This window comes from Gastrolobium bilobum, unplaced genomic scaffold (assembly GCF_033153095.1).
Source record: "Gastrolobium bilobum isolate Gb01-03AN ecotype WA unplaced genomic scaffold, APGP_CSIRO_Gbil_v1 utg10104, whole genome shotgun sequence".
NCBI classification, from domain to species: Eukaryota; Viridiplantae; Streptophyta; class Magnoliopsida; order Fabales; family Fabaceae; genus Gastrolobium; species Gastrolobium bilobum.
The window spans coordinates 287080-359168 of record NW_026897721.1 but is presented as its reverse complement, the minus strand read 5'-3'; the positions used below and the strand labels follow the sequence as shown (position 1 = coordinate 359168).

At 34.5% G+C, this 72089-nt stretch overlaps 2 protein-coding genes and 2 pseudogenes across 6 annotated transcripts; 1 reads left to right on the top strand and 3 right to left on the bottom strand.

Annotated features, from left to right (window-relative positions):
- Positions 1-4896: 4896 nt before the first annotated feature.
- Positions 4897-39152, bottom strand: LOC133309585 (uncharacterized). Of its 5 annotated transcripts, XM_061510375.1 has the most exons (33): positions 38962-39152; positions 38772-38864; positions 37677-37764; positions 36848-36956; positions 35842-35940; positions 34164-34206; positions 33143-33214; positions 32942-33037; positions 32575-32811; positions 32245-32428; positions 31762-31873; positions 31560-31646; positions 31330-31468; positions 30872-30968; positions 30713-30775; positions 29590-29699; positions 27865-27969; positions 17989-18065; positions 16769-16844; positions 16055-16276; positions 14236-14307; positions 9194-9265; positions 9047-9111; positions 8861-8963; positions 8647-8778; positions 8266-8409; positions 7564-7671; positions 7397-7447; positions 7249-7326; positions 7055-7168; positions 6607-6803; positions 6066-6135; positions 4897-5595 (listed from the first exon to the last, which is right to left on the bottom strand). In XM_061510375.1, exons 2-33 carry the CDS (start codon positions 38862-38864, stop codon positions 5407-5409), a joined length of 3504 nt encoding a protein of 1167 aa, XP_061366359.1. In that variant the 5' UTR covers positions 38962-39152; the 3' UTR covers positions 4897-5406. The 5 variants fall into 5 exon arrangements, with proteins under 5 accessions (XP_061366359.1, XP_061366358.1, XP_061366360.1 ...); XM_061510374.1 differs by having other exon boundaries at positions 38772-39152; XM_061510376.1 differs by having other exon boundaries at positions 33143-33205; positions 38772-39152.
- A 5718-nt stretch (positions 39153-44870) lies between these two features.
- On the bottom strand, positions 44871-47302 carry LOC133309599 (pentatricopeptide repeat-containing protein At3g04760, chloroplastic-like). Its single transcript, XM_061510400.1, has one exon. The coding sequence runs from the start codon at positions 47216-47218 to the stop codon at positions 45482-45484; it is 1737 nt and encodes a 578-aa protein (XP_061366384.1). The 5' UTR covers positions 47219-47302; the 3' UTR covers positions 44871-45481.
- Positions 47303-57332: 10030 nt separating this feature from the next.
- Positions 57333-67472, top strand: LOC133309586 (probable serine/threonine protein phosphatase 2A regulatory subunit B''delta; annotated as a pseudogene).
- Positions 67473-68128: 656 nt separating this feature from the next.
- Positions 68129-70017, bottom strand: LOC133309610 (peptidyl-prolyl cis-trans isomerase FKBP62-like; annotated as a pseudogene).
- Between the last annotated feature and the right edge of the window lie 2072 nt (positions 70018-72089).

Below are 72089 nucleotides of genomic sequence, written 5' to 3'. Positions count from 1 at the left end.
TTTAAAATTTAAATTAAAAAAATCACTCACTTTCCCTCCATGATTTTCATTTCTTGTGTCTATCTCTTCTAAAATGACATAACTTACGTCATTTAAAATGACAAACATCAAACCCTTTTGGTAATTAACTAGGTTTTCTATTGGTAACTAATTTTTTTTTCCACCTTAACTCGTTTAACCGCTTTTTCATGTCACGTCACTTAATACAATACGCTAAAAATATGTTAGAATCCCTCTTACTATGTGTGTTATTTAGTACATACTTATAAGTTCAGGTAAATTATATTTGACCCTCATCTAATTTAAAGTTTGTTCATTTTGTTACGATTTGATTAGGGATTTATTTACTAATTTTACTCGAGACTTGATTTTATTTTTATTTTTGTAAGTTTTATCCCATACTCGAGAATTGTTTGAGCATAAGTATAAACATTTATTTGAGACTTGATGAATATTGCTTGGTGCATCTGAGTACAAAGTATATTACCTTATATTTTTGTAATGCGGTATAATTAAAATGTGTGTATACAAAAAAAAAAAAAAAAAATACAATAAAAATAATTATATAAATATAAAATGATGTGAACGTAGTTATATTTAAATGTCACTAGTTTTATTTAGATAGATGAGGTGATACTCAATCCTTAGTTATTTGGGTTTGGATATCCATATTTATCTTTAATTATTTTATACAATGATAAGTAATTAATGGTCAATAATAGTTATTAAAATTATAAAAAAAAAATATTATGGGGCAGGTTATATTTACAAACTTTTTTGTTTACAAACTCTTACAAATTACACTATCTTCTCCGGGGAGAACACTACAAACTATATTATCTTCTTCCGGGAGAACACTAGTTACACTATGTTCTCCCAGGAGAAGATAGTGTAATTTGTAAAAATTTGCAAAACAAAATTTATAAATCATTCCCCATATATTATTACTCAATTATAAGTTGTTATAATAAGTATAAAAAGTTCCACATCGGTTTATTGGGGAACAGTGATCAAAATACGATTGTTCATTGACTTTTTTACTTAAATGTCACGCGAACAGTGTTATTTTTCAATATGCCCAACGAACTTGATTTGCTGACATGGCACGTTTCTGGTGGACAACAAGTTCGCTACCAAAAGTAGCGAACTATGTTGCAATAAATGCTGACATGTACCAAGTTCACTGAAGGTCCAAACGAACTAGGTGTCACGTGGCATAATCAGAATTAATGTATCAATTACAATAAAACACAGAAAATGAAGGAAAATGACAATTTAATTAATGTGCCAATCAAAATTAATGTGCCAATTAGCAATCACAATTAATGTGTCAATCACAATTAGCGTACAAATAGGATTAACTTTTGATTGTACCAATCACAATTAATGTACCAATCACCAATTACTTCGGAGGGCCATAACTTTTGATTCGAATATCCAAATCAAATATTTTTTATTTTATTTCATATAACTTTTTGAGATCTACCCTATGACATCTCATTTGACATATTTTATCTCTCACAAATATTGTTTGAATTTGTAATAATGATATCAAAACAATTAATGCAACGATCAAAATTAATTGTGACTGATACATTAATTGTGATTGGTGATTGATACATTAATTGTGATCAAAATTAATTGTGAATGGTGATTGATATATTAATTGTGATTGCTACATTAATTGTGATTAATATATTAATCACAATTAATTGTCATTTTCCTTCTTTTTCTGTTTTTTTATTGTGATTGGAACATTAATTTTGTGCCACCTAGCACACCAAGTTCGCTATCCCTGGTAGCGAACTTCGTCCAGTCAGCTTTTCCTGCAAAAGTGTGCCACATGTCACGAAATTATTGGCTACCAAGTTCGCTACCAGTTATAGCGAACTTGGACACGTGACAGTCAACTTTTCCTGTCAAAATGTGCCATGTATAACAAAATCATTAGCTATCAAATTTGCTGGACACTGCAGCCAACTTGCTCGCATGGCATATTGAGAAATTGCACTATTACCGTAACATTTAGAAAAATAAATTGTTGAATAATGACACTTTGATGACTGTTACGTTTATTGGAGCCTAAATAATCATTGATGGGCTTTCGTCACGAAGGTGCCTCCGTGACATTTTAGGCTTTTCAGCCTTAGGTAACTTTAATTTTGACCTGATGCCAATAATTGAAGAAATAGTTTCTTGTAGCCTTTAGAATTTCAGCTGTACGACCTTATGCTAATAATTTTTTAACATAATGTAACCTAACTCAAAATAATGGACATTACTTTAATATTTATATTTTTCTTCTTATTTAAAATGATTTCTCCATTATTATTTATTAATAATTATTGATCATATTTAATAAAGTTATCAATATATAATAGTAACCTTATAAAATAATGAAATTTATTTCTTTCATATAATAAAAGAAAAATTATCTTATATTGTAAGATAAATAAATTAGAGACTACCAATTTAAAAAAAGAAAAACATATTTTTTATATAGATAAATATCTGAGAGTATAATTTTCCAAAAATAATTAATCCACCGATTTCAAAAGTTAGCTTTGGCCTTTGGCTCTAAAGCCTATGATATAATATGATATGACCCATCGTACAATCATCCCGCAATCTGCGGTTCCACGTCCTCTTTCGTACCGACTGTCGGCAAAGGCACCATCACCTTGAGACTCGTGCATCCTCCTAATTTCGGAGCATATTTTAGGTGTAATAAAAGTAGGTATTTTCTTATAAAAAACACACAAAAAGAAAGAAATTAATCATTAAAATAAGAATATATAAATGTATTATTTTTTTATATTTAATAAAAAAAGTACCGAACACGTCGGTAATATTAAAAATATTTTACTAAATATCCATTTGAACGAGCTTTTATTTCTAAAAATGTTATTTTTTTTTCAAATTCTTTTTTTTTGAGAATTTTTAAATGGTTAGATAATAACTTTTTAAAAAAGTAAAGTTTAAAATAAAACTTTAAATGATATTTTTTTTAATCAGTAGTTAATTGCTCTTGAAAAAAACAGAAATTAAAACATAATATAAATTATTTTTTTTGAAAAAAAATAATATAAATTTTTGAAATACAATTTAAACCTCATTCTATCATACCTATTTTAACCCTCTTTATCCCACGATCATGCTATTTTATCTCTCATTCATTGTAATTTTATATATAAAAAGTTTTTAACATCCAAACAATTCTTTTTATATAAAAAGTAAATTTTATATCATACATCCAAACGAAAAATAACATTATCTTTTAAAAAATTATTTAAAAAAAAAGAATGCATAAAAAATTATTTTTTAAAAAACTCATATCCAAACAGGCCCTAATTCAAGCGCTGCTACGTGAAAGTTTAACTTCAACATTTCACTTATTCAGTCTTAAATACTTTTTCTTCATTTGCTAAAATTAAAAAATAATTATTATTAATATTTATTTAATTATTATTTTATGATTAATGCCTCGTAAATTTTTCTTATTTTTATATCTAGAAAAAGATTATATGCTATTGGAATATTAAAGATTTACTTGTAATCTAATTAACTATATTTATTTTTTATGATTAATACCACAGAAATTTTATTTATTTTTAATTTTATTAAGGAAGCATGTTTACAAAATCTTTAGTTGAAGAAATTCTTATATCCTCCTTTTATTTCTTTATTTTATCTTTGACGGACGCCAATTTTGCCATTTTTATGAGAGAAAAAAGACCCCGAATCCTTCTAGCATCAGCTTTTCAATATTATAATTTTAGATCGGTTACGCTGTTTTTTATAATAAGTTTGAATGTAAATGAATAAAATAAAAAATAAGCTTTCTTAATATCTGTAAGTCAACCCTACGTTTATAATTTTGTTCGAGCTTTTTCCGAAACTTATAATACTTGCATTTCTCATATTTAAATTGTATCAAAGTTTATTTGATAATCTAAATATTGTTATTAATTAGATAAGGTACCAAACTATTAGAAGATTTTCTTCTCCGTATTGTTGAAATTAAAAATAGTTGGAAGAGAGAGAGAGAGGAGAAAATACTAGAAATTAAAAATAGTACTCTCAAGTCTCAATGGTTGCGCTGGAACATGGATGGTGCATGAAATTTGTGCAATTGGGCATCTGCATAAGTTAAAGGTATGTAATCGTACTTGTTTTTAATAATCTATCTGAAGATGCAGTCCTTAGTACTTAATTTACACAAATTTTCTGCTATAAAAGAGCAGATTTTATGTCTTCCGCAAACGCTTTACTAAAGCAAATAAAAAGCAGAGAAAAAGCCCTAAGTTGTACGACGTTCTCACAACTTCTACTTTTTGCCGTATTAAAAAGCCAAGAGGAGAAGCCAACCAAAATTGTCTAGCTGAACAATCGTACATGAACAGATGGATGTGAGGGTTTCTTTATATGATAGAGCCACTTAACTTTCCAACAAATATAAATGAATTATTATTATTATTTTAATTTCCACTCAAAAAGACACAATCTTCAACCCTTAGCAATATATAATATAGCTCTGCCAAGTTGTTTCCACTGAATTTTGGGACAAGAAAAGAGTGAGTTGAAAAGCAGTAGAATGAATCCTCATTCAACCACGCCTCTGTTAACTTGAGCTTCTTTTTTATTGAGGGGCCATGCTGCCCGCTTTTCAAACCCCAAAAAACGAGGGCTTGTTTTTATAGTTTTTAGTTTTTTACAGCCACGTAAAAAACCAAGTACGTACCAAGAATGAATAACAACGAAATCAGCTGTATGTTGTAACAATATTGTAAGGATTATCTATGTACCAAAAAAAAAAATATATATATTGTTAAGGATTATCCAATATTGCGTTATTCTATTCATGAGATCACAATTTTATTAATCCTATGTATTGGTTGTCAAACAACTATCAACACAAAAAATTGTCCTATGACTCAACTATTTATGATGTCCCTCAATATGCATGAGTCACAACCTTAATATCTCTGACAGATCAGAACATATTACATGCTTGGGCAGTAGAGCAAATACATGAAAGGGTGGGGAAAGAGAGACTACTGTCAAACGAAGAGTGATAGTAATATATCTACACAACAATGCAGTTTGCCAGAAAAGAATTTGACAACTATTTTGCCAATGAATCGCTACTCAGATCTTCAGATAATTTTTTCCGCTTTTTTTACAGCCTCTACAAACATAAGAAGCTTTTACTTTTGCATACAACCCGAATGATCTAACTCACCAGAATGGCCAGTGTAGATAGGACTCGATGTTTTCTGTAACTCCAAAAACTTCGTCTGCCAAGAGATTATCTCTCTAATTTCTTCTCCAGCTGCTGGTTCAATTAGTGATGTCATGTCAACTCTTCTTTTGAAGCTTTATACAACATAAGACATACAGGGCTGATCACATGGTCCTCAGAAATCCACGAACTTCAATTAGGAAGCTATTCAGATTTTTCCTAAATCTCTGGTAGTTAATTCGATCAAGGGAGGTAGAAAGCTGATTAGCACTTGTTAGTGTGTGCAATGCATTTGCCAGCCTTGATCTAAGTTCTGGATTTGCTTGTCGCTCCATCAATTCACTGCCCAATCTCTGTAAAGAAATTTACCCAAGACCTTTCAGGAAGACAGGAACCATTCATTAAATGTGGGTGGGGCGGGGGGGGGGAATCATAGTAGGAATACTTGGATATGTTGTGCGATGGTGTGTAGTGACTGGTGATTATTTAAAAACTTAGTTCGATAATCCCTCAAATAATAGGAATACATACTGATTTTGGAAAGATATAACTCAAAAAGACAATAAATATACTAACTTGAAAATACTGTTCTTCACCAAAAACAAGCATTTAAGGAATCTCCCCTGGTTTGAAAGGGGTTTAAATGGAAATAGAACAAAAATCTAGAAAAGATAATTCTGATATGAAAGTAACTTGCGTTCATTTATAAATTCATGTTTTATACTAATTCAAGCATTTCAGTTAAAATTATTTCAGTAAGCTTGCTTGCCACTGAGAAAACTTGCATCGAATTTTCTACAAAATGCAAGTTAGAGAGGCATACCTGATACAGGCCTTGCTCACAAAGGATTAATGGAAGGAGAGCATCTGCTGCAACACTGATTAGATCAGAACTGAAATAACAAGCCATTACTATTAGTCAATAACAATGTGGTTTTGCAATAGAGTTAATAAGACATGATATATTGCCTTTTATTAGCATAAAACTAGGAAACAGGGTACTTGTGAGGAAACGTGTTTGCAAGCCTAAATCATCCAACATATATTACAAATACGAATGGAATACCGAAAAAGGTATGATGATGTGCTCTAAGATGTGACACTTTGATATGCACATTCATTTGATTTCCTGAGAGTGACGAAATTAATCTCCCACCCAAAAAAAAGTACAATAAATGACCTGTAACTAGGTGATGAATACTGTAGATATATTCAAGTCACGGTAACTAAATAATTGCCCTATTGTTCATTCCGTGCTTGCGTAGATAAACAGTGACAACCCTACTTTCAGGCTCCTACCATGGCAGGGTTGGGTAAAATATGGGGGGGGGGGGGGGGGGGGGAATATTCATTTGTATTCTCACCTATAATCCTCAAAAAGGAGTAACTGCAGCAATGAACGAAGGAAACGGCTCAAAAGGCCTTCCTGAAAATTCCCACTTGAATCCTTAAGACCCATGGCATGTGCACCCAAGCCTATATTACCAGTACCAATCTCCTTGTAGTGGTATGAAGCAAGAGCTTGCAGAGCTCTCAGACATTTACTAACCACATCTGCATCCTGCAAAATCAATAAAGTATACAGTTCTTAGCCACAAATTCTAAGTACGATTACAAGTTACAAAATTGGAAAGTGTAGTACAGAGTCTAGAAATTTTCTCCTTTTTTCTTCTTTCAGAAGAAGAAATTTAATACTAAACATGTAAAAATTTCTCTTAAGCTTAGAAGTTTGTCTATGTCTACTCTTTCTAGTTTCTTAATGTTTCATCAAATGTTATTAAGGAAGAAAAGCCACATGCACAAATATATTACCTGATGGTGGAGACCAAAATCAAGGGTTCCAAGTATATGAGCAAATGCTTCACTATTTAGTTGGGCAAATGTTTCAGGATAAACCTCCAACATATGTGACAGGAGAGAAAAATACTGCAAATAAATCATACACTATCAGCTTTTAGACTATAATCAGTCCAGTACTATTTCTATATAGAAGATGGATGTCTTACATCATGACAAAGTTTGGGATATTTCAGGAGGTCCATAGAAATCAGTGGTGTGATTATGTGAAGACCAAAGTAAACCACCTGGAAGACCCATCGTGAGAGAGTGATTATCTAACTTTACATGAAACAGGTAAATGGAATAATGAACTACCTGAGATATGTTAGTGCCTTGGGCCTCAATTGAATCTGACGAGAAATCAATCTGCCACAGTAAGTATTTTTCAGTTAAATTGGTCCAATTTTAAGTAGGAGTATGTGATACAGGTAGATCTCTTTCCAATTGCTAGTCTTAATAATTTACGAAAAGAAAATCTTTACCATGTCTTTAGAGCAAAGACTTGAGAGAAGTTGAAGAAGAGCACGCAAATCCTTATACTTCTCTGTTTTTTCCTCACTAAGTAAGCTGCTTGAAAGACTTAGAGATATCTGAAAAAGGAGCAAACAGGGACTTGAGGGAGAAAATTTTAAAATAATGAAAAAGAAAAAGTGAATTAGTAATGACAATGGGATTTCATTACTCATAGCAACAACATATTGACATTACATAATATAATCAAAACAGTTATATTGTTGGATTATTGGGATCAAAGAGAAAGGAAGAGCAAAAGGGACAAAAAGCAAACAAATATGGTTCTTCGTATACCTCGTGCCTCATACTAACTGATAAAGGTATACTCATTGACTCCTAATACTGCAGTTAATACTATTCTAAAGACTGTCCTTTCCTACTATATAATCACAAGATTCGTATATGGGTCTGAACCAGATTAAAGCTTCAATAGTATAATTTAATTTTTTCAAAAGAGAAAAAAAACTCTAAATTTAGGAGGGAGTTTGAGGATACAACTTAAAATTCTTGTTTCCCACATACCAAAGAAATCCCTGAGGAAAAAAGATATAAAAACCTTTTAAAAGAGACAGAGAGATTGAAAAACCGTTCATACTTTCAATTTTATGATAACATAATTGATAACGTATTGTGAGATGAAAGAAACAACATAATTGAAAAAAGAAATTTACCTTGCCTATATTGTGAGATGAATACAGCTGAAGCAAACGCATGCAGAAATTAATAACAGCAGCAGTTTCTTGGGCCTCCAAGTAAGTAATTTGTCCATCAACCCAATCAACTACAAATTTAAGTAGCAGGTAGACAACTGCAGACTAAGCCATATTTACACAAGTACCGAACAACATGTCAGAAATTTGGAAGTTTACGCACATGCATCGAACTGAAAAAAAATAATATAAGGAATAAAATTAGCTTCACAAATGGACATTATTATAAGGATGATATGAAAATGTTCACCAAAAGCATAACACAGTGACAAAAAACACACTTGTGTCAAGGGCATCGAGGATATTAAAATAAGTCGAGATACCAATAAATATGAATACTACCTCATGTTTATATACTTCAAGAAGCACTAGTATGGGATTCATTACAGAGAATCCTAGCTCATAGATAGCCTTCTGAGTTCGAGGTTCAGAAGCACTTGCAGCTCCCCGTAGCCGTTCTAACATGCAGCTGACCTACAGGATATCAATGATGATTGATGATAATGAAGAACTATTCTCATACAAACACGAGTGAAATAAATGTTCATGCCCTCACCTGCCAGAGGATATCTGGTTGTTGGGCAATACTTTTAAAATTACTCTTGCTGGACATCTCCACTATATATGTTGCAATATGACCCATGAGATTCCTTACATACCTTTAAATAAAAACAGACAAAATTACACGGTATCATAAAAGATTTGAAACTATAGAGAAAAGATAGTTGAAGTAAATACTCACTGGCTTGACTCCTCTGAATTTCTCATGCCTGAAGCTGAACGAACAAGTGTTTGCGCAAGAGATCGCTGAAGCAAGAAACCAATGGCATTTACAAAACCACCCATGGCAACAAAGTAGCTGGTGGCTGGAAGTTGATAAAGTTCTTACCTGATGAGCAGTGTCCAACGACAACAAAGTCTTTTCAATGGAAAATACAGTTGCTAGTTCATGCCATGAATTCTGGACAAGATCAGAAGTTCAGGACAAGCATGCTCAGATAACATTTACTGCTGTTAAAGTCTGACTATTGTAAAAGATAAAAATTACTGACTATAGTAAAAGAGGAAGGTTGTTGAGACTTCAGAGTTTCGGAATATAACCATTATTTTCAAGATAAATGAGAATTCAGTCCCTTGTATGTCAACACTTTAAATAAAGTCATTTAAAAATATCTATATATCTATAAGAAAGCATCTAAATTCTAAAGGGTTAACAGGTTATTTGGAGAATTACCCTATTCCAAATAGAATGAACCTGATTTGTGTTACCAAAAAAAAATCATTACTTCAGAATACTTCCCAGTTTTCAGGAAAAAATGAAGTTTTGAATACATCAAACCTATAACAACTAAATATTAGATCTCCTCCCTTGGAACAAACAACACCCCAAATCAATAAAAAGAAAAATTGGGAGGGACTAACTTGAAAGGAGAAAAACTGAAATATTATTGTTATTCTAATCTGATCATGTACAAATATAGAAAGACTAATGGGCCTAAAGGAATTAACCCAAATCCGAAAATTAAGGAATCAAATAATTACAGATACTTTCCATATTTACAACTCTACCCCTTAGGCCGAGGAATGAATATTTATCATTCTTAGCTTGCTAGTAAGTTCTAGAAATCTATCATCAGGAAGTCCCTTGGTCAAGCCATCAGCTAGTTGATGACCAGAAACATGTATGGAGTAGCGATGAGTCCGCTATCTAGTTTCTCCTTGATGAAGTGGTGGGCCATGGCTCGAAACTTTGCCTCTACACTTGACCTAGCAACCTCATTTTGCTTTTTACTCTTTAATGTTACTAGGTTTCTGGAAAGAAACATACAATAGCTTGAGGTAGACAGTCGATCAGATATAGACCCAGTAAAATTGGCATCTATATAAACCACTAATGATAGGTTTCCCGTTCTCCATAATAACAGTCATCTAGCTCGTGTGACTTTCAGATACTGAGAATCATGTCCATAGCTTGGAGGTGTTTTTCCCTTGGATTGTGCATGAACTGGCTAACAATGCTAATTGCATAAGCTAGATCAGGTCTAGTATGAGCAAAATATATCAATCTTCCCACCAGTCATTGATATTGTCCTTTGTTAACTAGAAGGCTCTCCTCTTCACTTCCCAGTTTGTCATTCTAATCAATTAGAGTACCAGAAGGTTTACACCCAAGTTTTCCCGCTTCTTTAAGGAGATCAAGATCATAGTTTCACTAACAAATAAAGAACCCTGCTTTGAATGGGCAACTTCTATCTCAAGAAAATATCTCAGTTTTCTAAGATTTTAACTTCAAATTTAGGAGTTAGTCTCTCTCTTGAAGCACGTTTCTCAACTATATCATCCCTTGTTATAATAATGTCAACAACATAAACTTCAAGAATAGTGAGTTTACTTCTTTGGGAATGTCTAAAGAAAAATGTATGATCTCCTTGACTCTGCTTGTATCTCAATGACAACATAAGTTTGGTAAATTTTCAAAACCAAGCACGTGCAGATTGTTTCAACCCACACAAGGCCTTCTTCAACCTACAAACTTTATTTTCTCCATTTGTGGAGTCAAATCCCGATGGGATTCCATGTAAACCGCCCTTTCTAACTCGCCATTGAGAAAGACATTCTTCACAACAAATTGATTCAAGTCCCAATCAAAGTGAGCCACAAGGGACAATAAGACTATTACTATGTTCATTTAGGCTACCGGAGCAAACGTTTCCTCATAATCAATGTCATAAGTCTATGTGTAACCCTTAGCTACTAATTGAGCTTTATACCTTTCAAAAGTACCATCAAAACTATACTTGCAACTATAAACCCATCTACAATCCATTACTTTCTTTCCGCTTGGCCTATCAACAACATTCCATGTTTTATTTCTTTTCAAGGCATTCATCTCGTCATGCAAGCCTTGAACCCAATTCTCACCTTTTACTGCCTCATGTATGTCAGGATTGAAATGGAACCAAGTGCTGAAATAAATTTTTTATGTTGCACAGAAAGGTTCTCAGGGGAGATAAAATGAGAGACATGATGTTGGATACAAAACATTTTCCCTTTCCTGAAAGCAATGGGTAAGTCATCAGAATTTGTAATATTATGCTCAAGAACAGAAGTAATTGTGTATTAAATACTTAACAATGATTCAAATGATTGCAGTTGCTAGTGGTGTAGTGTTGTTTATTTCTTCCTTCGATATAATAATTTGCGTGTCCTAGCCTTCTGTAGATTGTTAAGAGGGGCATGTCAGATGAACTATTGGCCTCAACCTCATCAACCAAGTCTTTTTGCTCATTATCCTGTTGAGTAGTAGCTGGGGCAAATTCAATATAGTTTGACTCAGGAGGCTTAGATAAATGAAAATGGAACTCAGTCCTGAAGAAAATGGAAGAAGCTTCTAGACTGCTCTCCCCCTAAAGTTGAGGACGGGTGACAAAGGATTAGTCTTCATGAAAAATGACATCCATAGAGATAAAGAACTTATGACTTGAAGGATGATAACATATGTAACTTTTTTTGTCGAGAGCATAACAAAGGAAGACACACTTAAGAGCTCAAGGTTCTAATTTACGTTGGTGCTATTTATGAATATTGACAAAAACAATGCATCCAAAGACCGAGATTGAAGGCTTTGCATAAAAGGATGACATGGAATGAATATGATTTACATGGCCAAAGACCCGGGAGGGTAAGCGATTGATTAAATAGGCTGCAGTTAACATGGCTTCTCCGTGGGAGCAAATGCTTGAAAAATAATTTTTCTTTTAGCCACGACGTTTTGTTGAGGGATGTCCACACATATAAGCTTATGAATCATACCCTTGTCTGAAATGAATTGTGATAGGCGTTGGTTGACATATTATGTATTATTATCAGATCTTAATCAAGCAATACTTTTACCAAAAAGTGCCTCGATCATTTTGATAAAATCGGATAAACAATTATGGCACTTCAAACTTGTCCTTCATCAAGAATATCCATGTCACTCGAGTATAATCATCAATAAAGGAAATAAATCACTTCGCACCTGAAATGAGATAGTACAATCATCAGTAATTGATTCTTGGTATCACTTATAGCATACTCTGGAATAAGAAAGTACAACAATCCTGCTCCTTAGTAACTCCAATCGTCATCCCCGAGGTGAGATCCTAAATAACAGAATGAGTAAGTAAAAATATGATAAAATAATTCAAGTCAGTTGTAAGCATATTAGTGGAGATAAGATTGGTGGAGAGCTAAGGACATGGAAAATATTTTTCAGAAACAAGGAGAGTTGAATTTGAATGTTACCAAAACCCACAACTGATTTGTGGGTCCATCAGCTACAGCTATAGTATGGACATCAATAGTAGGGTGATATGAAAGAAACGATTCATCTAGACAAGTCATATGATCGGTGCACCAGAATCCATGATTCATGAATTTTTGAAATCAGTGCAAGAAGAGATACAGGGTATGTGATCTTACGAAATATAGCCAAATAACAAGTGTTCGAGGCTTACTAAAAATATCAACAATGGCCTTAAGTTGCTCGAACCCTCCTCGTTGAATAGTCACAATATGGGGATGCTTTACCAAACTTCTCTAGAACTTATTGCTTCACATAAAGGCAAAAACGCATGTCTTTTGTGTGTTCAAACCCCTTACAGTTGGTGCACCAACATCCCATGGATGAAAAAGGAAAAGGTAGGATAAAAAGAGAATGGTAATTACCACGGAAGTCTCTGGATGCCCCAAATAGCGATGAAAAATGCCAAATTTTAGCAGAAGAGGCCAGGCCAGGGTGAATCAAAAAGATTTAATTTTTATGGCAAGATCAAAGACCTATGACCCAAACAATGTCTGATCAAGAAGATAAATACAAATCTAGAACAAGGAGGACAAGGCGATACAAGACGATGCTGGTTGGAGACAGACGAAAGCCGCACGTGCCGTCTCATTCCAGTTGAAGGGTGGCGCGTGAGATTCGTGCGCAGAGGGTCTTGATTGAACATGAGAGTGTGTGACATTTTCGACGGTGATGGGCTTCTAGGGAGACACTGACTTGGACAGTGCACTGTTGTCTGCATGGTTGTCAGAGTTGTAAATGGCCAAAAAACTTGCCAACTGGAGAGAGAAGGTGCCGCTAAGGTGTTTGGACACGTTTAGAGGTGCATGGATTGTCGTTTGGATTTGAAACGATCGTAGAATAACAGATGAGGAGATGGTGGCTGATGACAGGAGATCGTCAGGAAAGGAACCGTAGTGAGGGAACGACAATTGTGCAAGAGAATGGCGATGGCTTGGACGCGCTAAAGGCGTAAAAGAGAGTCCACACTCAAGGCGGCGATAACAGAAGCAAGAGGCTCCTAGAGCGAGAGCTCTGATGCCAACTTGAAAATAGAAAAACTGAAATATTATTGCTATTCTACTATGATCATGTACATAAGGTACAATATAGAGAGAGACTAACGTACTTAAAGAAATTAACCTAAATCCTAAAATAAGGAAACAAATAATTATAAATACTTTCCATATTTACATCAATCTATAAGCACCAAGTAAACAACTAGAAAAACCTTTGTGCTATCTTGGTCCGTAAGTTGCCATGTTACTGATGACAATTTCGAAACTATCTTGCATTATTGGATTCATGTATTTGGAAAAACCTCAAAAAGGTTAGCATAATCAAGGACATTGACCGCCTTATCACGGGTCTTGAATTTGGAAATCCATATCACACAATGGAGAATCAATGCGGTCTTCAAGTGTTCTGAGCTTCGGAGCTTGGAACATACCATTGTCATAAGCAACTACTTACCAAACTTGAATCACCCATTAATGAAAAAGAATAACATTTTAAAACATACAGATCCTTAAGTTTGCATCAAGATAAAATTGCACACTTGGATGTGTTTTTCCAATCTAAAGGTACATGTAAACGTATTGACTCACCAGAGTAACTAGGTGAACACATATATGCTTTTGCTGAACCAGTGAATGAAGTGACTGGTAACAAGTGACACGCTGGAAAAAAAAAACATTAGGAACAACCACATAGCAAGGTGGTTTGCTATTTATTCCAGTACTTTTAACACACACAAACTTGAAGAGCTTATAAATTGAAATATTAAATTTCAGAAGAAATAAATGGAAAAGCAGAGATACATATTAAATCAATCAAACATAATTGTCTAGAGTGCCAATACAGTTCAACTTGTTAGTCATAGCAAAGTCAGCAATGGACAGTTGATAACAGAACTGCAAGCAATGTATTTCCTTTTGGTAGATAACATAAAACATATGTTTTGGGGGTTATTCCTTTCCTACATTCTGTTACTGAATCTTAGAAGATGAATGCATTTACCCACAAAGTTTTATATGTCCCAATAATCTTTTAGGCTCCATTTAAAAATAACTGCAATTCAGAATTACATATTCAATTCTAATTTTGTCGCAGATTTTTTTTTTCAGAAATGTAGTTAGTTCATAATCTTAAATTTTATGTATGTATGTATTGCATAAAGAATTAGGAAATAAAATTGAAATTATGGTTCAATTCTAGTTTTGTTGTTTGGATTAATGAATTAGATTTATTTTAATCAAAATCTATAACATTGTCACCATATTTTAAAACTACCTGTATACATAAACCAAAGTATTTTGTTCGGTGACAATGGTGGCAGTGCCAGTGGAGGCAGAGACAAACAATTGCAAGAGCATCGCACTTAGGTAGCTGGAGTGGTTACATATAGGTTTTATGATTCACGACCATGGAGTGTGTAATCTTAATAGCATATTAATTCTTCCTTCATTGAACTGGGATTTGGTCGGCTTAGGTGAAAAATTGAAAAGGGAAATTTTTATTTCAATTCATTGGAAATGTTATAAAGGATTAGATTTATAATTTAAAGGCATATCAAACGTGTTTCTGAAAGGTTGATTTCTAAGTCCGATTCCAAGTGCCAAATGAGGCCTTGGACCCTTGGTTCTATTTCCCATATATTTAAACAAAAAAGTTGAAAATCATTCAATGCAAAAGAAAGAAATGTGGAAATTACACATACCCCACCCATCCTAAGCTTTCACCCCAATTGTATTTTGTCCCATAATAAAAATTTAGAGAATTCTTAAGACGGAACTCGCAACAAAACATTTCCAAATTAGGAACAATTAACTGAACACGTGGTTAGTTTCATCAGTTCACGAATAACCTTTTCTCATTTTCATTAAATTTTTTTTATGGTGAACATATTAACCAATTGTCTGGTCAATTGTTCCAAACCTAGAAATATCATCGTCGGTAGTCGGTAATCATGTTATAGAATTTTTCCTTAAAAATTTTTAGCATATTTTACCCCATTCTAATCTGTTTCAACTAACAGCACCCCAATCCTTCAAATTTTCATGAACTGCAGTGGTAATACATACCACATGACCTATAATGACATTTTGGATGGAAAAACATGCTTGAATTTTGCTTTTTTGACCATGGAATGATAATCTTCTACAGATGTTAGAATTTGATAGTCTACAAATAGATTTTATGTCTATGGTGTAAAGTCAGATTTATCAAGTCACTACTCTTATATATTTAAATAATATATTACACGAAAATTTCAAATAAATATGCATGTAAAGACTGTAGTTCTGTACATGTGCATTTGTTTGTATACTTCACATTAGTAATACAGATGAAAACTAGGCAGACAACCATGTGCAAATACTTGATTTCCAAAATTGTTTATAAATGATAGGAGTTTTAAACTCAAACCTGCAGATCCTTTTCCCCCGGATATGATGTAAGTGTGATCAAGGATATATGAACAATAATATCAAGGACGGGCTTCCCTTGGTTATGCTCTCCAAAGAAACTAAGCAAAGCCTTTTTTGAACTATGCTCATGATGATAACCTGAATCTAAGATTTTCTCCCCGATCCCATCTGAAGACATTAGATATGTCCGAGACCATCTTGCAAGGAACCATATAATTGACTGCACAGAACATGAATTTGAAAGGGAATGGAAAATAAAACAGTACTTTGTCAGAAAAGAATCACAGAAGTTGCAAAAATATAGTACATAATCAATCAAAATAATTGATTTCAAATGCACTAATATCGTAATGAATCTCCAAATAAGACCACAATTTAAAACACTTGACCAGTAAAAAAGGCTAATATTGTCGTACACAACCAAATAAGGCCAAGAGCAATTTCAACTCAGTTTAGAAAAATTTGCAAGTTGGTTAACTAAAAGTAAATAGCTACTATAGTAAAAATAGAGTAGAAGATCAATAGTATAATAATGTTCTGTAAATGCAATAACTTTTAGACTATCCATCTCCAAAGGTCAGAGTCTACTACTGAAATAAAGCCAGAAGGCAACAAAAGCAACATATCAAGATTTGATGTCTATAAGAAAGACATTTAAAACGAATATCTAGGAGGTAGAAGAGACATATTAACATTATGCAAGATGCAATACCTCCATAAGCCGGGGACTAAAAACTGATGCTCTCATTTCTGGATTTAGGCACTGCTCAGCAAATTTTATGATTGAGCTGCATTAATTGATAAAAAAACATGATTTTATGGTTTCACAATTTGATCAGACATTATGTCCAACGTAAACCTTGACATGAGGAATTGCCTCCGAATGTTATCTCGATTTCAAAATTTAACTATTCAACCTTGCATTATCATGCCCACGAAATTTCATATTAATCTGAAACTCATTTGTACACCATTGACATAGACTAATGTTAATGTACAATATACCCTTCTTTTGTTAGAGCAAAATATACTTTTCAAACAAAAGAAAATATCAATTATTCCCCAAAAAAAATAAAAAAATATCATTTGTTTAATTACATATTATTATTACTCCAAATTTCCTAAAATACGGTATGCAAGTTAAACATGACACTTGCAATTCAACAGTCGAATTTGTGATAATCATTTTCGATAAAATTATATTAGACAGGTAAGTGTTCCGAGTCTTGCACCAACGTCAATTGATCCCCATCCATACCTACACAAGGCTATTGTATATATATATATATATATATATATATATATATATGTTATAGAAATGAACAGCCCTCATGATAATATTATAGATGTTACATTCCCCTACTCTGATTCAATGCGGCATGAAATAGCATATGGAAAATTGCTGTTCTTGTAATGCCATCGCTATCCCTTTAATGAATCGAAGTTCTCTGTTCAAGAAATCACTGTCTTTTCTAAACCTCCTTGCTTATATATATATATATATATATATAAAAGCAAGGAGGCTTAGAATTCTTGTATAGAGCTAGGCATAGATTTCATGAACAGAGAACTTTGATTCATTAAAGGGATAGCGATGGCATTACAAGAACAGCAATTTTCCATATGCTATTTCATGCGGCATTGAATCAGAGTAGGGGAATGTAATATCTATAATATTATCATGAGGGCTGTTCATTTTTATATGGTTTTGCAAGGCAATAAAAAAGAAAAAAGATCAAAGGGAAGAAGAGAAATACAAGATAAATCAAGAATCCAGAGGAGTATTATCAACAAAATTTTTAACAGAGCCAAAGCAAAAACAAGTGCAAACATCTGAACAAGGTTCACCTAACATAATATACCAAGAGTCTTAGCAAGAACACAATGCAAATACCAAATTCCAAATCAGAAAAGAGAAAGAAAGTAATTTACCTGGAAAGTAAAATAACAGGATGTTTATCTGCTTCCACAGCATTAACAACGAATTGGGTTTGTATGGCATTAGGAACCTAAATATCACACGACATAACCTTCACTTACTATTTGCATCACACACTACTGCAGCAGCTTTCCCAGGATAATAAGGGTTAAAGGTGGAAATGTAAAAGAAATTCAAAGAATTTTTATTTATTTTTTTCTATTTAGCATACTGACAAAGTGTTTATGAGCATAATACTATAAAAAACCAATTCAACCCAAATGCTTAAGCTGGTGGGTGAGGCCATATTAATGGTTTTATAAATCTCTAACACGCACCTTCATACAAGAGCCCATTGGGCTTAAAGGGTGGACAATGCACAGGTCCACCTACATGTGCTAAGAAACTCCACAAGACTTAATTAAATGGGGGGCGGTGAAGATCGAACTCGTGACCACTTGGTCACTGAGGCTCTAATACCATATAAAGAACCAATTCAACCTAAAAGCTTAAGCTGGTGGGTGGTGCTACATTAATGGTTTTATAAATCTCTAACAGATACAAAATAGATTAGGATTATTTGTATTACTTTCGATCAATGGATTTGATGATAATTATGTAATTAGGATATTTATATCTTTCTTTACTTTTAGGGATTTTATTTTTTAGGCTAAATTTTCGTAAAACCACCTTATAATTAGGTGCTTTTTCAAAAAGACACCTTGCACTTTCAAACGCAATAATTAACCCCCTTGTGCTTTGAAATTATAATAATTAAACTTTTTTGACAATTTAAACTCAAAATTGCCCCTTTTCTCAATCCATTGTAAGCCATTATCCTCCTCAGCCATAGCTAGCCACAACCCGATGGTTTTGCCACCACTGACCCCCGTCATCCATTGGCCACCACTGACCCCCGTCATCCATTGGCCACTGTAGTTCCTCCCTTGATTTCCTCCCAAATAAAAGACCAATTCAATGGTGATAACAACCAACTCTGGATTATTTTGCTCAACCCAATACAATACAAGAGAAATAAAAGCAAGAATTGTAAGTGCAACATGATAAATATTTGTCTCCCGACTTGCTATGCTCTCTAAAATCCGATTTCCATTGAGTCACTCACATTCGTCGTAAAGTGCAAAGTGTTGATGTACTTGTAGTCTATGCATAGTGACCGTGAGTGATATCCATAATTCAAATCAAACAATTGTGCAAAGTGACAAAGTCTTGCACTTTCTTCTGATCTCTATCTGCTATTGTTATGCTTCATGGTTCTCTGATCAGTTTTCTTTTGCTTCTTTAATAGTTACCAACGGTTGGGTTGCGTCTATGAGCTCCTATCAATGTGTATGTTGATTTCTTTTCTTTTTTTTTGTGAAATTCATTTTACTGCTCCTATTTTCATGGATTATTGACTCTGCCATTTTACCTCAAGAGGAGAAGATTTTCTTAGGAGGAGATCTAAATGGTCATGTTGGTAAAAGTAATGGAGATTTTGATAGAATTCATGGAGGTTTTGGCTATGGGACGAGAAACGAGACTGGAGAAGATATCTTGAATGTTGCACTAGCCTACGATTTGATGCTAGTGAACATCTTTTTTCGAAAAAAGGAGTCACATCTAATCACATATCATAGTGGCCAAAATCGTAGTCAGATTGATTTCTTTCTGGCTAGAAGAGAAGATAGAACTTCTTGTGTCGACTGTAAGGTCTACCCTGGAGAGCGTGTTACTACGCAACATAAGTTGGTAGTCCTGGAGGTTCGGTTCAACAAATTACTTACAATGAGGAAGAGGGCTCAGAACCCGAGGATAAGGTGGTGGAAGCTTAAGGATGGAAAAGACAGAGAGTTCAATGAAAGAATGTTGCACGAAGGACCTTGGGAGTTTGATGGAGGAGCAAATGCAATATGGAATGAGATGGCTAAATGTATTCAAAATATGGGAAGGAGGGTGTTGGGAGAAAGCAAAGGAAATGGATTTCATACAAAGGAAACATGGTGGTGGAATGGAGAGGTGCAAGAGGCAATTAAACATAAGAAGAAGTGCTTTAGATCTTTGCATAACAGTCCCAGTGAAGAGAACTTGCAAAAGTTTAGATTGGCGAGAAAAAATGCAAAGAAAGCAGTGCGAGAAGCTAGAGGCAAGGTTTTCGCTGATTTGTATAAAAATCTTGGGAGCAAGGATGGTGAAAAAGGTATATATAAACTTGCAAAAATAAGGGATAAGAAAAGTAAAGACCTCACCCAAGTTAGATGCATCAAGGATGAAAATCAAAATCTTTTGATGAGAGATGAAGATGTAAATGAAAGATGGATGAACTACTTCAACAAGCTGTTTAATGGGGATGGAGATATAAGCGAGGTTGAATTGGAGGACGCTTATGATGATTTGAATAGAAGATTTGTGCGCAGAATTAATACACATGAAGTTAAGGAGGCTTTAAAGAGGATGAAGACTAATAAAGCCTTTGGACCTGATGGTGTCCCTATTGAAATGTGGAGAGGCCTGGGGGATGTGGCAATAAAATGGTTGACCAATCTTTTCAATAAGATTCTCCAGACCAATAAGATGCCTGATGCATGGAGGAAAAGTATGATTGTGCCTATCTACAAAAACAAGGGAGATATACAGAATTGTTCAAACTATAGAGGCATTAAGCTAATGAGCCATACTATGAAGTTGTGGGAGAGGGTTATTGAGCATCGCTTGAGGAAAGATACCAAGGTTTCTGTAAATCAATTTGGATTTATGCCAGGAAGATGTACCATGGAAGCCATTTTCTTGATGCGACAACTAATGGAAAGATATCGAGAAAAGAAGGACTTACATATGGTGTTCATAGACCTTGAGAAAGCATACGATAGGATTCCAAGGAAAGTTTTATGGTGGGTTCTGGAGAAGAAAAAAGTACCATCAAAGTATGTAAAGGTAATCAAGAATATGTATGATGGGGCTACTACATGTGTGAAAGCTTGTAACGGAACATCAAGTTATTTCCCTATCATGGTAGGTGTACAGTACACCAAGGATCGGCTCTAAGTCCTTATCTTTTTGCCTTAGTTATGGATAAACTAACAAAAGATATTCAAGAGGAAGTGTCATGGTGTATGCTTTTTGCAGACGATATTGTGCTTATTGATGAGAGCAAGGATGGTGTTAATAGAAAACTTGAATTGTGGAGAAGCACATTGGAATCTAAAGGATTCACATTAAGTCAAAGCAAGACTGAGTATCTGAAATGTGAGTTTTCTCTGGTAAGAGATGTAGACCAAGATCTCGTGCATCTAAGTGGTCAAGAGGTACCCAAGAAAGACGCTTTTAAATACCTGGGCTCCATTTTGCAAAAAGGTGGAGACATTGATGAGGATGTAAATCATAGAATCAAAGCAGGGTGGATGAAATGGCGCAGTGCATCTGGGTTTTCGTGTGACCGCAAAATCCCCCTTAAGTCAAAAGGAAAATTCTATAAAATAGCAGTAAGACTTGCAATGCTATATGGAGCTGAATGCTGGCCAGCACATAGGCAACATGAGCATAAAATGGGAGTAACAGAAATGAGGATGTTAAGGTGGATGTGTGGTTATACGAGGATGGATAAGATACGAAATGAAGATATTCGACGAAAGGTAGGAGTACTACCGGTGGCTGAGAAGATGAGAGAACATAGATTGAGGTGGTTTGGGCACGTAATGAGAAGGCCCCTGGATGCTCCAGTAAGAACAGAAGTTTGTTACCAAGAGCTCAACACAATAAGAGGTAGAGGTAGACCGAAACTTACTTGGGGGAAGGTAGTAAAACAAAATTTAATAGAGTGGGATATAGATTGGCGGACGGTATGCCTTAGAACGGAATGGAGAAAAGCTATAAGCATGGTGGAGGGTTAGACCCGTTGTTATTCCTATGTTCCAGATGGTCCCTTTTTAGTCTTTTTCCCTTTCATTTCCCCCCTTCTTCTTTTCCCTTTCTTTTTTACTTTTATTTATATATATATATATATATATATATTATTATTCTATTTATTTATTTTTATTTTTACTTTTATATTTCTTTTTTCAACTTTTTGTATCTTTCATTTGGGTTCATTTACCACCGACCTCAATTAATTTGGGATAAAGGTGTTGTTGATGTTGATGTTGATGTTGATTGACTCTGCCTTATCCTTCATCTTGATTTCTTTTCCCCAAACTGTTAATCTATCATTTCCAACTAAAACTGCAATAACCACTCAAATTTTCTCATTTTTCATGTTAACTTGTTATTATCTTTATGATTGTAATCCCAGATTCTTAAAACCCATGGATTGTAACCCTTCCTCGCTAAACAAACAATACACATTCACATTATTACAAACTTTTTGTATCCCAAAATCAATTCCTATATTCTACCTCTATAATTTGTATTCCACCTTGAAGAAAGAAAGCATGTCCCAAGGATGCCTAACCTAGACACTCCTACAAGGTCTTGGCATCGCTGACAAATGACAAACATGATTGGAGGGACTTAAGATTGAATAATAGAATATTGTATATTTAGTAAATTGTTTGTTACAATGTACAAAAGCTCTCTATTTAAAGAGACTAAAAGACCTAATGGGCTAAGCCCATAAGATGTAAGACTATATACACTGAACTATTCTAACAACTACTCTAACACTCCCCCTCAAGCTGGAGCATATATATTGTAAGCACCCAGTTTGCCACAAATGTATTCAACCCGAGGACCTCTAAGAGCTTTAGTGAAGAAATCCGCGAGATGATCATTAGAGTTGACAAATGCCATTTTGATTTCTCCTAACTGAATTTTTTCTAGAATGAAATGACAATCGATCTCTATATGTTTAGTTCTCTCATGAAATATAGGATTAAATGATATATGTAGCGCAGCTTGATTGTCACAAATGAGTGTCACGAGCTGTTTCTGTTCACAAAGATGGAGCTCCCGAATTAACTGCTTTAACAATCACATGTAGCAACTCCCATTGCATGATACTCAGCCTCTGCACTAGAGCGGGCAACAACATTTTGCTTCCTACTTTTCCAAGAAATCAGATTTCCTCCAAAGAAGACACAATAGCCTGAAGTAGAGCGCTTATCCGAGGGTAATCCCGCCCAATCGGCATCTGAATAACCACAAATTTCTATATTTCCCTGATCTGAATATAATAATCCTTTCCCTAGTGCTCATTTGATGTACCGAAGGATCCTTACAATAGCATCCCAGTGAGAATCACAATGAGAGTCAAGGAACTGCCTAGCCGCACTAACAGCAAAAGAAATGTCCAGCCTAGTCACAGTGAGATAATTAAGCTTCCCAATCAACCTCTGATAATGTCCAGGATCAGATAATGACTCTCCTTGTCCAGGTAGTAATTTGATAGTAGGATCCATGGGTGTATCAACCAGCTTACACCCCAACATACCAGTCTCCTCTAGGATATCCAACGCATACTTCCTTTGACAGATAGAAATGCCCTGTCTAGACTGTGCTACTTCAATCCCTAAGAAGTAACGAAGCTTACCAAGATCCTTTGTTTGAATTAACTGAACAAATATTGTTTTAACTGGTAAATCCCAGCTTGATCCCTTCCAGTGAGAATAATGTCATCGACATAGACTAACAGATAGATGCATTTGTCAGATGTGAACCTATAAAACACATAATGATCGACCTTACTGCGAATTAAACCAAAAGCTTGAACAGCAGAACTGAAATGACTGAACCAAGCCTGAGGAGACTGCTTGAGGCCATATAAAGACTTACGAAATCTGCAAACCATTCCAGACTCCCCCTGAGCAACAAACCCAGGAGGTTTCTCCATGTAAACCTCTTCTTATAAATCACCATGAAAAAAAACATTTTTAATGTCTAGTTGAAGGAGTGGCCAGTGACGAACAGCAGATAGGGCAAAAAAACATTCGGACAGATGCCATCTTAGCGACAGAAGAGAACGTGTCACTATAGTCAAGTCCGAAGATCTGAGTAAAACCTTTCGCAACTAAGCGTGCCTTGAGACGGCCAACATGGCCATCAGGTCCAACTTTGACATTAAAGACCAACCGACAACCAACAATAGACTTCTTTGGAGGAGCATGAACAAGATCCCAAGTACCTTTGGAATGAAGAGCAGTCATCTCATCAAGCATCGCTTGGTGCCACCTTGGATGGAAAAGTGCTTCACCTGTGGTCTTAGGACTAGAAACAAAGGGGTAATGAGAAGTAAAAAGACGGTCATAGCTTAAAAAAGTATAAAAAAGATTAGGGTTACGAGTAGTACGTATACCTTTTCTTTGGGCAATGGGAAAAGCCTCTGGTGAAGGAGCCGGAGGACAAGAGATGGCTGGAGAAGGCGATGAGTCACCCATGGTCAAGTCCGCATGAGGCACTTTCTGACGACGCTGAAAGGTGAAAAAAGGGTGGTCTGCAGGGATGGAGGCAAGAGATCTTTCCTCTGGAAGAGAGTCACCTAAAACAGGTAAAGACAAGTCAAGAAAAGGAACAGGAAGGACCTGATCAACCTGTGACAACTGAGATGGGATAGAATGAAAGGGTTGTTGATCAAGGAAAGTGACAACGGAAACAATATAACGCTTAAGATCAGGAGAATAACAACGATAACCCTTTTTAATATGAGAATAACCAAGAAAGATACATTTAAAAGCTTTGGATGTTAACTTATCCCAACCAAGAGTGAGATCATGAACAAAACAAATACAACCAAAGACATGTGGAATTATGGATAAAGAGGAGCATCTAGAAACAATAGATTATAAGGAATGTCATTGTTAAGCAAAGATGAAGGCATGCGATTGATGAGAAAACAAGAGATGCGTACGACATCCGCCCAGAAGTGAAGGGGAACCTGCATATGAATAAGGATACAGGCAGTTTCAATGAGATGTCAAATTTTACGTTCAGCCACCCTATTTTGTTGTGGAGTGTGAGGACAAGTGATTTGATGTAAAGTACCTTGTTTAGCCAAGAAATTAGAAAAATCAATAGAAACATATTCCTTAGCATTATCACTACGTATAATACAAATAGAAACACCAAATTGAGTATGAATCTCACAAGAAAACTTTTTATAAATGGAATATAACTCAGAACGATTTTTCATTAAATAAATCCAAGTACAACGGGAATAATCATCAATAAAGGTAACGAAATACAGAAAACCTAAAACAGACAAAGTACGACTTGGACCCCAAATATCTGAATGAACAAGAAAGAAAGGAGCATCAACTTGTTAATTGACTCGACTGGCAAAGGAAGAGCGTGTATGCTTCCCTTCTGACACGACACACAATCTAAAGACTGAAAACCAGATAAAAAGGGACCAACTTCTGCAACTTCAAAAGACTTGGATGACCGAGGCAACTGTGGATAAGTTGTGGAGATTTTGTGAGAGAGCATGCCACTGATGCATGAGGCACAACCAGATAGTAAAGCCCCCGTGACTCACAAACCACTCCAATCATCTTCCTCGTACCCGGATCCTGCATAGAAACAGAATGGTTAGAGAAAGTAATGGTACAAGTGAAGGCGTGGACCAATTTACTCACAGAAATTAAGTTATAAGGGATGTCAGGAATGTAATAAACAGATGTCAAGGTCAAGGTAGAGGTGGACGAGCTTGTCCAATCCCATGAATTGAGGTTTTGGTTCCATCAGCAAGGGTAAAAGAAGGTAAATGTTTAGAAATAAGTAAGAGATGTAAAGAGTTCCTTATTACCACAGAGATGATCAGTAGCACCTGAGTCAAATATCCAAAGGTTAAGTGATGTAGAATGAGAAATACAAGCAACGGGAATATCAGTATCTAGAGCGGAAGGCTGAGACTGAGGAGAAACCTTCCTAAGAAGTGTCTGGAGTGCAACATAGTCTGCAGGTGACAAAGAAACTGAACCAGAGGATGCAGTGTTTTACTGAGCTATATTCGCAGCAAAAGATGGTCGTAGGTGAGGATACTTCGTGTAACAACGATCTTCAAAATGAACAAGTCTCAGACCACGTCCTCCTAGGCCCTGGCCACGACCACGACCATGTCCACTGTTCCCGCGAGTGTTAGTATGGGAAACAAGGACAGTAGAATCAACAACAGAAGATGAATCAGGAGCAAAAATTGGTTTCTTGTTGAGATTCAAGAGGCGTTGGTAGGTCAATGATAGACTAGGATCCCCACTAGTCAAGATAGTGTCACGGACACAAACAACATCACACTCCCCGGGAAGATCAAAAAGAGTGGTAACCATAAAGAGAGACGGTCCACCTGTTTTCTATATGCAGAAGCATTAGAAGGGTAAGGCATCATATCCAAGTACGCCTGCATGAAAGATCGACTTTTCCCAATATATGTTTCCATCTGAATATCAGATGATTTGCGGAAATTCATGAGTTGAGACATAATAGAATAGAGCTCTTGGATATCATTAGTGTAGAGGTGTTTGGCTTCCTCCCACACTTCATAGCATGTCTGAAAAGAGTAGAAAATATCCAAGACAATTGGATTAATAGACTGCCAAAGAATACTTAGAAGTTGATTATCAATCCTTTCCCATTCAGATTTCTCAGCCTTAGGGATATCAGTAGATGGAACAGTGAGACGACGCCCATGTCCCTGTCCAAAGAACCAGCCACGAACAGAGGTGGCCCAATTCTTGTAGTTATCAGAACCCTTCAATTTGGAAGAGGTAATGGGCCCAACATTAGTAGAGAAGATACCTGATGAAGTTTTGGAAGGAGGAGGAGGAGGAGGAGAGTTAATATCCGAGAGATCAGGGGATGATGCTGCCATTAAAATTAAAAAAAATGCCGGAAAAGTTTTCTAGTGATGAACAGTAACTTCGGCAACGAATAGCACGGACGCGTCAACAGTACCTGTACGGTCGCGTTGAACAGTACCTGCACAGACGCGTTGAGCAGTGCCCATATGGGCGCAATGAACAGTGTCACGTGAACAGTGACGTCGAAACAAGCCGGAGGGAAGCACGGCGTAGAGGAAGAGAGAACACCTAAGCAGTGGGCTTAGGGTTTTAGCGGAAGTGAAAGTTCCTAGAACAAAGAGATCTGGTACCAATTTAAGATTGAATAATAGAATATTGTATATTGAGTAAATTGTGTGTTACAATGTACAAGAGCTTTCTAATTAAAGAGACTAAAAGATCTAATGGGCTAAGCCCACAAGAAGTGAGACTATATACACTGAACTATTCTAATAACTACTCTAACAGGGGGAAAGTATCCAGGGTCGGCGGGCGGAGGTACTAGCGGATGGTGACTAGAGTGATGATGGTCCGAAGATAAGGTTACTTTTGTATTAAAATTATCAAATATATTTAATTCTTATATTTTTTAAAGTTTAAAAGGGTTAATTGTTATAATTGAAAATACAAGGAGGTTTTATAAAAAAGGACCCAAGTATAATGTGGTTATGTATAATTTACCCTATTTTTTATAAGATATCTAGTTGAAGGAAATTTCCATTTTATTATGTGTCTAATTTGAATTTGCCTAGGATTTTCATTATCTTTGGGTTATAAATATCTTTAGATCCCTTATGAAATTCAAACTTTTGCATTATTGATAATTGATATTTTCTTTAATCAAAGAGTATCGGAGACTTGAGTTGAAGGAGCATTCCACCTTAGAGGAGCACTCTAGGTTTATCAATGGAATACCCAACCAAGAAAGTACTCTTGGTTGCCTGTCCTACATCAATATCTTGTCCTCCCCGATGTTTTATTCCTCGTGTCTTGTTTTCTATTAAGATTTCTTCTTTTGTCCCCCTCCCGCCAAAAAAGAATATATATTTATATATATATAAGCAGTCCCAAAAGAACAGTTCTACGTGAGATATATAAAATAAGGAGAAATTACAATTCACATACCAGCGGCATTTCCCCCTCCCCTTCGTCAGCTATTACATGACCAATAATCAGAAACAATGAATAAAGTTCTTCCAACGTTTCAGTCAAGTCAATACTGCCCCTGCCCTACAAATGAATTTAATAACTTGAGCTATGGAAAGATTCACATAACTTGCAAAATATATTATATACTTTGACATCTTAGTGGTTTAGTTTGGTTCATGTAAAAAGGATTTTTTTTAATCAATAACCAAAATGATCTAACCATTATGACCAAACTTCAAACTCATCAAAACTTATTGTCATTTTAATCAGTTTCCAACTAAAAAATGCAGTTAGATTTTCAATAATGCTACACTCATGCGCCTTACACATACATCACCATTTTCCACGTTTCCACCATCCTATTGCAGCTGGTCCCAGTTCATTTTTCGCATACCTACACTCTGATTTCGTCACCTATTCCTGGTCTGAGGTGATGTGCACCCATGAGAAGGGCACCAACCATTATTCTTTGTTTTTGTACACTCCTAGCTCCGTATGATTACAGGTGTAGTAGTATCGATGACAGTATGTCAGAAGCTGAATTAAAATGGTTGTTTTGATGTTTAACATTGTATTGTATCTTAATGGGAGAAAACCAAGAGCTGCGCCTTTTCCTTGCAAGAGCATTTGGCAGGCTGAGCATCCTAGAAAGATTGATTTATCTTTTGTGGACAACAGCATGGAGAGAGAATCTAACATTCTAACAGCAACAATCTAAGTGCCTGTTTGGATCCTCTTTTTTTTAAACTAGAAACTACTTATAAGCATAAGCTAGGCCAAACAGGTTTTAAGAAAAGCTCTTATAATAAAAAGCTCTTTTTTTATAATGAAGAAAAAAGCTGAAAACTAAAAGCTCATAGGAGGAGCTTTTTTTTAAGCTCTTATCTATTTTTCTTAAATTGTGTGCTTTTTTTCAAATGAAGAGTGATAAAGATAGAGAGAGAGATATTTTTAAGCTAAAATTTTTATATAATTCTTTTTTAAGCTCTTTTTTTAGCTTTAACTTATAAGTAGTTTCTAGCTTAAAAATAAGAAGATCCAAACAGGTTCTAAGGGCAAGTAATACGAATGTTGTTAGTTAGTTGCTTGCTAATTATAGTCTGGTTACTAGAACCTAGCACTATATCCTCAGAATACTTGGAATGTCGCAGGTTATGACTGGAGGTGTTATTGCTTTTAACACTGCAATGGGGTAGGGGAGGAGTAACGATTTGGAAAGCAGTTCCAGGTTTCTTGCTATGGACATTGTTCTTGGAATGAAATACACGAATATTTCAGGGTTGAGAGCTCCTTGCTTAATTACTTTTCTGGATTCCTTTTGGAATGCAGTCAAGCAGCCTTAGTAAGACTATCACACATATCGTCAACTTCTTATATTATAATGTTCGGTGTTTTTCTTTAACCAATCCAGAAGCACATTTTGCTTTGTCTACCTACTGTAAACTGGTGTAAATTTACCTCCTTAATCTCAAAAAATAAATAAATAAAAATCCCTCCCTCCACACCTTGGCTCTCCCCACCTCTGCTTCCTTGGCCAACATTTCAATTTTTGTGTCAGAACAATTACTAATCTCAATTTCGGTCGTCTGAATAATTACTAATCTTTAGGAACGGGCAGGGGGTAGGAAAAGCAAATTTGTAGATGACATCTGAAATCTTCATCAAAGAAAGTTATCCTCCATAACAAAGTATAAAACCAACCTGATTAAGGTGTCCAACTCGCTCAGAAAACACTCTCATGAGCAAAGGAATTGTAACATCAACAGAAGCTCTAGCAATAAGTGCATAGGAGCTTAACCTTTCATCCATGGCTGCAAAGATAGTATCATTAGAAAAAAAAAAAGGAAATTCATCAAGCCCCAAATGAATTTTCGGTGATGAAAAACTTTAGTACTAAGTTTTTAATGTTTGAAGAGATTTGTTTCAAGTATTGGATGTATTTTAAAAGAAACTACTAGCATTTAAAAAACAAATGAGTTCAGCTGAATGGAAAGAGTTGTAACTTAAATAATATAAATAAGGAAAGGGTTGCAACTGAAGGCATTGAGTGACCATGCAATTCCAGCACATTAAAAAACAAAAAATCCGACTAGCGAGGATAGGAGTGAGAATAATCCTTGTACAAAACCTTACCCTCACATATTTGCAAAGAGATTGTTTTCTGACCTTTTGGTCACAAAGAAGCATCTTTATCGGTGCCCTCTTATCAATTTCAGCGCATTATGACTTTACATTTATTTTTCATAGGTATTAAAGATTAACCACTAAATCATCTTCAAGGTAACAACTTTTCATTTTCAGCGCTAAATTGAGTTCTCAAACAAGCCCTGACCCATCACATTACAAAGTAGGACTCAGTCTGCTGCCTGTATCTGCTTTCTCATGTAGTCTATATTCTACATTCACTACAACAACTTAAAGAAAGTCAAACAACAACGGCAAGGACAATGTAAAGAACCAATTCAACCCAAAAGCTTAAGTTGTTGCGTAAGGACCCTTTTAATGATTTATATTATTTTCTAACACGCCCCCTCACATGAGAGCCCACTAGGCTTGAAGGGGGGACAATGCATAGGCCCACTTACCTAAGCTAAGGAACTCCACAAAACTTAATTAATTATTAATTAAAATGGGGGGCGGTGAGGATCGAAGACACCGAGACTCTAATACCATGTAAAGAACCAATTCAACCCAAAAGCTTAACCTGTTGAGTGAGGGCCCTTTGAATGATTTATATTATTCTCTAACAGACAATATCACCAATAACATAAAAATGACAAGCGAATGCTAGCATGTGCAAGTTTCATAAATCATTGTTCCATACCAGATACAGAAGCATGAAGATAGAATGAACCGCCCTCATCATTAAATGCTGATGCAGAGGCCACTAAAAAAATTCACATAATCATAAAATAGGAAAAACAAAGCAAGTAATACAAAAGAAAATGACAAAGCATTATAGAAAGTTGCATATAGGTTTTACTTCTTAGCTCGCATTCCACAATGAAACCAAAGAGATTGGCAGCAGCTTGTATCCCTTCAGATGGAAGCAAAGCATTCACAGTGATAGTATTTATTGGCTGGAGAAGACAACAAATATTGTCCAGTTTAATGACTAGAACTAAACAATCTTCAGATTTTTGATTTTACATTGAATAATGCTAATCCCAAATTAATCAACTAACAATGTTTACTGATTGCGAATGAAAGGTACTCCTTTTGTTCCATTTAGGTTCACAAAATTTAATAGTCATTTATTGGTAGTTAGGAATAAAAACTACCCGAAGAATTGATTAAATTGATAGCGCTACAATTACACCATAAAAAAAATGACAGTAACATTAAAATATGTAACAGGTAATTTTTTTTCAGATAGGAAAAATGTTATTAGAGTTAGAGAAAACAAGTAATTATTTTAAATAATTCTATTTAAATGAATACCATTAGAAGGGCAGTCCAAGTATCCAATAAGATATCACGTGCTACCCAGCTCCAAGTCTCCTCGTCTGTGTTACTAGTCAACAGGACTTTAATCACTTCAGACATCAATGTTGACAAAAAGGTAAGGGTACCGATAGGCCTGAAGCATCATAGATGTTTACTCATATCAATTCATTTCAACTATCATTATGATTAGAAACACCTACAAAAGAAATTACAATTACAATAACCTCATATATTTTAGGAGATCGTCAAACACATAAGGAGTTGTTACATTTGCAATAGCCAATAATGCACGACAACCATCAAGCATCTCGCTGAATGAAACCAGCACCATTTGAGGGTCAAATATAAATAATAAAACCATGCAATGGTGGGTGTGTGCACCGGTAGGTTGCACATGTGCATTATACAGATAAATATCCCCCAAACCTTTCACATTTTCCACATTCAATAGCTTTTGAAACAGCATCAGGAGGATCTACCCATTCTATTATCCCACATAGGAGTTGCAGAAGATGCCGCTCATGCATTTTTCCATCATCTAGATCACAGCACAAACAAACTCAGAATTTCAAATCAAGTATTTACTTAAATGAGAATTTTTTATTTTATTTCTATTTTTTAAGAGGGGGGGGGGGGGGGGGTGAGGCTCAATAGTGTAGAGAGAAGTGAGTCCCCATACTTTCCAGAAGATATATATCAGAAAATATAAAGTTTGTGCAAGGGCCACTTAATTTAACACTTTATCAAGGATGATCTTACTATCAGTAAAAACTACTTGACATCTCTCTATAATATCCATCCTAACCATATCATCAGAAAGACAGGAAAAATACTTATCAACATGAACATTATAGTTCTAAGAAAATGCACGTACAATTTGCATAAAGGTGGACAAGAAAACACATATACCAGAAAGAAATACAGTTCCTGTTACAGAACAAAATTGTACAATTAGCTTTCGAGCAGAGGCTCCAATAGGGCAATTAGGCCAGTATCCTTCACATGAAAATTTCTGCCTCAATGCAGCATATAAACTCAAAAGCCATTCAACATGACCACTTAATATCAACACATCGCGCCAGTCTGAACCAGGCTGCACGTAAGCATCAAAAACAGAATCCCATCAGTTGGAGATTTATAGCCCAAATTTTCAGTTACGACTTTTATCATGATGTTTCTTGTCTAATGTGTGGCAGTGATCAGTCTGATATACTGTTAATGAGCAAACCAACTGATTACCTGCACTAGGTGACATTCAGACCTTTTAGGAGAATCCCCATCTTGCCTAACTCCAGCAGAGAAGACATTTACATTTTTTTTTGAGTCACCAGTATTGCAACGAAAATCCCAATTCAGAATTTGAAGCATGAGATCCAAAGCAGCAGTGCAAACTTTAACCTCAGGTACAACGGAGTCAGATTCAATAATCCTATTTGTGACACTTGAAGCAGCTTCTTGTGTCCAATGGTAGAATGTCTACAATATAGGTAATATAAAATGGGGGGTTGGGAGGGGGGGGGGGGATAATTGTCAACGCTAATAGAAAAACTTAATTAAGCCAGGAAAAAAAGTGTAACGTGGAATAAATATTTGAAATTGGAAAGACCTTTAGATAGTCTTGCTCAAGTGACCTCCGACACTGCTCATGAAATTCCCTTGGAAGGCCCATAGCACTCGAAGTAGATGGAGAAAATTCGGATACCTATCAACATTAAATAAATAATAAAAAACCAGTAAATACTTAATAACTGAAGCAATAACAGGAAATGGCTACAATTTCTTCACAATAAAATAAAGTATTACATACCAATGATTCGAGGAATTTGATTCCAGCAAACTGCATATCTACTCCATGAATGCCCACAATAGCCTGGCTCACCTGCAGTATGTGAAACTGTCAGGCATGCACAACAGGTGGATGTTTGAGAGAAATTAAAAATCCTGAATGCATATCCTAACAAAATTTGTGATAAAATAAAGAACAGAGAGAGGATAAAGCAACAAGAAGAGCATTAGGTTCTTAAAATTGAAAGAATAACCATTTAGGATATCCTGGTGATATATTTACATTTCAAGATAATACTTGAAAATGAAGATTGTAATATTGAATTGTGTATTCAACTGTACAAAGGTTTCTATATGTAAAGAGATTAAATAACCTATTGGGCTAAGACCAAAGAAAATTCTACAATAAAATAATAAATAAAATAATATTACGATTATTATTTACAACACTCTCGCTCAAGATGAGGAATAGATATTTATCATTCTCAGCTTGCTAATAAGTTCTTGAAATCTATCTGAGGGAGGACTTCGTTAGAAAATCAGCTAATTGACGCCCAGAGGGAATGTATGGAGTGGCGATCAACCCGCTATCAAGTTTCTCTTTGATGAAATGGCAGTCAATCTCAATATGCTTAGTCCGATCATGTTGAACTGGATAACATTCTTTTTTCTAATAAAATGGAAAAAAAGATAAGATTATGTCTGAATGCCTTCTTAAATTTTTAAATTATTAGTCGTAAAATTAGTTTATTTTCACACAGAAGTGATGGATTTCAAACCAGCCAGCAAACAGTTTCTGTTCAAAGAAAAACCCAACCTAGCCACTCAAATTTACTCTAGTTGTTCAGTCATCAGTTTAATCAATTCTGAGGGATTTTAACATGCCACCGATAAATTTCACGCATATTATTAGTGTTATAACATAATTCTTCATTTTGAGTACAGAAATATGAGTAGGAGGGAGAGGAAGCAGACATGCAAAAAGAGCAATACTGAGACCAAAGCTGAAGGAAACTACAAACAGAAACAAAAAATGCCAGCACCTGATAAAAGAGTGCCTCCTTCTCTGCAGCCACCAACTCAAGCCTACATATAGAAAATAATTCCCAAACCAATTATAAGACAGATGAATCCATAATCTCAAACCATAGCCAATACTGATCTGCAACAATATAAAAATCTTTTCCTTCTTGGGAAAATAAACAAAGCTTCCTATAATTAGAACAAGTCCAACACAGGATATATCTCTAAATTTGTCATTGTTCATATATAACTAAGTCAAAGCTTGTTCATAGTTATTGTAGTAGAGTCAATCTCTAAAGAGAAAATTATTAGTCTTTAAGGTTCTTGCACCTATTGCATTTCATTTTAAGCACTATCCATACTTTAATTATAGGTGCTATTTTTTGTAAAGGAATGCAGGCATATATATGGACAGGTCTCCCTCTAGCAGACAGACACATATCTTATGGGAGCCATGGTTAGTTGATAAACAAGTAAAGGACACCACAATTCACATATTTGGAGAAAGCTAAGTAGCTTCTTCACTTTATAAAACCAGGTCGGCCTTCTCACACTGACAAAAGAATTCACCAAACCTTCATCTTGTTAAGCAAAGTATATGCCTTGAGAATAAAATCTTTATCTTTCCCTCTCCAAAAAAAAAAATGAAGAAATTTCATTGGAGGCAAGAAAAAAGTACAGCAGCAGAGGATGATCAGATCTCAATCCATCTGAAACTTTATATGCTTTACTTTTAATTTGAGCTAACCTCACATCTTTTGCTAGGGAATACGACCAGAATTTAAACCAGTATAACTCGATACCAGTTTGGTTTGCACAAATTCAAATACAACTATTTGTACAAAGCACATTTTCCACGGAACTCAAACATAACAAGGTCACAAATCATCCTTCACTGAAATGAATAAGAGAGTAACGATGAACCATTGAAAGCTCAACTATCTTTGTTAATTTTCTCACAGTTTCCCTTTCAAGTAATTATTATGCGCAATCTCTAGAGGATGTAATATAAACAATGTAATATTATATTTCCAAATAGATTTAAGAAAAACTGATGATGTCCATTATGAAAATTTAATCTTTTTAAGGTAAAAATGAGATATCAAGTTTCTAGTTCTAAGCTAGTGCCCCAGTCCATCTGTTAACAGCTGACATGATCTGGCTATTCTTGTTCTAAGTCACTTAGAGCTGATGAGATTTACATGTCCTCAGTCTAATATATACCTTTTTACGGTTTCAGGTTTACTTAATGTGAACAAAGTTTTACTTTTATTAGATTGATAAATAACTATGTAATCTTCGTATTTTATTTCTATAGTACTTTTATAATTTCTTAGAAGTGAATATATTTAGAATTTCAATAACGGTCTTTGAAATTATACAGTTTTGAAATAATTTAAATAGATGTACTACAGTTGCATCTGCACTGTAAGACTTTTACAATTTGATGAAATCTTACCAACATATGCACTCACTCCCACACCACGCTCTGGTTACTCAAGTTCTAAGACAGTATACAGCATCCAGCCCATAAAGCAAATTATTTCAATTCAATGGGAATTTGATATTCCTGCATTATCTCCAAAAGTTTGTGACAAAAAGAATCTAGTGTTCAATTATAGAAGAGACAAGGTTGTACATGCAAGTCACTTATTCAGTCAAGTTTCTAATAAAACAAAAACAGAATGCGCTACTTACCAACCCCTTTTCATCAACTGAGTAGCCACCGAAGAAACCTTTGCTTGGACATAGCTATCAGGAGAACTGGCATGTTGCATGGCATAGCACAAGCAAAAACTGCGAGTAATATATATTTAAACAGGAACAAATAGCAATAGGTCAAAACGTAGCATGATTGAATCTAATATATAAATATCGTTATAAGTTGCAACTATCAGAGAAGTGATACATTATATATATTTGGCTCCTCGTTTTCCCCTTTTAAAATACAGGACAAAGTTCAATAAGCACCCATACAGGTAAATCAGTTAGCAAATTTTAAAAAGAAATAGCAGAACAACATTTTCCTCTTTTCGAATACAGGACGAAGTTCAAGTATCCCTATTATTAAACTCCCTCACAGTTTGATTTTAAAGTAGTATACATATACCAGGGGTGTTTTACAAGCTTAAGATTTCAGGTGATAGAATAGGTCATCACTTCAAGAACTCCTCTCCCATCTTTTCTTGTTCAATAAGTCTTGATAATCACTTCTGAATCATTATTTCAAGAATTTGTATTTCTTGAAGTATTCTCTGTTTCGTTTAATATAGCAAGTCCATGAACAAATTCCATTTTCCAGAAAGTGCATATTTTTCTTATTTTTCTCATCATAACTTCTCCCAACCACAGAATGAGTAAATGTGTTAAACTTGACATAAGAATCTCCACTATCTGGAACATGCTCATATATACAAGAAACCCCACCCACCAAATGCCCCCTGAAAAAGGAATTTGTAATTAATAGTCTCCTCAACTGATAACATTTTTATCCATGGCATGGAACATGCAAAAGAAAACACACTCTTCCTAACAAAAAGGGGGATGCTGTCAATAAGACAACACTTTTTTTGGGTAATGATTGGAACAACAATTATTAGGTGCAGAGGAAAGATGTTTTATTGTAAATTATATGAACAGGGAAATTCATGATATAAGTATCAAAAAGGCAACAATGTTTGTGGATTCAAAGGTGTAAGAAAACCTAATCAAGCCTCTCTTGACATCAGCATTAAGAAAACCCCATTCTCTAATAGCTGCTTCTTGGATTGCTGCTGCCGCTTGAAACCTTGCAGCTGCCACCAGGGAATTCTCTGCACAGATAAAACCAGTACAGTATCAGCATGATCTAAAGAGATCATCAAATCCATTCAACACTAATGACAAGCAAAATTGACCTTAGGAACCAATAGTTGAGTCGCATGTACTATTACCGATGAGAAAAATCGAATTACTGAACAATTCTTCAGCAACAAGCATAGCATTATAATACGGATTTGTTTTCAAGTTGGTTGTTTTCACTATCCAACTAACAAGAAACACAAAATATATGCATAATAATGATGGAACCAGAAAAAAACACTCAAATTGATATAAAGAAGAAACCAGATACAGATTAACAGACAATTACATTAGAAAGAACAAGAGGAAAAATTCCACTCCAAGACAACAACCCAGCCTTGAGAGCTTCCCTATTTCCTCTCCTAACTCCCCATCCTAATTCCCCATATTACAAAATAACAATCAGCATAAAGAAACCCCACCATAAACATCCATATATAACTAATTCCTAACTAATGGGCTTGGATACTTTATTAAAGGCCCATCAAATAATTATCTGAGAAACTAATGAAGTTCTTAAGTAAACTATTTGAATTGCAGTTTCCACATTTTAAAACAGCAGTATATCCAGCACTGTGATGATTTCACCTTGAGTAAACTACAGCATCAACAATATGTCCATCAACACATATAATCCAAGTTAATTTGCAGATTTTAGCCGGTCAGTAATGATTTGAATCATGTAAACTCACCAAGAATGAATTGGCAAGTCTTGTATGGCTGAGAAGACTGGCCTAATGACAACATAACTGTCTCAGATGCTCCTGGGTTACTATGCATCTGAAAAGAAATACATAACAAGAATAAGAATATTATTACATGTCATGAACCATTTCTCCCAACTCAAAAGTTTTGTTAGGTGAAGACACATGAATGGTTTTATATTACATCTGTAACACTCCCCCTCATGCAAGAGGGCTTTGAGCTTGAAACGTGGACAATACATATGCCCACCTACCTTGTGCCGAAATTCAACTTTTTATTGGAAGAGGGAGGATGGCAAGATCGAACTCTAAATCACTTGGTCATTGAGGCTCTGATATCATGTTGTGAACTAACTCTCCCAGAAGCTTAAGTTGTTAGGTAAAGACACATGAATGGTTTTATACTACATTACTAACATTACCCATTTTCATTCCTATGAGTTCGTGCTATAAATGAAATGCTTGCCGAAACTCTATTCCTTCACTGCACCCACATGGATTTTGAAGTAGAAATTGTTAAAGTAAAAATCATCTTCAAGAAACAGTTGTGGGACTAGGAACTTCCCAATCTCTATTGCAAAATCTAGTGATGTATTAAACAAAGAGAATCAAACAGAGAGAGGGAGACGTTTCCGACAAAGTACTTTTGCAAGTGAATGATGTATGCTAGTCATCCTAGACTTTACTAGCATGTAAGGACTTGGATTAGAATAAACCAAAAATGAGAACAGAAATGGGGAGTTAAAACAAATTTCATAACGTGCACTACGAGAGTCAAAAAAATGTTGAAAATTTGACAGTGAGTGCCACATACATCCATTGCTTGACAAATATTTTCCGACCAAAAAAACAAAAAATGAAAAAAGATTTCGGTAATGGTATACTAGCAATGTGCTTAAGTTTGACAAATGCAGTTTTTCTCATAATATTTCTTACATGAGAGTAAAGAAAATGTAAATATACTATCAAAAGTGTATATAATATGATCAAGAATTTTTTTATTTTTTTTTATGTAAATATGATCATACCATATATGAGAGTTTTAGAGCAAGAAAGTTTAGACATAATTGATTGGAATGGAACCTGAATTGAATTGCAAGCGAGCTCGATTGCTCGCATGGTAGATTGGAGCTCGGCTAAATCTGTAGTTGCAGGTCCTGCTGTAAACCCTTGCATCTTGGCGCGACAACAGATTCGGAAGAAACAATTCAAAATTCCTTATCGGGAGGATTGAATTAGTTTGAAACAATAATGAGAAGATCACGATGGAAACCTGCCTCGATGAGATGAATCGCAAAAGGAAGATGACGCTGTGAGAGTGAGTGTGAGTGTGAATGAGTGTGAGTGAGAGTAGTAATAGTAGTAAGAGAGAACAACGTTGGGTTTCTCTTTATACAGATGAGTATGGTTGGGCTTCCTCTCTATTAATATACCCAACAAGTGCGAGCGCTAGTCTCCTTGGTTCTCCCCCTAATCTGCATCCTCAAGCGAAGGGTTTTTTACATCCCAAAAATAAAGGGAAGGGTACTTTATATAGTTACGATGTTGCATGATAATTCAATTCTTATGTTGTGACTTAATTAGTGGTGGGCCCATATTTATCAAAGAAAAGAAAAATTTTGCACGTAAATCGAAGGGTCACAACATGAGAATTGAATTCTCATGCAACATGAAAAAATGTTTTCTCATAGTTTATTACTCCTTTTTTTCATTTAATATTTTTTTTATTTAATCATAATTTAGAGTTTAGTGTTAATACAAATTAGAGTTGGTAAAGCAGACCAATGATGTACATGCTAAACTTTCTGAAATCAATTTTTTTTAATTTCTGTTTTTGAAAATAGAAATTGATAGAAAATTTGTTTAGTAAAACAAGTTTATTTTTATTTTATTTTTCCGGAATGAACCGTTTTGATTTTTGTGCTGAGGAACAGAAAAAAGAATAAAAAAAATTCTGTTTTTTTGTTCTCAGACACAAAATGAGAAGCACTTGTCTCTCTTAATCACTCTCCACCTCTACCAACATCACCACCACTACCATTATCCCGACACAACCACCGCCACCATCGTCGAAGCCGTCGTCGTACCACCAGTGTCGTCATCACCACCCCCACCACTACCACGATGCCACTGCCACCACCACCACTATTATCATCGTCACCACCACCGCCACCAACCACCGCCACTATCAGCGCAACCACTGCCGCCACCATCGCCACCGCTACCACCACCAAGACGCCATCACTACCACCATCGCTGCCATCACCACCACCACATCAACCACTACTACCATCGCCGCAGCCACTGCAGTTACCACCACCAGCACCGTTATCATCGCAGCAACTGCCGTCACCACCATTACCACTGCCACCAACCACCACCATCATCATCGCAGTCACTACCATCTCCACCGCCACCGCCACCGTAGCCACTACCATCACCACTACCACCATGCCATCACCACCAATTTGTTGTCACTGCCACGCCACCACCATCGCCACCTCTACCACCACCATCATCGTCGCAATCACTGTTGCCACCATCGTCGCCACCGCCACCACCACCACCACCACCACAATCACTGCCAACACCACCATCACCATTACCACGCCATTACTATCATTACCACCACCACCATATAGAAAGGAAAGTGATGATCTAAATTTTTTTTATGTTTAATAGGAATTATTTTTTATTATATTATTTATTATATCATCAAACGCAATTCTTATTCTCGGAATAAAAATAGAACATGTTATCAAACATATTTTTTTCTCAGAAGCTGTTCTAAGGCATAGAAATATAAAATAATTGTCACTTTTCAGAAACAGTGTCAGGAAACAGAATAGTTGTTATACACACCCCAACTCTTCTTATCCCTACTGTACCTCGAGGCGGGTTGAGGAACACTGACCAAAATGTCATTGTTCACCAACTTTTTTACCTAAATGCCACGCGAACAGTGTTATTTTTTTATTTTATTTTTTTGTAATAAAGAGGGGCAAAAGCCCCTAACAATGTTATTTTTCAATATGCCACGGGGGCAAGTTCGCTACCCTGTGTAGCGAACTCGGTTTGCTGACGTGTCACATTTTTAATGGATAACAAGTATCAAATTTAAAAAAATAATAATAAAAAAAATGAAGGTCGCCTACCATATAGGCGAACTTGGTTAAAATCAAGTTGGTGTCCACTAGAAACGTGACACGTCAGCAAACCGAGTTCGCTACACCGGGTAGCGAACTTGCCCCCGTGGCAGATTGAGAAATAACATTGTTCGCGTGTCATTTAGGTAAAAAAGTTGGTGAACAGTGACATTTTAGTCACTGTTCCGCGGGTTGATTCACATTTTATAAATAAATTTTAAACATTTACCCACTTCCTGTATAACGAATTTGCAGATTAACTCGCTTAAATAATAAAAAATCAAATATCATTTCTAATGAGTTCTAGCAATTAGCTTTAGTCCAAATCGAAATGTTACCAAAAATCGAAAGAGGGTGACAATAAAGCATAAAGATTTTATCTTTTTAATTTTAACTAAAAAATTAAATTAATTAAAATTATTTCTTCTCTATTTTTTTAAATATTTTTAACTTGGTTTGATTCCTCTATGAAGCTTCTCAAATATGCCTAATTTTAAGGTTTGGGATTATTCTTATTTGTGCACCCTTAATTCAAATGTATAAGCCTCATGTTAAGGATTATTTACTTAATTGTGCATCCTTAATTTAGATGTATAAGGCCCGGGTGTTTTTTTTATAAATTCTATTTGTATAATCAATTTCAAAATTTATTATCCAAAATAATTATAATTAATTTTACAAACCATGGCCCTTGCCGATTTGTTGTTCCTTAACATCAAATAACCTGAGTTACTATTGTTAAACAATTTAAACTTTCAAACCCACCGTATCTTCAATGCCTCTTCATATTCTTCAATGCTACTTTATTTTCTTCGGCCACACTTGCAATCAGTATTATTTGAAGTTTTTGCTATGTTTTTTGGCTCTAGATTTATACATGTGGGTGGATTTTTTCAATACTTCATCTTCTTCATTCATATAACCCATTTTGGATGGGGTCTTTTCAAATGTGCAACATGTTATCCCACCATTTCAGTGATTTTCCCCTGTGATTCCACGCGATCTCACTAGCTTACGATCTAGCAACCATTTCGGATTGATCAAGGATGAGAAGATCAGAAAATCGTAAGATCCTACAATCTGGATCGCTATTGTGACTTACCATGACTACAATGCATTCAAATATTGTCAATCAGCCACCGTATGCTTTATAAACACATCACCAAGTGACCAATGGTTAAAACATAAACATATCAACAAAAAATAAGCATCAAATATTAATAAAGTCAACAAGTTTATGTGGGGTTAGTGTAACAATGTAAGGGGACGGGAAATATTGAATGCAAAGAAAAAAATTAAATTGTAAAAAAATATCGCTAACTAATTTTCATAGGACAGAAAGAGGTCTCTGATTCACATTTTGTGTGGCAACACGAAAGAAGGAAATGAGAGATAGAATAGGGTTAAATAAGCTTTAACTCGGAGAGTATAAATATGGGATAAAATATTTGTCTTTATAAAGGATTCAACCTTATGTCATTTTAGATCCTAATCGTTTTTGACTCAATAAATTATAACCGTTGATTAACAGAAATAAACAGTTAGGATCTAAAATGACCTAAGGTTTATATCATTTAAAATGATAAATATTTTTCTCATTAAATATACACACACAAAAATCTCATTAGATATTAATTATATCTTAAAATATTTTAGAATGTCCTATGTGATCTATTACTAATATATATTTTTTATGTTTCATATTTACTTTCTTATTTGATTAGGCCATGGAGTCTAATATTAATATAAATATGAACTAGTGCTGTCACGTTATAGCATACCAAATCAATACAATTTTATATTATTTAGTCCTTATTCTCTCTTTTGTTCCTTTTAGCTTAAAAGCATATTTCACACCTTTCTTTTTTAAATGAAAAGTTATTTTTAAGTTAAAGTTAACATATAATTTCAACATTTATGCTGAGAGTTTAAGTTAAGTTTTTATGTAAATTTCACCTTTTTTATCAATTTTTATAATATTTGAGTTAAATTAATTGTAAGCTTCATACTTATAATTTTTTTAAATAAGCCTTTACATATTAAATTTATAAATGAGTTATTATAATTTTAAAGACATTTTTTTATAGGTCTGTATAACATTATAACAGTAAGTAGGATAAATTCAGGGACTATCTAAAACATCTCAAAATTACAACATAACTAAATCCCAAGTTCAATTTGATTTTAAAAAATACAAAAAAAAAAAAAAAAAATTGTAGCAAATTACACATGATTTCAATCGTATATTTGACATAACATAATTTTGTATTTTTGTTAATGCATAGCGGCCCGCCCACAGAGCAACGGGGGAGAATGGACCTCGCTTTTTTCTTTGTAAACTTTGTTAAGCAGCAGACCCCGATACTATTATTTATGTTTTTCGTCAATCTTGTATTATAATGAAGGAAAAGGTGTATGTTATTTTAAAGGAGATAAAGTTGTGAAAGAGAGATAGATAAAGAGAAAGAGAGAGTAAAAAAAAAATTAAAGACGTGGATCCCGCCTCTTTATAAGAGTGAAATGATATAAATTGTGTCATTCAAAAGACGGTCTAAAATCTTGGGTGACCTAAAATACTTCCTTGGCCTTGAGGTGGCCCGTAGCTCCGAGGGTATTTCTATGTGTCAAAGGCAATATGCTTTCGAAATTCTGAAGGACTCAGGCAATTTAGGCAGCAAGCCTCGCACTACTCCCATGGATGTTGGCCTCAAGCTCTCTTCTACTACGGGTACTCTCCTTCCTGATCCTTATGTCTACAGAAGACTCATTGGGCGCTTGCTGTATCTCACCATTACTCGGCCAGACCTCTCCTATGCTGTAAATTTTCTTAGTCAGTTCATGGCTTCTCCTCGTGAGCCTCATCTCCAAGCTGCACATCGTCTTCTTGGTTATGTCAAGAGTACGGTTGGCCAGGGTTTATTTTACTCTTCTTCTTCTTCCATTCAATTTAATGCTTTTTGTGATTTTGATTAGGCTGCTTGCCCTGAGAGTCGTCGCTCCATAACTGGTTTTTGCATCTTCATTGGTGATTCATTGATTTCCTGGAAATCTAAAAAGCAACCCACTATTTCCCGCTCTTCTACTGAGACCGAGTATCGTTCTATGGCTAATGCAACATGTGAGATCTTGTGGTTATTTTCCTTGCTGAAGGATCTTCATGTCTCCCATCCTGGCCTTGCCCACTTGTTCTGTGACGACATGTCTACTCTCCACATAGCTGCCAATCCAGTGTTCCATGAGCGCACCAAACACATCGAGATTGACTGCCACCTTGTTTGTGAACACATGCTTCGGGGCACCTTGAAGACGTTCTGAGTCCCTTCTTCCAAACAACTTGCAGACCTTCTCACGAAACCTCTTTTGCCCTCTCAGTTCTCTGTTTTATTGTCCAAGATGAGAGTTTTGAATATACACTTTTCATCTTGAGGGGGACTATTAGCATATAGAATTACTATTTTTACTTTTGCTTAGCTGTACAGTTTGTTATATAGTCAGATTGTATTTTTGCTTATCTTTTCTGTTAGGTGGTAGCGTGGGTGTGTGCATGTGCACCTTTTTCTCTCAGCTTTTTACTCTCTTTCTGTTATATTTGTAAGGGCTTATATATACTCCCTTTTGTACTCTTTTTCTGCAAGCAATGCAATGAGGTATATTTAGAATTTATTTTGTGTACTCTGAAACTAATAAGGACAAATACTTTTCTCTATGAATGTACGAATAAAATAATGTGGAGCATTGTGTACAGCAAAACAACAGTACTTCTTTTTATTTTTTTTCTTTCTCTAGTTCTCCAGTTTACTGTTTCCTAATCCTAGATCCTCTTCATGTGTCTGTCTCTACTCCTAGGGGCAATTAATCTCTTCCTTTCCTAACCAGGTAATGAGTTGGTTTCTATTACAAAACCGGATATACGCTTACAAAAAGAAATAAAATAAATTTATAATTAACATGTTATAAATAAAAAACATGCATAGTCAATATAATTAAATATAACATAATTATATTTTTTTAAGTAACTTTTTATCAGATACCATTTGTCATAAGTGAGAATTAGTAGAAATTTTTATTTTACTAAAAAGTCATACTGGAATTGTGTTAAATTTTGGGGACTACCCACTCCACTTATATATGGCAAGTATACAAGTGAAAGAAAAATGGAAGTTGGCTGATCATGATTCATGGCTTCTTAACATCCCCCTCTCCCTCCGTCGTTGCTCATTACAATGTGCAATCAAAACCACAAGATTTTTCCATAAGTTGTAGTGCAATCAAAGGACCAAAATCGCAGCAACAGTATCAAACTCTTGACGATGATTCCCTTATGAAAGTCACGGATTTTTTGGTTACCCAAAATCCATCTCCAGACTCCAAGTCTATCTAACTTGGCATGCAGAATACAACCTTTTTTGCCCTCAAGAAAGCACAGCAAACAAGGACTGGATAATAGCATCCTCATCAGAAACGATGACTATCTGATTGACCTTCCTTGCCGTCAAGAAAGCACAATAAACACAGACTCCATAAAACCATCCTTATCCGAAACAATGACTATCTGATTGAAATAATCTGTCCTTTAAATTCCAAAGTCCAATATAAAAAACTATAATTCGCCAAAGAGTGGTTAAAAAAATGAACATACCAAAAAGTTCATTGGGAAGACCTGGATAAATCCTTAATGCCATAGAATTTGTTCAAACGTTTGAATGAGTGTTGAGAAATAGCATTCATACTAACAAGGGACATAGCCAGCTCCATAGCATCATTTGGCCATCCAGCAAAACCAATCCCTTCAATCAATAATTTGTAAGTAGTTTCATTTGGCTGGCATCCTTTGTCAACCATCACAGCTAACACCTCAATGGCATCGTTAATTCTGTGCACTTTGCACAATCCAAGAAGAACTATGTTGTAACTAATAACTGTAGGCTGACACTCACTACTTTCCATGTCCACTAACAACCCAATGGCCTGATCCACCATTGCATCTCTGCACAAACAAGATATAAGTGAATTATATGTGATCCCATCAGGATCAATACCATTGCTTAACATCTCTAAAATCATCCCCAGCGCTCTAATTTTGTGCCCACAACTCCAGAGTGCACTGAACATTGTGTTATAGGAACTTGCATCCGGAGGACAACCCATTTCACCCAGCTTCTGAAAGATAGTCAAAGCTTCATCAACTTTTCCATTCTTACAGAGAGAGGCCAATATCGTGTTATAGTTCACAATATCTGGCAAGCAACCATCAGAGATCATATTATTCAAGAATTCTATTGCCAAATCCACTCTTCTCTCTTTGCATAATGCAGAAATCAATGGATCATAGCTGTGAGCATCAGGAGTCAACCCCTTTTCCTTCATAAACTTCAACAAACCTACCGCCTCCTCAACTTTGCCATCACGACAGAGCCAAGCAATGAAAATGCTGTATGTCACAACGTTTGGCTTGCAACCTTTAGAAAGCATGTCAGACATCAAATTCTGTCCAGCTTCCCATTTGCCTTGATTGAGAAGTCCTCGAAAAAGAAGATTATACGATATCACATCTGGGGCATAACCCTTAGTACTTATGCTGCTAATAAGCTCAAAGGCACGATCCACCAGTCCTTCTCTGCACATACCCTTGATGATTGCATTATAAGTGAACATGTCAGGTTGAAGGCCATTTGAGAACATCTCATCCAAAAGCTTCATAGCTTCATCAATACCACCCTTCAGAATGGTTGCTTCTATCAAAATAGTATAAGTAATCACAGTGGGCTTGCACTTGTCCTTCAACAACTGATCCATGACCTTGAAAGCCAACTCAAGCTTTCCCCTGGAACAAAGACTCCCAATCAGAATGTTGTACGTGACAACATCAGGCGCAAACCCCCTCATTTTCATTTTGTCGAGCACTTCATATGCAGAATCAATTCTATCAGCCTTGCAGAATCCACTAATCACCGCATTATAAGCGAAAATATCAGGCTCGCCGTGCTGCTCCAACATTTCCATGACCCGAACGGCTTTCTCGAATCTTCTGAAACTGAACAAACCCTTGATGAGTTTCGTGCACAGTATAACGTCAGGTTTGTAACCCTTGTTGACCAAGTGCTGAAGAAAGTAAAGGGACTCGTTGTATTTGCCTGCTTTGTAGGACCGGTTGAAGGCTTTCAAGAGATGGGTATCTTTAAAGTAGAGGTTTTGGGGGAGTTTGGGCTTTGTTTCAGAAGAAACACTGAAATCGGGTAGGTTCCTGCGCTTGCTAATGCTACCTTCATTGAGAAGTGGGACTTTGCAAGAAACAAGGGTGTTAGATTTTGAATGAGAATTGCGGTTCTGGTGGGGTGTAAATGGGAGTGTTCGAGGTAGCAATTCAGTAGAAACTGTTGTCATTGATGATAACGTTGGGTGGGTGTTTCCGGTTCAGTCCTCACGAACAAACCGTGTCGGTTATAACTGAACAGAAAACCTAGCACTTAGGAAGACATTGGAGCAAAAGATATCAAGTCACAAGATTGCGGATAAGGAATTAAGGACTGGATTTTGCTTTGCACGATAAAATTGATGCTGCAATGCAAGAAAGAAACTATATATCGGGTCGAACCCAACAAAATTTTATAAGATTTTATGAGATTAATTTTGATTTGATTTGATGTACCTCGGGTAAAATTTTATACTGAGTATTTTAAATTTAACAAAATTTAGAATAATAGGGATTAAATGGTATTATTTTAATTTTCTTTCCTTTGCAAGATTCCTTGTTTAAATGGTAAATAATATTTAAAGTTGTTATACGTGCAACAGTGATAGGTGTATGGTTATTATTTTTCATATTTAATATTTTTACCTTTTATATGATTATCATTCCGCACATGAAATATTTTAACTTGTATATATGAAAAAATTGTCACTGCTGCACGTAAAATGTCGGTAGGAAAATCAAACCCTATTTAAATAGATATGTTTGAAATTAAAACTTCAATATTGTTGTTAAGAAATATTACACAATTATACTATTGTCATAATAATAATTTGGTGTTCTTATTAACTCTGAAATAAATAAATAAATGATTTTATTATTTTAATTTAGAAAAAATGTGTGTCTTTTTAAATGACACAAATTTTGAATTTTTTTAAAAGAGAAATAGTCATAAAGATATGAGATCTACACTTTTATTTTTCCAGTGAGACCCAAACTTTTTTGTGTCTAACTCTCTTTTAAAAGGACATTAGTTTGTATCCTTTTCTTTTTTTTAAAAATATTTCAATCGGTCTATTGCTTCGAAATTAATCTGATTCGGAGTGGGTCTAGGATTAAGACTTTAAACCCCTCCCAAAGGTAGTACTGAAGAGATTCGAATACATGCTTTCACATTCACCTGCTTAGCTCTCATACGTCTATCATCAATTGATATTATTTTGTATTCTTTAAAAAGACACAATTTTCCCTTTAATTTATCATACAAATATTTTTAAACAATTAACAAAATATAACTCAATTCACTCAAAATTTTGGTGACTGTAGTGTTATCCGGAACAGTGACCATTGTGCCACTGTTCATCAACTTTTTTACCTAAATGCCACGCAAACAGTGTTATTTTCCAATCTGCCACGGGGCAAGTTCGCTTCTAACACAAGCGACCTCGGTTTGCTGATGTGTCAGCTTCCTGGTGGTGTCAGAGTTCGCTTCTGACACAGACAACCTCGGTTTCAAGAATATTTTAACCAAGTTCGCATACATGGTAGGCGAACTTCATTTTTTTTGAATTTTTTTTTTAAATTTAATACTTGTTATCAACTAAAAATATGACACGTCAGCAAACCGAGGTCGCTTGTGTCAGAAGCGAACTTGCTCCCGTGGCAGATTGAGAAATAACACTATTCGCGTGGCATTTAGGTAAAAAAGTTGGTGAACAGTGACATTTTGGTTAGTATCCAGTGTTATCCTATCATTCAATATTTTACTCTATCATGAAATATTCTTTCGTCCGTTTTTTTAGGTTGGTTGCCAACTCTATCATTAAATTTTATGTTTGAAATTCTACTCAAACATTAAATATTGCAAACTTTTTTCAAAGTAAAGAGATGAAACATTTATCTAGGATATTAAAAGTGACACCTTTGTCTAGAGTGTTAAAGATATAACTGTCGTCCAAAATATTAAAAAAACAAAGAGGAGAGATATTCTAACTACCAAAATTTTCCACTACCAACTTACTACCTATTTAATCACCATTAGATTAACATTTTTTCTCTCTTCAAAAACTTTTTAACATTCTCTCTCTTTGATCCAATGATGATATGATAGGTAGTAAGTTAGTAGTGAGAATTCTTGGTAGTTAAAATATTCTCACTCAAAAACAAAACATAGTCCAGATACATTAAAGATTATCTAAAATTTTGTTCATGTGCAAGAAGCAAGACACAAACATGGTATGTTAGGAGATACATTTTAACTACACTTATTTTTAAATAAACTTTTAATGCTACCTAAATCCATATATTATAATTTAAATGAGTGTAATATATATTATATAAATATTAAACATTTGTTCCATGTTAGACCAATATCTCTCGTGAACTGAATTAGCTAAAAGTCGTAAAAAGTTTAAGAAAACATGATTTTAGTTTTTGAAATGATTTTAAAATACTAATATTAACTTAGTCTTTTTGAAAATTGTAACATCCTCTACTACTAACTAGCATAGAGAATATCACATTAATTCTTAAGTGGAATTTTAACGCAACAAATATGAAATAAGGCATATGACAAAATACCCATAAAATCTAATTATACAAAAGTCAAGCTCATTATTACATCAGAAATACATCATAATCTAAACTAAAGATAAACATTTTCTTTCTATTAATTTGCTCCACTAAGATTCATATAGTCTTCAAAGTCTTTAGCCATGGTGCTTTATTCTACTCCAAAGCTACATATATTGGTCTGTTTACTCTGGAAATGTTAGCATAAAAATAAACACACGTGAGATAAATCTCAGTAATATTGGAATTTTCGAACTATAACCAATCCAGTCACTTTAGTGGAAAATATCATTCTCACATAATAAAATTTATAATAAGAAAATAATATCATAGACAATAAATATAAGCCCAACATTTGTGGGTTCTTCATTCAGTCATACCCAAACCTTTGTGGGTTCTAGATACATATATAGGAACATGTGATCTTTAACTGAAATAACTAATGTTCAATTCTGGAGCGCCCAAACTCTATGGGTTCTGTATGAGAAATGTTCTGTACGGCGGAGCTCAAGCCTTGATAAGGCGTCCTTACCCTATAACCATTCTAATCCCCTTGTGGGTCAGTCACTTCAGAATCATTCAGTAAAAGATTACATATTTCATTAGTATTCATTTGGTACCAAAGAAATTCTTTAATTTCTATAAACTTGATTCAAGATCATTCTCATATCTAGTAAATTCATCAAATTCACAAAGCCAAATATAGAAAATAAAGTAAAAGAGCAGAAAGAATTCATAAAATAATTTTGGCAGAGTAACGACATATTTACAACTTTTAAAGAAATAACTTTAAAATACCAACTTTCAAAATAACATAGATAAAAGCATAAATAACATAGCTTTCTAAAATATCTAAAAATTAACTTTAAAAGTAAATGAGAGAATGAGTTTCGTACTCCCAATATTACCTTCCTTTTTGTTTTTCTCTTCCTCTTCCTCTTCCTCTCTTTCTTTCTTTCCTTCTCTCTCTCTCTTCTTCTTCTTAAGTTTCTAAATTGGGGGGGGGGGGGGGGTTATATTGTTTTCAAAAAAGAAATGTAATCATTACTTTTTATAAAAATCTAAGGAATCTAATCATTACCTTTATAAATATCTAAGGAATCTTAATCATTACGTTTATAAATATCTAAGATATTTTATATTTTATTTATTATTATTATATTTTTTTTTAAATATTACATTTCCCCTCTCCTAATTAAAAATTTTGTCCTCAAAATTTAGACATACCTCAAAAGAAAAATTATGGGAAACTCTGTCGCAATTCTTCTTCTTTCTCTCATGTAGCCTCTTGTGGTGAAAGTCTTTCCCAACACATTTTAATTAACGGAATTATCCTATTTCTTAATTGCTTTAAATTTTTATCAAGGATTTGAGCAGGTCTGGTCTTAATAGTAAGATTCTCTTTAACTTGTACTGAGTCTATATCAAGAATGTGAGAGGGATCTGGGACATACTTTCTAAGCTGAGAAACATGAAAAACATTGTGGAGATTGGAAAGATGAGGTGGAAGAGCAAGTTGGTAAACAACTGACCCTATTTTTCAGAGTATTTGAAATGAATCAATATACCTAGGACTCAGTTTCCTAACTTTGAGGGTTCTGCTTACACCTGTGGTAGGAGAAAGTTTAAGAAAGACATGTTCCCCTTCTTTAAAAGACAAAGATTTTCGCCTGTTATCAGCATAATTTTTCTGTCTGCTTTGTGCCTTTTCAAGTTTTTCTTTTATCATCTGAATTTGTCTAGAGGTTTCATGGACTAATTCCGGTCCCAATAACTGTTTTTCCCCTTTTTCATACCAACACACTGGAGATCTACACTTTCTTCCATAGAGTGCCTCATATGGAACCATTCCAATACTAGAGTGATAACTATTATTATAAGCAAACTCTATTAATGACAGGTATCTACCCCAACTACCTCTTTGTTCAAGGATGCAAGCTCTCATCATATCCTCCAAAGTTTGAATGGTTCTCTCAGTTTGACCATCAGTTTGAGGATGATATGTTGTACTAAGTCTTAACTTAGTTCCAAAGGCTTGCTGTAAACATCCTTAAAATCTAGAAGTAAATCTAGGATCTCTATCTGACACAATACTTAGAGGTACCCCATGAAGAAAGACAATTTCTTTTATATATAGTTGTGCTAATCTCTCAATGGAATATTGAGCCCTAATTGGTAGAAAATGAGCAGATTTGGTTAATCGATCAATGATTACCCAAATTGCATCGTATCCCTCTTGGGTTATTGGTAAACCCATCACAAAATCAGTGGCTACACTTTCCCACTTTCATTCTGGTATGTCTAATGATTGAAGTAATCCTGAAGGCTTTTGATGTTCAATTTTCACTTTTTGACAAACTAAACATCTTGAAACATACTCAGCAATATCCTTTTTCATTCCTGGCCACCAAAATGTCTTTTTCAAATCTTGATACATTTTGGTGGAACCAGGGTGAACTGTGAACTTACTGTTGTGTGCCTCATTCAAAACTTCTCTCATCATTCTTCCTTTTTAGGTACCACAATTCTTCCTTGAAATTTCATCAAACCATCTTCCCCTTTGGTAAATCCTTCCTGTTTCAAAGACTTTTCTAAACCAGAATCTTCTTGCTGAGCTTTTCTAATTTTATCTATCAGCTCATTGTCTATTTTTATTTCACTAATACCTAAACTTCGAGGCAATACAGTCACAGATAATTTTATATCTCTAAATTTTTCCAACAACTCAATTTCTTTGACCATTAAATGTGACATGTGAAGAGATTTTATGCTTAAAGCATCAGCTACCACATTAGCTTTTCCTGTATGGTATTTAAGTTCAAAATCATAGTCTTTCAAAAATTTCATCCACCTTCTTTGCCTCATATTCAATTCTTTTTGGTCAAATAAATATTTAAGACTCTTATGATCACTAAAAACCTCAAACTTGACTCCATGCAAATAATGTCTCCAAATCTTAAGGGCAAAAACTACTGCAGCCAATTCTAAATCATGAGTTATATAATTTTCCTCATAAGGTCTCAATTGTCTTGATGCATAAGCTACAACTTTTCCTTCTTGCATTAAGACACATCTTAATCCCTTCCTAGATGCATCACTGTAAATCTCAAATTTTTCTAATGGATCAGGGATTATTAAAATTGGTGCAGATGTCAACTTATTCTTCAAATATTGAAAGCAATCTTCACATTCTTGTGTCCAAACAAAAGGAACTCCCTTTCTAGTTAACCTAGTTAAAGGTAATACTAGTTGTGAGAATCCCTTAATAAATCTTCTATAATATCCTGCCAATCCTAAGAAACTCATGATCTTAGTGATAGTTTTAGGTCTCTTCTAGTGTATTACAGTCTCAATTTTACTAGGATCAACTGTCACTCTTTCTTTTGATATAACATGCCCCGAGAACTTAACTTCTTCCATCTATAATTCACATTTTGAAAGTTTGGCATACAATTGCTTATCTTTCAAAATTTGAAAAACTATTCTTAAATGTTCCTTATGCTCCTCTTTATTCCTATAATATATTAAAATATCATCTATAAACACCACTAAAATTTGATTTAGGTAAGGTCTAAAAATTATATTCATATAAACCATAAATACTACTGGAGCATTTGTCAATCCAAAAGACATAACTAAATACTCATAATGTCCATACCTAGTCCTAAAGGCTGTCTTTGGAATTATCATCAGTCTTAATTTTGATCTGGTGATATCCTGACCTTAAATCTATTTTAGAAAATATTGTGGCTCCTCTCAACTGATCTAAAAGGTCATCTATATGAGGCAAAGGATATTGATTTTTAACGGTGACTTTGTTTAGTTGCCTATAATCCACACACAACCTCATACTTCCATCTTTTTTCCTGACAAAGAGCATTGGTGCTCCCCAAGGTGACACACTTGGTCTGATGAACTACTTTGATAAAAGTTCCTCTAATTGTTTCTTTAGTTCAACAAGCTTTACAGGTGACATCCTGTAGGGTGCAATAGAAATTGGCCCTACTTCAGGTATTAGGTCAATGGAGAATTCAATTTCTCTGTTTGGGGGTAAACCTGGAAAAAACCTCTGAGTATTCAGAGACAATAGGGACACTGGCTGTATCAGGTTTAACCTTTGCTTCTGAAAGATTAAAGAGAACATATCCTTGTGCTCCATCTAACAAACTCTTCCTAAGTTGGGAAGTTGACAAGAATAAAGATTCACTAGGAAGTTCTGACTATTTTGTGAAAATTATACTTTTATTATGACAATCAATTACCACACAATTAGCAGACAACCAATTCATACCAAGAATCACATCTATATCAATCATAGACAAACAAACTAAATCTACCTCAAACAATTTCCCTTCGAGTTGAAAATGACAATTTCTACAAACTTGAGATGTGATTATCTTTTCTCCAGTAGGAAGAAAGATTTAAAGATAAGAAGCTAAAATAGAAATTGGTAATTTTAACTTTTGAGCAGAAGATAAGGATATGAAAGAATGAGTAGCCCTAGAATCAAAAAGTACAATTATAAGTGAATCTTGTATTAAGCCCGTACCTTGAACCAAGTTTGAAGCTTGAGCCGCTTCCTGACCACTTAGGGTGAAAACTCTTCCTCTTGTTGTAGTTTGGTTTGATGAATTCTGACCTTGATTATGAGGACAACTCCTAAACATATGTCCAGGCTTTCAACACTTAAAGCACACACCTTTTCCTGCCAAGCATTCTCCAGCATGATTTTTCTTGCATTTTGGATATACCTGAATCTGGAAATTCGTCTGACCCACATTCTTCTTCCCTCCCTTGTTAGCAAAATTATTTCCCAAGTTTTGCGCCCGTGGAAACCTTCTTTTGTTGTTGTCCTCATTCCTTCTCCGATTTGAGGCTCTGTCTTTCTCTCTTGCACCCTCAATCTCCTTCATACTTGTTTCAATATCTCTGCACCTGTTTATTAATGATGAAAAAATCCTGATTTGGTGTCCTATTATCATGTTTTTTAGTTCAAGTTTTAGTCCAGATTCAAATTTAGTTGTCAACCATTCCTCATTAGGTTGATTTTGTACATAGTTAGAATATCTAGACAGTTCTTCAAATTTTGTCACATTCTCCAATGGTCATGTTTCCTTGTTTCAGTTCAAGGAATTCTATTTCTTTTCTGTTTCTTACACTTTGAGGAAAATATTTTTTCAAAAAAGCATTTTTAAAGATTGTCCAAGTAAACTCCGTTCCTTGGCTTTGGAAATATCTTTTGGTATTTGTCCACCAATGCTCTGCTTCTCCAATCAATAAGTATGTGACAAAGTTTACACGATGAGTATTAGGATAGTCCATAACCAGGAATATTTTTTCAAGTACTTTCACCCATTCTATGGCTGTCTCAGGGTTATAATATCCACGAAAAGTGGAAGGTTTATGCTTACGGAATTCAGTGAGTCATTTATAATCAGAATTAAGTCTTCCCTGAGTATTTGCAGTTCTAGGTCCATTTTCACTTTCAGAATTATGGGTGTGATTTCGGGTTGCACGATCCTCCCTCAGCTCCTGAATAATTTGCTGATTAGTCGCAGTTTGTTCTCTAAGAGCTTCTGCCACTCGGGTAAACACATCCGTTACTGGGTTAACTTATGGTTCAGAAGTTGAAAAAAATATTTGCCTTGTATCTGCCATAGATCTACATATACTGTTTTATGATAGTGAGTTGATCAGGCTCATTAAAATAACTCAAAATATGCATGATCTATGACAAAATACAAGCAACTATAATGGTTTAGGTCTTTTATTTACCTGAACCGCTGCTCTGATACCATAAAATGTAACATCCTCTACTACTGACTAGCATAGAGAATATCACATTAATTTTTAAGTGAAATTTTAACGCAACAAATATGAAATAAGACATATGATAAAATACCCATAAAATCTAATTATACAAAAGTCAAGTTCACTATTACATCAGAAATACATCATAATCTAAACTAAAGATAAACGTTTTCTTTCTATTAATTTGCTCCACTAAGCTCCGTATAGTCTTCAAAGTCTTTAGCCATGATGCTTTATTCTACTCCAAAGCTACATATACTAGTTTGTTTACTCTGAAAATGTTAGCATAAAAACAAACACACGTGAGATAAATCTCAATAATATTGGGGTTTTCGAACTATAACCAATCCAGCCACTTTAGTGGAAAATATCATTCTCACAGAATAAAATTTATAATAAGAAAATAATATCATAAACAATAAATATAAGCCCAACCTTTGTGGGTTCTTCATTCAGTCATACCCAAACTTTTGTGGGTTCTACCCAAACTTTGTGGGTTCTAGATACATATATAGGAATATGTGATATTTAACTGAAATGACTAATGTTCAATTTTGGAGCGCCTAAACTCTGTGGGTTCTGTATGTGAAAAGTTCTATATGGCGGAGCTCAAGCCATGATAAGGCGTCCCTTACCCTATAACTATTCTGATCCCCTTATGGGTCAGTCACATCAGAATCATTCAGTAAAAGATTACATATTCCATTAGTATTTATTTGGTACCAAAGAAATTATTTAATTTCTATAAACTTGATTCAAGATCATTCTCGTATCTAGTAAATTCATCAAATTTCACAAAGCCAAATATAGAAAACAAAGTAAAAGAGTAAAAAGAATTCATAAAATAATTTTGGCAGAGTAACGACATATTTACAACTTTTAAAGAAATAACTTTAAAATACCAACTTTCAAGATAACATAGATAAAAACATAACTAACATAGCTTTCTAAAATATCTAAAAATTTACTTTGAAGTAAAGGAGAAAATAAGTTTTTTACTCCCAATATTATCTTCCCTTTTCTTTTTCTTCTCTCATTCTCTCTCTCTCTCTCTCTCTTCTTCCTAAGTTTCTAAACCCCGGGGGGGGGGGGGGGGGGTATAGTTTTCAAAAAAGAAATGTAATCATTATTTTTTATAAAAGTCTAAGGAATGTAAGTATTACCTTTATAAATATCTAAGGAATCTTAATCATTACGTTTATAAATATCTAAGATATTTTATATTTTATTTATTATTATTATATATTTTTTAAAATATTACATTTAAGATATTTTATCTAAATATCTAAGATATTTTATATTTTATTTATTATTATTATATATATATTTAAAATATTATAAAAATCATTATATTAGCTTGGGGATTAAAATATCAATATACTCTCGTGATCCCTTTCATTCTTGCATAAGTAATTGTGTACACAACTCAGTGAAAATTTGACTTTCATATGAGATTTTTTTTTTTTAATGCATACACATGTTAGAGGAGATAGAAAAGAAAAATATATAAAGTGAACCATCTCTAATATGTGTATGCATGAGTAAATGTTTCTCTTATATATTATGAAAGTCTATTTTCTCATATATATATATATTATTTATGTTTAGAGAAAAATATAGAGAGAAAAATGTTTATAAAATCTCATGTCTGAAATATTAATTTTTGTGAATAAAAAATTGGAACTAGGGGATGTTGTAAGTGGTGTTGAGTCTGTTGACTCTATAAGCAAGAGCAAGATCCTCCAGAATGTGATTACTGATGATGGAATTCCGAAGACCGCATTTTCCATAGGCACACCACGTGTCACCCTGCGAAATTTACATTTTCTGGTCCTATCTTTTCATTCCCAAATAAAATTAAAATTAAAATTAAAATTAAAGAGACACAAACACAAGTACCATATCTCTCTCGCTTTTATTATCCAGCGTCTGCACAATTATTTGTTCTTTCTCCCTCCAAAATCGCGTGGATCTCTGCTAAATTTTCCCCCAAATTTTCTATCACTCGCATTATTTTTTCTATCCAAATCGCTCGTCAGATCACCAGAACTGTTGCATTTTTTGAACGTATATTGTTAATTGATCACGTAATACCAGGAAGATCTAGGGTTCCTGCTGAATCTACTGCTATCTCAGGCGCATTTGTTCCGTTCCGATTTAGAATCTAATTGATGCACACGGTTTCGATTCAAAGGCATTGAGATTCGACTTGCTTCAGTCTTAAAAAAAAGTTAATCCAGGATTTGTTTTGATCTCTGTGCGGCTTGGTTTGTGAATGAGAGATACGGATACGGTTTTGGTTTAGATGAAGATGGAGGTCGTTACCGATGCGGCGTCGTTGGAGGTTGAATTGTTGCAGCTCCCAGAGGTGTCCGCTCTGGCCCTTAAGTCTAACCTGAGCTTCGTCGAGACTCTCTTCGACCAGTGGCTGTCGCTTCCCGAAAGCAACCGATTGGTACACTTCATTCCTTGTTTCTTAATTTTAGAATTAACATATTGCCACATTGTTCATTTCACGATTCTTATTGTCTATTTGTTCATAGGAGCGTTTGCTGTCAATTAACAAGTTTAACAATAATTTAGATAATAGTAGCTGAATCTACAAGGTTTGTGAGAAAGATGGATTATTACTTATGTTGATAAATCATAGCCATCGTTATGGGATTCCATATATCATGAGAATTATAACATTTCCTATATATCCTCACCTTATTTTAGAAGTAATTAATTTCGACTGTTATGTCTCAATCTCTCTCTTGGGAGAAATCACCATAGCCTATTCTTTCATGGACTATATTAAACTCCTGTTTACTCCCCGAGCCATATAAATGAACTCTTGGTCGTACTTGAAGTGTATGAATGAAAAATTGGTTATCAATAAGATGCCTTTTTGGTTTTATCTTTGAGTGTCCTTATATGGTTAAGTTTTTCAACTTTGAACACACGACAGAGTATAATGCATGCATTTGTGATTTTATTCTCATGTCTCACTTGCTAATTTGTGTAGGTAACATCATTGCTAAATGAAGCAAAGTCAGGTGTTCCCTTGAATGTCCCAGGGAATTGCTCTAGTCCAAATGCTGCAAGCAATTCTTTGCCTTCCATGTTTCCTGCAGGCACTGCACCGCCCCTTTCACCAAGAAGTACATCTGGTTCCCCTCGCATAGTGAAACAGAGAGTTGGCCCTTCTATTTTGGGTTCTCCGTTGAAGGTTGTCAGTGAGCCAGTTAAAGAATTGATACCTCAGGTTAGGCTGTCTCATATGATTTCTTAATAGTTTATATGATAGTGAAAGATAATTCTAGAGAAGACGAAATTAAAAGGAGGATATGATAGGCTCCAAAACTAAAAAAGCAAAATACACCAGAGAAGACGAAATAATAAAAAATGCATCAAAGCCGTCCTATCTCTTTGCGTATATGAAATCGCTACTTGTTTGAAATAGCCATTATCAGAAAACAAAAGATAGGCCATACAAAAAATCCTTTCCCATAGCAAGTTCAGGGTTAGAGATACACCCTTAAATATGCCCGTATTTCGTTCTAACCATATGCACCAAAGGACCGAATAGACTGCACATTGCCGCAAAAACTTTGCCGTCTTTGTTTTTACTAACATCAACGCTGCTATCAAGTAGGACACATAGTCCTATTACATACTGCCGACCAGTTTTCTTAAAATCTTTATTTGATGATTTTATCTTGTGCCTGGTCTGCTAAGTGTGTGTTCTTTCTTTCTTTTTTCTGGTTCTCCCCCTTCCCCCACCCTGATTGATGCTATGTTCATGCTCATAACATAAGTGCTTTTATACATGCAGTTCTACTTTCAAGATGGGCGTCTTCCTCCAAAAGAACTGAAAGAACAATGCTTGTTTAGAATTGACCATTTATTCCATGATCACTTGGATGGGCTGCAGATACATGGTGAGATATTGCACATATAAGTGGGTTATTTGGGGGAAAAAAGGATTTTAAATAAGTAGCTCATTCTAGCTTTTAAGCAATCATACCCCCCCCTCCCCCCAAGCAAAATGTTTCCAAAAGTCAAAAAGTTATTATATCTAAAAACTACTTTGCAACGTAATAGAGTTGTAGTAACTAGGTTAATTGTGTCTTACTTGTTTCTTTGGCATTTCAGAATTCAAATCAGTTACTAAGGAAGTATGCAAGCTGCCATCATTTTTTTCCTCATCTCTTTTCAGAAAGATTGATAATGGAACTGGTGTTGTGACAAGGTGTGTACTTAATTAATTTATTTATTTTTAATCAAATTTTGTACTTTTTTGCCATGGGTGGTTCTTGGATTTAGCTATTTGGATGGTTGTTGTCTAGATGCTTGAGACCTGGTGTAACATAACAATTATTGTGAGTGATTATTCATTATTCAGAAAGGGAAAGAGCTTGAAATAAAATATTTTAGTACGTTGAAATTATATGGGTGTGTAACACTGGAAACTTCACAGCTGAAATTTAATACTGAAAATTTTTAGAACTGAATTTTTAGCATTTTGTAAATATTGAATTTGGAGCTTTGGAAAATATCCTGATTTGACAACTTGAGGGCGTATTAAGGGAAACTATTATCATTCAAATGAATGATGAAAGTATATTAAAGGAAATTAGGAAACTATTATTATTTGAAAAATGAATGATGGTGTGTTGAAGAGACTGTAGGAACTTACGATTGAGTCCATAGTTAAATGTTTTCAGCTTTTTCCCTCTAAAAAGCTTACTCTTTCTTTGCAATTAACAAACGTGACTAAAATATCAGTAATGCTGATTGATTTAACTTTCTGGGCTAAATTTTTTCTATCAGACGTTAACTGAAAATTGCTAGTATGTCAAAAAAATTTAAATTAGAAAGGACATTGAATTTCTTTTTTCGATCTTCTGTTTAATAGTGAAGGTTCTCAACTATTTGTACTAAGACATATAATACAATATCTGATGCTATACTGTCTAAGGCTGAAAAGTGAAGGAACCAAACATTAAAAAGACAAGACAAGTTGGTGGAAAGAAACATGTGCCCAGAAAAAAAATGATGTAATACATGGTTTGGCTGAAGAGTCTCTGTGGGTCTGTTCTCCTTGGTGCTAAACAAGAAGTTACCCTTGCAAATATCCATTTCAATTCAATTGAACACTATGCTGATTGATTTCTTGCTTGAAAGACATATGTACTATTAATAAAGTAAACATGGTTTATTTAACTCTCTCCTTCCCATGCTGTAAGAATTATAGTTGAATGGTTTTGTTCCCCGTTATTATAATTTGCTAGTACTTATGCTTAAATCCTTAATGTAATGTTCCTATAGGAATGCATTTATTGATTATTGGATTAATGGCAACATGTTGACGAAGGATATAGCAACCCAAATATACACAATTTTAAAGCAACCACAGCTTAAGTACCTTACTCAGGTATTTTGCTTCTATTTTTTTTTTCCTGCCTTTCATTTCAGTTAATTTTCTTCTCCTCTGTAAGTTACGCTCAGCCATGGCCTAATGATATCTATCAAAATATGTCATTTATTCCCATTTGATACTAGGATGATTTATTTTGTTGGGGCCACCTTTATTGATTTTCTTCACTTTGATATTATATTCCTATCTATCTTATTTGGGAACTATATTATACTTCATGTCAGGATGATTTTAAACCTGTGCTACGTGAGCTTTTGGCTACTCATCCAGGACTGGAGTTCCTGCAGAGCACGCCTGAGTTTCAAGAGAGATATGGTTTGTCTTCCATCTTGGTTATAACCATGCATTTAGAAATTCATGTAATTGTAAATATCAGCAAATGAATTTGAGATTCTCATAATACTTGGTTCGATAAAGACACCATTTGCGTGGTTATTGGAAGGCATTGAGTGTGTCCCTCTACCCTAGAGCATTTTTTATGGTTCTTTATAAAGGATTTGGTTAAAACACAAAAAAGCTTTATGGCAATGTGCAGTTCTACTCTTGGCTGCTTCAACGGAGTTGCTATCTCGGATATTCAGTGAGATTGGGCAACTTTAATGCGTTCTTAGTCTTTCCCTATTCTCCTTTGTATAGAATTTCCTACTTGGAGGGCTTTTTATCCTCCCTGTGGTTCTACTTCCCCTCTTTATTCTTAAGTAAATTTTTTTCTTCGATTAAAAAGGTTTTAGTGTTCTGCCTTGGAATTCATTGGTTAAATCAAGTCCTGCTTGCTGGATGTGTCCTTATACCTGTTTTGCTGTATTTGGATCAGAGAATCTAATAGAGAATTACTGTCAAGATTCTGGCTGAAAAATTAGACATTTCATGCCCTAGGAGCATAGCAGTTAAAATCGCGAGTAATATCGTAGGATTGTATGATCCTACGATTTTCTTCACGTGGACCGATTCAAAAAGCATGTATAATCGGACTTCAACAAGATCGTTTGGAATCGCCGGGTTAAAACGTAAACACGGTGGGATTGCATGATCCCACTGTTTTGTGGGAATTTTTTCAACCCATTAAATTTTGGGTTTAATGTTTCTCATGTTGTAAGAGATAAAATTATCTTATGTACACATATAAAAGTATGTGGGGCCATGTGAAGAGAAGAGAGAGAAAAAGAAAACATGGCTCCATATACTTTTATGTGTGTGTAGGAGATGGTTTTATCTCTTACAACATGAGAGACATTAAACCCTTAAATTTTTGGCCCAAAAAATCTTATTTTGTCGAAGACTTGCACAGAACCCTATCTACTATAGTGCAAAATCAAAACCCTAGCCCACTCCCTTGTCTGCGCTTGCTTTTCTCCCTTTAATGTGCAAATCTCTCTCCGGTACAAAACCCGTACTGGTCGGAGCTTCTCTGGTGCAACGTCGTCTTTGGTTCTGGTGGAGTGGTTTGAACTTCTCTATTGTAAGGCTGGGTGTGAAATCCATCCCTGATGCGCAAGTGCAACCCATTTTGACTATGTTCTCTTGGTGCCATTTCCCCCCGTTTTTATGTGTTTTCTTTCTGCCTTTATCCCAAATTTTAGTTCCATGTGTATCATGAAACCCATTTATGTTATGCCCAATTCCTTTTCCAGTGTTTTTATCTTGTTTTACATTATTTTATTTTGACCCATTGACCCTGTTATTTTATACAAGTATGACATATCTTGTTACTTGTTTTGTTGATTAGGTGAATTAAATCTGTTAAACTTGCAGTGTTTTATCGTAATTAATCACATAATTTTTTTAAAATATAAAGTATAAAATAATGATTTTATTTTATCTTATTTGATATAATTACAAATATTTGAGAGATTTTAACGGTTGATTAATGTACAAATATTAGTTTTTATAAATAAAACTAAAAAATGTAAGATCTTTACGATCCGTGTCGATTCCATGATTTACGATCTTGTCACCCCCTTCGGACCTTAAGTAAGATCTCAAGTTTGACTACCTTGCCTAGGAGAGTGCTTTGTCATGCTAGGTCCACTGACATATCCTTTGTCTTTATTTGACACCAACAATGGATTGGATCAAAATGACTTTGGAGCAGTTTAAATGAATTTAAAAGTTTTGGTAAATATAATGTTATCATTCGTTAGTTGTACGTAATCCAAGTTTGATACTTTTGAAAAACCACAGGGGGAGAGGGGGGGCTCTAAACTAGTGCATAAATTTGTATAACAGATTCTTGAGAACAATTTTTGAGATTGATTGGTGATTTTCATGCATATGTTTTAAAAGTTTCTTGCACGATGCAAATTCTTCATTTCAATACTCTGTCGGGTACTTGCATTAGTATTCGACCCAATCTTTTTCCCCTACAAAATGTAACTAGCTATTCCACCTATTCAAAGTGGTGCATATAGGCTGCAGCTGCATACAAGCAATTGGTTTGGGCAAATGGTTTTTTTCTTCTCGACCCCATGCAAAGTGGTATCCTCTCAAATGGCTCACTTTCATTAATCCTTGTGTATTGGATACTCTTTAAATATTTAATTTTCCCGTGCTTGAACAATCCACTTGTCCGCCAGCTCCATTTGTTGATCATGTTTACACTTGCTGAAATAATTTCAGCAGGCTTTTCACCATCTATACCAGTCTTACGTCTTTGTTGGCATCATCATCTATTAGGTCAAAATTATGCATCGTTCTTTTTTACATGACAAAGTTTCTCTAATAATGGTTGATTGAAACCAGTGTTGCCTTAGAAACCAATGACCTTTGTTTCTTATCTTGCATTTTCATGATTCAGCCTGATATTCATAGCTGCAACTCATTTATAAAGGGATAACTTACTGCGAAAAGATACATAATACCTCTTTTCATTCATTTTTTAAGTTACACTTGTGAAAAATGAATGTTGTACCCCAAAAAACGATGTCAATGAAGTAGTAGCCAACATTTATAAAGGGATGACTTATGTCGAAAAGATACATAATACCTCTTTTCATTCATTTTTTAAGTTACACTTGTGAAAAATGAATTCTGTACCCTAAAAAACGATGTCAATGAATTAGTAGCCAACAGATATAATTGTGATGAGTAGGGAGTAACCATTTATGTTTTTTTGTTGTCTATATTTATATACTTATTTTTATTGCAATTATAATATACAATACATACAAGATATATATTAAAAAGAGTCACGCTTCATATATCTTAGTTTTGGGAGGATCAGTTATAGGACTACTTCTATCAAAGTTGATTGCTGGAATATAGGCATAGGCTGGTGTCACTGATCACGGTTTTTGGTGTAACAAAATTGTTTTGTCTATGGTGCAATGTTCATAACTATTTGTTTTTCCAATGGCCCAGCTGAAACTGTAATATACCGAATATATTACTACATTAATAGATCTGGAAATGGTCGTCTTACCCTGAGGGAGCTAAAGCGTGGAAACATAATTGACGCAATGCAGCATGCCGATGAAGAAGAAGACATCAACAAGGTTTTGAGGTAGATATTCTGTTTGAAAATGTTATTACCATTAACTTCAATAAATGACCTTAGTTTCTTTTTTTTTTTTTCAAATGAACTACATATATTTATATCAAAATGCAATAATCATTTTTATCTTTCTTTAAAATTATCTGCAGATACTTCTCTTATGAGCATTTTTATGTCATATACTGCAAGTTTTGGGAGCTGGATACAGATCATGATTTCTTGATAGACAAAGAGAATCTTATCAGATATGGTAACCATGCACTCACCTATCGAATTGTCGATAGAATATTTTCTCAGGTTTGTGTAGATTACAATATTATGTATTGCTTCTGTCTTGAGATTTGACTAGAGCTGTCTTCAGCCACGGACAATCCAAATCCCCACTCCTTCCCTCGTAATACAAATAAACTATCCGTCCACTTTTGTTTATATGATTTATCAGATCATTTGTTGGATGCAGATTTTGACTTACTTGTCTCTTCAATATTATCTCAGGTTCCAAGAAGGTTTACTAGTAAGGTTGAGGGAAAGATGGGTTATGAAGATTTTGTTTACTTCATACTGTCAGAAGAAGATAAATCATCTGAGCCAAGTCTTGAGTATTGGTATTTTGTTTCCCATACATTATCCGTTTCATTTGTTAACCCCCCCCCCCCCCCCCCTTTTCTCTCTCTCTCTGGGGCAAAGTTTATGTTTGGAACAGGTTACAATTTTTGTTTTTAGAGAACTATTTGGATTATTTTTTTCCAAAACAATTTTTGAAAGAAAAAAAAGGAGGAAACAAACAATTTGTATATTATTGCGGTTTTGCCGTTTATTGGAACAGTTTTCACGAGTTGTTCCCTTGTTTTCAATGACTTGAAATTGCAAAATCCAGAAAACTGTTTTGAATATTTGCATGGTGAAATCAATCTTCTAAACAGGTTTTGTTGCTTATTACTTCTTCTTTTTTATATAAAAAAAATAACTCTTTGAAAACAGTTATGAACACACCCAAACTCTTGCTTTGGGAGAACACAGCCCCTTGTGCCAATTCACTAGTGTCTTATAGAGCATGAATATGATATTGTGAGATGTGTAGTAGGATGGTATGTCGATCAAGAGTAGTGTCAAAAAAGGCATGGGTGAAAATAGAACTGGGAAAATTGACTGACTGAAAGTTTGGGCCGCATGTTATATAGAAGAAATGAAAGAAAAATTGAAAAATTTGTTCAGTTTTTTTAAAAAAAAAATCTTATTACTGTTTTTTGTTTTGTTTTTAATTCCCTCTTTTTTCCACCTTGCCTACAAACCTTACCCTTAGGCAAATATTGAAAAATTGAACTTTGGCGTAAACACTTATTAGCCATGTGTGACTTTACTTTAACTTCTTGTGATTAGGTTCAAGTGCATTGATTTGGACGGAAATGGGGTTCTGACACGGAATGAACTGCAATTTTTTTATGAGGAGCAATTGCATCGAATGGAGTGCATGGCCCAAGAACCTGTGCTTTTTGAGGATATACTGTGCCAGATAATTGACATGATTGGACCTGAGGTATGTCTTAAAATCTTTCTTCTATTGATTGTTTGGTCATGTTTTATTGTGTTGTTGGGAAGTCACGTTAACTGATAAATGATGCAAATCTAGTGAGCAGTTTATAAATTCATGTTTCTTCCTGGAAAATGACATCCCCAATTTGCATTTTTCACTCAGTCCTTTTCTTGTCCTTTTTCTCTATCTTTTGGTTGATATCATGTTGCTACTTATCCTTTATCTGAGATATTTTTTCTTAACTCTAAAGTAAAATTCACTCCGCAGAATGAGAGCTATATAACTCTGCGCGACCTGAAAGGTGGTAAACTCTCAGGAAGTGTTTTCAATATCCTGTTCAATCTAAACAAGTTCATGGCCTTTGAAACTCGTGACCCATTTTTGATTCGTCAGGTACATGAATCTGGTAAAAGTTGTTGTTCTGTTAAGTCAGTATAATTGGTCATTGTTGGTGAGTTGTGACTGCCTGGTGTATGTCTTGTGTGAACAGGAACGTGAGAATCCTACATTGACAGAGTGGGACCGCTTTGCTCATAGAGAATATATTAGGCTTTCAATGGAAGAAGATGTAGAGGATGCCTCTAATGGAAGTGCAGAGGTTTGGGATGAATCACTAGAGGCTCCCTTCTGACATCTTTTATGTAAGTTAAAATGTGATGTTACAAATCCAATTTTTCTTTGCATTTATAATATGAATTCACAAATTATTGCTTGCCCACTGGCCTGGCCTGGCCAGCCCAGCCCCAGATTTGTACAAAATTCAGATAAGTCATTTATGTTATTATGTCCACTTGCTCAGAGCCCTTGCATTGATAGATGTTAATAGGCGTGAACTCGACTGTCTTGCTAGATTCAGACTGGTGGCCTGTCCTAAATTGGGCCAGTTCAAATTTTGCTTGCCCAGCCCATACATTTTATGATGTTATTTGGGCTTAAATATTGACAGCCCTTTTTGACATTAGAATATTATGTAGTGTGTATTCCTATTCCTTCATATTTTTACAGTATTCCGTTAACTATGACACCATTTTTAGTTCATTTAGTTTTGAGCTTTATACATTAATACAGGGTATGAAAAGATACTGACGCCTCAGATCCGGATAGACTGGCCATTATTCAGAGACACTAACTCAGGATCAGCTTTTAACGCCAATTTTGCCCCCAAAAATGGAAAATTTCAAGTTTCGCTATGGATTTTGTTTTTGATGGGGGCGAGCAGCAACAATGATATTCAGATCTGCTGGTAGTGACATACAAAGGGACCATTAACATGGAAGTTTTGTTGCATGTACGAATGTCCGTGTAAAGTGAGGACGTTTGCTAAGAGGTGGTCAGCCAAGTTGAATTAAATTGACATCATTGAGTATGCTTCCCGTAAGTAGCGAGATTTTCTGATGGATTTTTTAGTAGTTTGTTTTCCTGGTCGAGTCACTTTTGCCCCGGATCTGTCGAAGAGTAATTTGTGATTTATTTCGTCATCTATGACTCAGGCTGTCATTTACTGAATTCCTTTTTCGTTAGGCCAATTGAATGATTTAAAGAAAGTGTAATGTAGCACATAAAAGGTCATGTATTCGTTATTAGATTTGTCTGATGCATGCAGAGTAATATAAAGTTGTACATTGGATTTGCTTTATTTAGCATTTAAAGAAAGCTTTAGTTCATTGCTGTTAAATTTATACAGATATTACATGCATGCGGAGCTCATAAATGTTACTAAAAAGTCATTTATCTTGGTTAAGTTTATCCAAGATCATTTTTTGTGTTTATTGTAAAATTTTGAAAGTAACGTATATCCTAATTTTCAAATGAATGAAGGTATCAATTAATTATTAACATATCAATGTTTGAATTTTCTAAAATTTGGAATACAAGATATATATTACTTATATTTCTATAAATTGATTCAATAGAATTATTTTTGTAAGAAATTATTGAGTAACGTAATGCGTTGCACTTCTATTTTTGTTCTATTCCGGACGTAGTTGCATTTAATCATTAATTCACTTGATTCTACAGTTTTTTAGTTTTTATATATTTCAACTGACTTTTTATGTTTAAAACAATTTACAATCAAGTGGGCTAGAGAATAATGTTAAGAGTATATATATCCTGTATTAAAAAGGTAATGTCATGATTAAGAAAACACGGCACGGTTATTAAATTGATATTGTTAGGATCACGCAAAACACTATAATACTCATACTTCACGTCACTCAAAATTAACAAAATCCATATATCCATGAAGACAGAAGTACATAACCACCACGGGTAAATCAGTGCTATAAAATAGCAAAATCAAACAAAGAACAAAAAAATTAAGACAGAGAGAGAAACAGTGAAACAGAGAGAATCTTTCACCTCTTTTTGGTTGAACATTGGAATTTGCAAAAGAACCACAGGGAAATTAGAGCTTCCGAGTTCCACATTGTCTTGGATGGGCTCGTACTTGTAGCATTGTTCTGGTCTCTTCCAAAAGAGCTTAACGAGGATGATAATGACACCCATGTAAAGCCTCTGCATGAAGAGCATAAGTGACACTGCTAAACAAATGTACACAGCAACATCCAGCAAAGGCACGATCAATGACGCTTTGATCACATCCCAAACCAGCTTAATCTGTCCAGCAACAATCATTTAAATTGTCATCTTGCTAACAAGTTCATCCCTTTGAAGAAGAATTTGTATCGATGAAAACTTTTGGTAAGGAAAGCAATGCAAATAAAATTTAATCCCTCAAATCATTTGGACGTTTCAAGTTACCTTATCTGTTTTGAATTCAAACAGCTCCCCTTCATCACCATGGCCCTTCTTCAAAAAGAGAGTACCATCTTGCATCTTACCAATTAGTTTCACTGCAAAGATGTAAAAAAGGAGGAAGAAAATATCAGAAACATGTCCTAAGTCCATTAACAAAGCAAAAGCCATCATTCACGTTAATGAGCATTATATTTCACAATGGCTCCCTCATTTTGGACGCTTTTATCCTTACCCTTCCTTGAGTATCCTTTTAATGACCTTGTCACGAGTTACTTCAGACACAGCCTTCCAAGAAACTAACTAGAGAGTAATCTGCAATGTTGCATTTGGTGGAACTACACCTTCGTCATCATGCGCTGGCTTACCCTTCTCACCAAATCCATCTATAAACCAATAAATAAATGCATGAAACTTTGAACTAAAAGAGTAAATGGAGATAATATCAATATTACTAGTCATATCGTTTTCCAAAAAAATTAAAAAAAAAATTCATATCACCATTTACTAAAGCATTCTGTAGACAACTTACATTGTGGCTTCAGAGCCAATATAACTTTCTCTCCCTTCTTCATGGTTTTAACAGCCTTTGACAAAGCAGGACAAAAATGACCTATAATAGAGAAAACATTGATGTAAGATACCACACAAAAGCAAAATTAAAAAGAAGAGATTAACAAAATTTGTAGGCACTGACCCTCTTTAACTGTGAACTCCATTCCATCAGATTTCGTTACAAGTGTTCCATCAACAAGACATGCTTCGTACTCAACTGCAACACCAAGGGTACAGTTTATAGTTAAGATTAAGTTAAATAAAATATCAAGGACATATGGAAGAAATATGTATGTATACCTAAGACTTCATCAGGATCCTTGGGATTCTCCCATTTCTCCCCCTCAGTAAGTATCTTCTTAAATAAACCTCCATCCTTACATATATATATCCTTCACACTAATCCAAGACAGAAGCTCAACATCAAATTGGAGAATCACATTGGATGAGAACCAGATTCACCATAAGCTAGCTCATGTGGGATGGTGAAAATGGCATTTTCACCTTTCTTCATGGTTTTAATACCTTCATCCCTTCCTTTAATAACTTGCCCTGCATTTCCAAGGTATCACTTAGAAATATATCAATGACCAAAGGTGTAATGTGACTTGTAAGAGTATCAACCAATGTAGTTTATGTTAGTAAAACAATGATTTCAAATTTGCAATCAAAACACAAGACTTCGATAAAAAAATAGTCGAAGGCTAGTGCTGTTGACAATTATTTGACAAAACTCAAAAGTCATTCCTCAACAACCTTTGCCAATTTTTGTAGGTAGAATTATTAGCTCCAATGCTATTCAATTAGCTAACGATTCAATATGCAAAATACCTAGTTCGTAAAACTCTGCCATCTTCATATTAGCCTGATATATACACATTTAATAAAATAATATAAATCAATATATGGCATAAGAATTCACTAACATCAGTATCTCAATAAATTTTGTCATGGGATCGTCGAGCTACATCTCAAATATTTGTAGAGCTGATTGAGAAAATTGTTAAACCTAGTTCAAATAACTGAAGTTGTATATGAAATAACTCTGTTACTGAGATTATTTTAGGGGGCGTTTGGTACAGGAGAAATTTTTATTTGTCCGTGAATCTCGATTTTTTAAAATATGATTTTTGCATTCAGTTTATGATAATATCTGAAAATTTAAAATTTAAAAAAATTCAGTTTTCCAGAAATCCCTCAAAATCTCGCGCGCCCCTTAGTAACTTTGGCATAATACTCCATTTATTTTTTTCCGGTAAACACTCCATTTATTTTTTACCCAACTTAGATATAACTCCTTTTGTTTTATAGTAAAAGACTTTAAAAAATCCATAAGAAATTATTTACCACATATTAAAAGTTTAAGTGAATTAGTTGTCTAAATTAAAATCACATAAGTACTTTACCAAAAAAAATAAAAATCACATAAGTAAAATAAAAAAGGATTGATATCTTGGAATATTTATAAAATGTAATTTGTGGCTATCCAAAAAAAAAAAAAAGTTTATGAAGATGCGAAAATATTAAAAGATTTTAAAGTTTAAATTAGAAACATGCTGCATAAATATATTTTTTGGTTAATTTTTTTTCACAAAATTAATTGATAATACTTATTGATTCTCGGACGAATATATGAGTCTATTTATTTTGGTAGATAGATTTTTACCACTTTATCTTATTTAGTTATGTAACACCCCAAATTTCTAACAATTTATGAAACAATCTTATAATAAATAAATTGTCAAAATTCATTTTTTTTTCACAATTATAATAATAGAAATATTGCGGAAGCTAATCAAAATCTAATTTGGGGAATGTTACCGCCGCACCTGTACAATGAACAGGTGCAAGGCTAAATTTATTACATTAAAATAAAACCAAAGACTAAAGTTTAAATAAAGGAAATATGTCTTATGCATTTATTTAAATCTCATAAATTTCTAAACTTAGAAACTAGCTTGAAATACTCGAGTCGTGATCCTCACTGTCCACAGCTAGCCCCATCCTTTGCAACATGCTTCACTGAAAATCTGCTCCCCGTGAAGGATCATTGCAGTTAAACAAACACAAAAGTCAGCAAAGCTGGTAATCCAAATCCGATATACAAAAATAAATAAATAAACAAAAAGGATGTAACTCATGATAATCCAATAAAATAATATAACTCAAAAATTCGAATCAAATGTCAACTTGTTATTAATTATATTAATATTTATTTAATCCATTTAGTCTATTTAGTGGGAAGAGAACCATGGTAGACCCGGGGAACCCTGCCAGTCTACCCTGTGACCCGGGAAACCCTGCCAGTCACAAACAAATCACTTTGGCCATAATCAATTCACATCTTCCTAGTGTGCACACCTCTTCCCAAAGTTGCTACTAGTATCCCGGGAAACCCTGCCAGACACCACTTTGGGAAGAACGGATATAATCTTTTTCACATCAGTTTCACATCGGAGGCATAAAGCCCAAAAATTGTGTTCATCACTTTGGGAGGTACCATCCCAAAGCTATCCTCCCACTATTATTATTATTATTATTTTTTTATATAGACATAACAAAATTTCCCAATTTATTTTAAATATATGTAATATCTATTTTCTGCAGCAAACAATTAATTTCCAATTTACCAAAACATATATATATATGTATATATATTAGTGCCTCAATTTATAAAGTAAAGCACAGAATATAAAAAAACAATTGAAACTAAATTCATATAACTAATGTATTTGAAATATGTTCATCACGTAAATCGAAAAGCAGAATTGCAATATATGTAACTTGAAAGAAACGATTCAGATGGTAGATGGTGAACATACATCTAATTCAATTGAAAGTGACGCACAAAAATCGAGAAAGGAGATTTGTTTGTTTGTTTTTGTTTTGTGAACTATATCATGTATAAAAGCAACGATAAGTATA

Bases quoted from the DNA above. Each gene is read 5' to 3' on its own strand.
- LOC133309599 (XM_061510400.1), bottom strand. From the start codon at position 47,218: ATGACAACAGTTTCTACTGAATTGCTACCTCGAACACTCCCATTTACA.
- LOC133309585 (XM_061510374.1), bottom strand. From the start codon at position 38,864: ATGCAAGGGTTTACAGCAGGACCTGCAACTACAGATTTAGCCGAGCTC. The intron at 33,038-33,142 runs GTATGTAATACT...TAATGTTGATAG, and splicing joins TCAAATTCCTCGAATCATTG to GTATCCGAATTTTCTCCATC. The intron at 14,308-16,054 runs GTTTGAGTTTAA...TTTTTTTTCCAG, and splicing joins CGGGGGAAAAGGATCTGCAG to CGTGTCACTTGTTACCAGTC.